A 72,089-nucleotide genomic window follows, 5' to 3' on the forward strand; every position below is an offset into this window, starting at 1 on the left:
CTCCACCAAGTCCCTTCTACTACTACTACTGCTGATCTCATACTAAACTCTTCCTAGGCTTGCCCTAGGGTAATCACCAACCCACTCTCCTCTATAAGCTGCATAAGAAGTCACTACTACCTCCCCCTAACTAGCTCGTGAATATTATTACATATTACTAAGACTAGATAATTCTTCGAATGAGAGGTCCTACCCTACAACGGTTGGACTCAAACAAGAGCTGTGCAAGAGAGCTAGACCTAACCTTCTGAAATTATTTAATCCTCGCAATATGTAACGTAACATATTCATTTACTAGTTAGTAAAAGTTAACTAAGACTCCTAAAAGCACAAAGCAAGCAGCATTCGAGCATCGAGTAAAACATAATCAAGCATATCTCTTTCAGGCTATCCCTGACTAATCTGTACTAGCATGCAGTTCATTAAGCTGAGATACATATAACAGGCACATAAGGCATCCTTCCTAGATCCTTAGTTCTAAACTAGCATTCAATTCTCATAAAGCTGATACACATATAATAGGCACATAAGGCATCCTTCCTAGATCCTTAGTCCTAATCTAGCATGCAGTTCTCACAAAGATATCATATGATAAAATTGTATGGGTAATTTGGGAGTCTTCTCCAAGTCAACCCAACTCGTCGAGTCTTCTCCCAACTCGGCGAGTTCATGAACAATTCAGCCCCATGGTCAACTAAGTCAACTCGTCGAGTCCCTTCATAGACTCGTCGAGTTCTTCCTGTCATAACATCGGGACATATCGACTCCTACTCGTCGAGTCCCTCCTTGGACTCGTCGAGTTCTTCAACTTCCGAGCCCTAATCTTGTCAAACTCACTGAGTCATCTCCTAAACTCATTGGTTTCACTCATAACCATAAAGGGAGTTAGGGTTCACGACCCGACTCGTCGAGTCGAAGAACAACTCGTCGAGTCCTCCTTGTGACATTTCCGTTCAGTCGATTCTAATCCATTCCAGTGCTTCCAACTCATAGATCAGTACACCTTAGGCTAGCCTTTCATGTAAAGTTGCTAACTTTACGTGCATGCATGATGTTATAGAGCTAGAACACCAAAACCAAGCTAAAAATGAAGACCTAATGCATAGAATGGGGACATGGTTGAATAAAGGTGGCAACTTTGAGCTTCTGGAGCTCAAGAGTGCCTAGATCTAAAGTCCTTATGTCCCCAAAAGCTCTCAACTCGGAAATGGTCTTAGAAATGGCCCAACATGACAATAAACAACTTAAATGAGGATCTAAGTGGAAAGAAACCAAGGTACAAGCTTTATACCTTCAAAAGTTCTGAAATGCAACACAAACACCAGATCTTCTGCCTTCTCCTTGGATCTTCTAGCCTTTCCTTCCTCCATCTAACTTCAAATCACACAAAAAGGCAAGAAAAGCTTAATAACACTCAATAGCTACTTAGGTTTTGAGAGTGGGATGTGGAGGTGATGGAGACTGGGGTGGAGGCATGTTATGTTGCTTAAATAGGGTGCAAACCCCACAGATTAGGGTTTCCTCCTGATGGACCTACTCGCCGAGTCCAGGCTCGGACTCGTCGAGTAGACCATTTAAATCATGCGACCAAGCTGGCACGTACTCGACGAGTTAGGGCTACCAACTCGCCGAGTAGCTCTTATAAAATGAACATTTTAATAATTTAAATACGTATCATCGGTTTGGAAAGAAAGGGCCCGACTTGATCGCAGTGCACACACCCATGTTTTCCACAATGAAAGATTTTGGGATGAACTCTGATAAATGTTTTAATTAGCGGTGTTTTGGAATGTTTGCAATAAATGATATTTATGTTTTGGCTATATTAAAAATGAATTTTTTACCCTTGATTTTTGGGTCGTTACATCTGCAGCAGAGAGATGGACCAAATGTCTGCAGTTTGGAATAAGAAGTCTGTTTGTTTTTTTTAATGTCTGTAGGCTACCGAAATAAACTGAAATTTAAATAAATTGATTTTACAAATTTGTGATGGTTTTTCAACACCGAAATCTTAATAATTATAGTCTTACAACATTGAAATAAAATTCATACAACGAAATTAATATTAAAATAACAATTTTAGTCTTACAATAACAATTTCATTTAAAATAATTCATTCCATATTTTGTATCAACTCCTCATCAATTTCATCTCGTAATTAAGTCACACATTTCTGGTCTGCTGCAGTACCATATGTTGGAACCTCTTCGTCATCATCATCATCATCATCATCATCATTATCATCATCATCATCATCATCATCATCATCATCATCATCATCCTCAACGAGCACATTGTTATTACGAAACGAGACATTGGGTTTGTCGTATCGTGCACAATACTCATCATTCAAATTCTTTTTCCAATAAGCATTTTAGATGGTCATTAGTCCAATGTTGTTTCTCACCCATTTCTAATAACCAAAAAGACATAATGACAACAATAAAAAACTTGATTTCATAACAAATTTCAGCAAAAAAAAACTAATTTTAGAAACCATATATGATATAACTACAATCAAAACAAATTTCAGCAACCACATAACAACAATCAAAAATCTAATTTCAAAATTTTGATTTCATAACATATTTTAGCGACAAAACTTGATTTCACTAGCATTGCAGCAAATTTGATGTGATTAGACATTGCAGGGGAAAAAAATTAACAACAAAACTGATTTCAATAAAAGATTTCATAACATATTTCAGCAACAAAATTTGATTTCACAAGCATTACAACAAATTTGATGTCATTACACATTGCAGGAAAAATTAATTAACATCAAAACTGATTTCAGCAAAAGATTTCATAATACTACATATTTTAGCAAAAAAAAATGATTTCACAAGCATTTCAATAACATATAACAACAAAATACAACAAATCAGTGGATTCGATATTCAACAACAGCAACAACAACAAAAAATAGCAAAATAAACCAAACCCTAGAAAATATAGTCGAGGAAGAAAGGGGGTTACCTGACGACGATGGAAGAATACAATGGGAAGAGGGTAGCAACTATAGAAGGAGGTGTCAGAATAGTAATTGTGGAAGGCGGAGACGGAGGCAGGATACGACAACAAGGTAAGCAAGAAGCCTCCGAAGAAAAGGAAGGAATGCTGGTCGCCGTAAAGAAGAGGAGCCTGCTGTGTTTTCTCTTTTCTCTGATGAATTTTTTAGGTTATAATGTGTAACGCCCATAGATCCGGGCTAGTCAATTTAGAGACAATGAGCATCAAAAATGAGTTTTTTATGGAATATTATTTAGAAGGAGTAATCTTAACCAAGTTGTAGAATATGTCACAAGGGTTCCGTACATATAAAGAATGCCGAAATCCGAATTATAACGAAGAAGTTATGGCCCATCAAAGTTTCGCGACAAAACCGGCATGGCACTACGTGACGTAAATAATGAATTTACGATAGAGGACTTTTTGGACTTAGTGATCTAAAAAAAAAGTTGTAGTATACGTTAAACCGAGAGCGTGTATAAAAAGAACGCCCAAATCTGACTTCGTATGAGGAAGTTATGATTTTTCTAAGATTTGGCCTAGCAGTGCACGGCCCGAAACTCGAATTTTAGATCGAGCAGTTTTTGGCCAACGCGACCTAAATGAGAATTGAAGATTTCATTAATAGGAACTCAACGACAAAAAGACAGACGAAAACGGAGTCCGTATGTAGAAGTTATGAATTTTATGCGGACATTTAACAGTGTAGTCACCTTCTACTATTAAATATTAGATCGGTCAAGAATTACCCGACAGAGTCAAAGATCTTATTTTTACCTACGCGTGGATATAAAGAACGTCAAAAACGGAGCTCGTATGCGAAAGTTACGGATTTTAGAAGTCGGAAGTGTGCTGTGCGAAAATGGGTGATGTGGCACAATCTTGGCCATTGCTTTCTCCCCAAGTCTTGCCACCAGATGGTGACATGTGGCACCAAGTTCAGCCATATTTCATCCTATAAATAGAACCTCTCCCACCCTTATTTTCTTCACACCTTTCCCATTCTTTCTTCTCTCTACACTCTCTCTAAACCTCCCAAAAACTCCCTTAGCGCTAGAAGAAAGCCCCGGAGCGCTCGACGGCTCCGAGAAGAAGAGCTTTCGGCTCGGAAGTCCTGCCCCTGCAGAGCCCGGCTTCTAGCCAAACCCCCTCGTAGGTAAGATACGCCTACCTAATTTTTAATATAGCTTTTATTTAAATATAGTAACGTTATTAGGACCTTATAATAATTATTTGAGCTATTATTATGGGTTATATAAGTGTCGTTATAATATCTTTTTAACTACTCGCAGTACGGGGAATCTGGTTTAAAGGGCCGCATATGGTTGTTGGATTTCAGAAGTGCTATATGCCAAAATGGTCCTTCCCTCTGGTGTTTTATGTCTGGATCCTGTCTGTACATAGTGGTTGGAAAATATTGTTTAAACGCTTATATAATAATAATAATGCTAAGACTAATAATTAGTCACGGTAAATATTAGACTAAAATTTAGCGATAATAATGCTAGGTTTCGTCGAAGGAAAATAGAATCGTTAAAAGTGAAGCGCTGCCCGAGTATGGAATCATCACTTTAACAAGTGAGTGCATAGTTACTTTCATCTTACACATAGATATGAAGTATTTTATATAAATTACGTGCTATGTGTGCATATTATATGTATACTTGTTATCTATTCTGGATGAACGACTTTATACATGTTTTAAATAATTTAAACTGTATATGTATTTTATATCTACGAATATGTTGGGTAAAACATGGGTAGATGAATGATGAGAGATGAAAGATGATATGAGTGAACATTGGTAGCTATAGACTTAGTGCCTAACAAATAACATCGGCTGCTATGGACTTAGTGCCTATTGAATAAACATTGGTAGCTATGGACTTAGTACCTGTTAGATAAACGGTGGTAGCTATGGACTTACTACCTATTAGATAAACACTGGTAGCTATGGATTTAATACCCGATTAATGAACTTTAGCAGCTATGGAATTAGTGCTTTACGAACGAGCATTGGCAGCTATGGACTTAGTGTTTGTCATATAAACCCTGGAAACAATGGACTTCAGAATGACCGAATGCAGGATAAATGACTCTTAGGGTAGACCTTAAGAGTAAGGAAGATAATAGGGATGGGTAATTGGGTTGATTGTTTGATTTTAAACATAATAATTAAATTATTGTGGCTTGAAAACCCTATGTACTCACCAGGTTTCCCAACCTGACCCACTCAAGCTTATTTGTATCACAGGTGTCGATATGAAGTTACATTACACTGAGAGATTAAAGAGATGTAGATCACTAGTGTAAATGAATGTAAGTTCTGTTTATGCTTATGTTTCTGTATTGATGATGACATCCCAAATGTTTTAAAATGAACAAAAATACATTTCTTCGGAAATGCTTTGATAACGTATTTATCATGTTTTTCTGGGAACAAATTCCGCAACACTTTTATTTAAAATGTTACTCTGATTTTTATAAAGCATAAACAAAATCGGTCTTTTCTGGCCATGAAAATGGGGATGTCACAGTTGGTATCAGAGCATTAGTTTAAGCGAACTAGGAATATGGATTTATTTCTAGACTTAAACTTAGAATGCTAAGCGATGATCGTGAGGAGTGTGTCTAATAAATTTAGGTAATACACATGAACAGACACAAGCACTAGCTTATTTAGGGAAAATGCCTAACATGCTTTTATGTGCTAAATGATTTATGATATGCATTATATGATCGGATCTACGGTCTGTTGCCGACCGGATCTAGAAACTTTATGTGTTCAGGTTTCTAAACGTTTAATTACGGTATTAGAACTGGAATATAAATTTTCGGAGTAATGGGGAGGTTTACACGTCGATCGTAAATAAAATCTTTCCTATCTTAATTCTCGTCATTTCACACCAAATGCCTAATTTGGTGAATAAGATCGAAATGGCAAGAACCCGAAGCGGAGCCGGAAACGCGAACGGAAACAGGAATCAACCCCCAGTGATTGAGCAAATACCTGTTGTGGTAGCCGCTCATGAGCCAATCACTATGGTCGGAGTACAAGCAATGATCCAAATGATGTTGGATCGTCAAATGGAGGAGACCAGACGCTTACTTCAACAGAACCGAGAGGAAGCTACAATACTGATCGTACAACCTGAACTAGTCCCCAAGCAATCGGAGGAAGGGAACTACACCCGCCCTGTGAGTCAAGTTGGGACTCAAGGAGAACGAAGAAATGGCCCGGAGAGGGGAAACGACAAGGATGGGCGAATGTATAAGAACTTCTTGAGTGCAAAACCACCGAGTCTCTCAGGAAGCCCGAAGCCTGTAGAGATTATGGACTGGATCTCCGAAATGGAGATGGTGTTTGAGAGTTGCGACTGTAGCAACAAGCAGAAAACCGTCTTTGCGGTCAGACAACTAAAGACCGGAGTCTTGAGCTGGTGGATGTTATTGGCAGATACGATGCTCAAAGGAGAAGCAAGCAAGATGTCTTGGGAAGATTTCCTGGTGCAACTAAAAATGCAGTACTGCTCTGAGCAGGATCTACTAGAGATCAACAACTTTAGAACCTAAAGAAAGGAAGAATGAGCGTTACCGAGTACACTGCAAGTTTTACGGAAAAAATGAAGCTTGTTCCTTACTTAGTTCCAACTGAACTCTCCAAGGTCAACAAGTTTGACCATGGATTACCAGCGGACTTTGGTCCAATGGTCAAGCAAGCAACCACTTTGAAAGCCGCCATCTGGGCAGCCAAGAATGTTGAGACCCAAATAAGGGAAAAGGTTCTGGAAAAAGCTGAAGTTGGTGAAAAGAGGAAGCTTGAAGAATCCTCAAGACCTAATAAGAAAGGAAAGTTCCCGAAGTCTAACCCAGATAACCAAAGTTATGGAGCCAAATGGTGTGAAAAGTGTAAGAAGAAGCACTTCGGAAGATGCGATGGAGAAGTAACCTGTTACAAGTGTGGGAGGATCGGTCACTATTCCAAGGATTGTACACAAAATGATAAGGTATGCTATGAATGCGGAAGCAAGGGGAACATGTCTAGAGACTACCCAACGAAAAATGAAGCAGCAAGGCCAGAGGCACCGCCAAAGCCAAGGGCATTCCACATGATCCTCGACGCAGCAGATAACAACGCAAGGAATCAAGGGTGAGGACTTCATATCCAAAGATCGAGTATGTAGTAGCCATAGTTGTTGGATTAGTGTCTAAGTCCATAACTATATTTGGTATGTACTTGACCCGATTGGCATGGTCCATTTGGGTTGCATGGCATCATGCATTTGGATAGACTAAAATGAGAGAAATAACATTTAAGGTTTATTAATATATTATAAGTTCTAATATATTAATAAGATTATTTAATTAGTATTGATCAAGAATTAATTTGGAATTAATTAAGTGATCAAAAGGAGACTAATTAAATATATGGTTTGATTGTGTAAATCATCCATACTTGTATAGTGGGCTAATGCTCCATGGATTATCAAGTTGGGCTAAAACCCATAGCATGCTCCCTGGATGCTACATGGTGTTTTTGTACCCATGGATCATGGATATGAAAGGCCATGACAATTAGGGTTTACATGGTGTAACCCTAATTGTGACACACTATATAAGCATCTTATTCTTCCCAAAATTCGGCTAATATGTGTGTATGGTGAGGGCTAGCCGATTTCATGAAGTGTCTCATTTCTCTCAAGTTATTCTAAGTGTATTTGATGTTGTGTGAACCATTTGAGGGGTCACACTTGGGGCACTAGGCTCTTGAGCTCCATGGAATCAAGCTACAACAAGAGGTATGTAATTCTACTAGATTTTATATTACATGTACATTATATTATGCTAGTTAGAACAATACCTTGGAAAAATTGATATTTGCATGTATAATAGAGAAAACATAGATCCAAGGTATTTAGGGTTGCATGTACACTTAGGAGTGTTAGAATGCTCATAACCCAACAGTGGTATCAGAGCCTAGGCTTGTTTTCAATTATACTTGATGCAAAGTGCTGAAAAATGCTGAAAAAAATCGATTTTCGGGCTGTCTGGGCACTGGACTCGCCGAGTCCATGAGGAAACTCATCCTACTCGTCGAGTAGGTTCATACACTCGACGAGTAGGACCCCCTGACAACATATTTTCGACTTTTAAGGCTAGAATTAGACTAGAATCATTACCCTAAGCTGTTTTTGAACCTATAAACCTGTTTTTGATGTGGTAATGTTCATTCTAATCCAATTTCAAAGATAATTGTCAATAGATTCATGTTTTGTATTAGTTTAATGGTTAGGCTAATTACATGAAAAAGTTTGATTGAATTATCTTGTTCTTATGAGTTGCTTAGATTAATATGAAAGTTATGTGAAATTGTTGTTTTCAATCCAAATTAATCTAAGAGGTGGTTCTAAAATGTGTTTTTGTAACTTGTCCTCAAGTTATATGAAAAGTCACATTTCAGATTCATAAAACACATAAATATTTCCATAGGTTATGAATAAAGAAAAGTCATATTCTTTTAATAGTTTAAAGTCTTCCATAACTTGTCCTCAAGTTATGGAACTTGAAGAGTTTTTTGAATTAAAACTACTTTAAACACATAAGTTATGGAATTGAATAGTTTTGAATAGTTTCAAAACTTGCCCTCAAGTTTTGGAATTTGTAAAGTTTTCCCTTATGACTACTTTAATTCCAAGTTAAGCCCTTAGAATTTTAAAAGTTAAAATTCAATCCTTATACTTTATAGTATTATAAGTTAATAATATATATATATATATATATATATATATATGTATAAGAGCAAGTCAGTCTTACTGTTAGTAGGCCTCATTCACGAAGCCGGTCTATAAGGGGGGTATAAGGTCACTGCCTATAAAATTGCAGTTTAATGGGTGTCCACTCTCACCCACCGCTTCCTTGACTGGTGGAGGGTCGTTAGCCGAACGGGTAGGACAAGGACTAGAATTCTCCCTGCATTAAAAGTATTAATGATAAATACTAAGTAACTAAACTTTTATAAATTCCCAATCTTAGTTACTTAGGAAAATGTGAATTTGGTGCTAACCCATGAAATTACACTTTGCACTTTGCTTAAGTCGTTAGTGGAGCGCGTGTGGGTAACCGGCACACTAACCTGGATTTAACAAGGTAGGCAAAGGGTAACTTAATGTTTATCATAGTATCGGTGGAGCACGTGTGGTTAACCGGCACATCGGTTGAGGGGTAAATATTAAGGGTACCAAGTATATTTGCATGGTTATTCACACCTTGTTTTGTGATCCTCGGCATCCCAGTCACAAAATTTGAGAGGGCACAATCGAGATTGAAACATGCCTTTGAACAGTTCAATGAATCTCAAAAGATCTAGGAGTTTCAAATCCAAGTAAAACCTAATTAAATTATTTCGTTTTCATGGTGGAAATTGGTGAATCGTCATTCGCCTACCTTCAAATATTTTATAGCTTGGATTACGGCATCCCTCTTCCAAGTTATAAAAGTATTGTGTAGGGTCCTAGCCTTAATATTTCATATTGGGTGTTATATTAAGGACTTCAGATCAACTATCTTGAATATCTCCCAAAAGATGTCTAGTTCAGACATCTATGATCTTCCCAAATCTCTTGGAACTTCACTTCCTCCACCTCCTCCAATTATTCTCCCTAACCCACAAGTTCAAGGTTACTCAAGCCCTATTGGCAAGCAAGGTCTATGTGTGATTGCATCTTGGAGATGAAGTCACATATTGACAAGCCGGGAGAGTTGGGTGTCAAAGTCTTGAGAAAGCTGGATGTTAAATCACTTTCTAAGTCACATAGTGAGTTTCCTTAGGACTACTATGAAACAGACTGTGACATGACCCTTAATGATCTTATCTATTTGCTAGGTGCTGCTGAATCAGCAATGAGTTGGAGCACTGGTAAAGCAAATTTCATTAGGAGATCAACTTCCCAAAGGACATTGACAATGGTAACATTGGATATCTAGAAAAAGCTTTCTCTTCCCAATGGAAAGGGATCGGCCATAGTCAACTCGGTTGACCAAATGGTAAAGAGATATGCTAAGTTTGAGACAGTCTCGTGTACCATTCCCAAAAGGTCCATATGCTTATATTGCCAAAGGAAGGGGCATTGGTTGCAAAGTTGCCCTATTTACCTGAAAGATCATAAGGTTGGTCAAAAAGTGTGACTTTACTTCAGGTAAGTCCACTATCTAACTCTATTAAGTTCATATTTGTAGATTCTTATTACATGATGTGACTGGGTCACATGTTGAATTTTTATGAATCAAAGAAAGGAGAGGAAGCTTAAAGAAGAGTGAGTTGATTCTGATCGCGAAGATGGATTTCGATCGCATGGTTCGGTGATCAGAATTTTTGAGCTACTGCTTAAGAGTTTTGATAGATTGCTTAGGAATAAATAACAACATAGTTTTCATATGCATATGCATTGTAAGGATAAGTTTTTCCTCAAGCTTTAAAATAAAAGAAAAGTTTTGATTTTATTTATTTTAAGTATCCTTAGAATGGCATTTGTGAAAAAATTGTTGTTTATATGATTCCATTGATAGCAACATTGGAAAATGAATTTGATTATGTAGTTTGTGGTAGTGTCATAATTTACCAAATAAGGAAAGATTCTCATCAACCAAGTTTCAGTTGGATAGAAACTTGGAATCATGCAAGTTGTATAGTATGGTGAATGAAAATTTTCATCTTTGGAAAATTAAGACTAATACCTTGTTCGCATGTATATGTGAGTCAAGTGAAGGACTAAGGGATCGAGTACACGTTCGTATGCACTGGTCAAGTCCACCACAAAAGATCGATAAGACTATTCGTCATGATTTACTAAAGTTTAGTAAATATGATTATACTTACAAGTTTAAGTATAATTCTGAAACATTGGAAAAGTTTCGATGTATGGCAGAACGAATGAGAAGAATCAAATTAGGTAGAAAGATAAAAGTTTCTCAAATCTGAAAAGATGGGAGAGTACTTTAGTATCATGTTTTGTGATCATCTGAATGATTAAACAACCATATCATAATTGGTCTTATAAGGACATCTTAGTGCATTCTTATGGCTAAGAAGAGGATTCATGAATTGTTGAAATGGTTAAACCAAGAAGATGAGTCATACATCATTCCAAAACAAGTCTTTGAGTCATACTCAAAGATTGTAACTTGAGTGACACATCTTAAAGAATGTTTATAACACTTGTTAAATGTAAGAGTAAAATGTTTTTGTAATACCCGTGTTTCTAGGCAAGGCATTAATATTGATGTAATAGTCTAGGTCAACCTTTATAACTCATTTTGAAGAAATGAAAAGGAATTATATGAATATTATGTGAAATATGTGTTTTATGCTTAATTATTAAGATTTAATTAATTAAGAATAAAAATGAGCGTCGAAAATAAATATTAGATAAAGTCGATATCTACTAAGAAAGTTGTAGTGGTCGTGACAAGGATTCCGGCTATATAAAGAATACCGAAATCCGAGTTATAACGAAGAAGTTATGACCTGTCGAAGTTTCGCGACAAAACCGGCACGGTGCCGAATGACGTAAAAAGTGAGTTTTTGATAAACTACTTTTTAGTCTTAGTGATCTAAACGAAATTCGTAGTGTTCGTTAAACCGAGAGTATGTATAAAAAGAACGTCAAAATCTGACTTCGTATGATGAAGTTATTATTTTTCTAAGTTTCAGCTTAGCAGTAGACAGCTAAAAATTCGAATTTAAGATTGAGTGATTTTTAGCCGACACAACCTAAACGAGAATCGAAGGTCTCGTTAATAGCAGTACAACGGTAAAAAGACAGACGAAAACGGACGTCGGATGAAGAAGTTATGAATTTTTAACGGATTTCCTGTCCCGATCTGTTAAAATCAAAGTTAGCCGGCGAAGTCTAAACGAAAGTTGTAGAGCGTAATTTTACCTACGCGTGCATATAAAGAACGTCAAAAACGGAGCCCATATGCGAAAGTTATGGATTTTAGAAGTTTTGGCACAAAAATCGAGAAAAAATGCCAAATCCGAGAAATTTCGCATGGTGGGACTTCGGCCACGTCACCTTCGCTCCATGCGCGCCACGTGTCCGAAACTGCTGAGTCACCGAGGCCAGCTGGCGAGGCGTGTCGCCTTCCCTCGCATCCGAAGTGCGGTCCAGTAGGAGTCCGACGCGTGCCTTCTCCTGATGTGTCCGACCTTCGCATGGTGTGCCACGACTCCGAACCTCGGACCTAGACCTCGGTCCAATCAGAGGCCAACAGCTCACCCATCGCACGTGCGAGCCACCTGCACTCTCTTCGGATCTGCTGACACCTGGTAGCTTCTCAGCCCTTGGATCAGAAGCCTCGCCCCTATAAATAGAAGGGTGCAAGACCTCCCGGGGATAATTTGGAAATTTGTCACTTTTAACCCCTTAAACAATATTTCTTTCATTCCAACTTCCCCCAAATCCCCGGTATTATACCAAACACCCGAAACATGCCCCGAAGTGCCCGAGAAGCCCTAGAAATTTATCTTTTCGGTTTTGAAGCCCAACCCTCGCAGAGCCCGGTTTCTCAATAAAACTCCCGGTTTTATTAGAAACGATCGTTTTAGGAAACGAAGTGCTGCCCGATTATCATTAAATCATGTGAGTGTGTAGTCACTTTTATCTTACACCTAGATATGAAGTATTTTCTATAAAATACGTGCTATGTGTAATTATATTAATTGTTTATTTAAGGTGACTGTTGGATAGATGTTTTATACAAGTTTTAAACTGTATATGTATTTTATCTACAAATATGTTGGGTAAAACATGGGTAGAAAAAATAGTCGATGTGTGTTAAAATGGTGAGAGGCCTCGATGTTGTTGTTGTTGTTGTTGTTGTTGTTGTTGTTGTAGTCATCTAGCGTAGTATAGATGACGACCACGGACCTTTCTAGACAGTCCAGTGGAACACTAGCAGGTTCGCAACTTGTAGGTGTTGGTGAACTAAATGTTCATTGGCGTACTCCATCCCCCTCATGGTTACCTTTAGGACATGTATGGCTGAGGAGTCCCCTTAGCAGTAGTGTCCATCCTGATGATATTCCTTAGCCTAGGTCCCTTGTGTTAGGTGTTTAGGGACGTAAAGTGAGGATAACGGGAATGGGTAATCAGGGTTATTGTTGATTGATGAACTTAATAAGTTTATTACTATTGTGGCTTGAAAACCCTATATGCTTACCAGGATCCCAAGCCTGACCCACTCAGCTTTTTATTATTACAGGTAGTGGACCCCGAGCATAGTCAGAGGATGATGAGAGATTTTTGGATTATAGGCCAGTAGTTGTAAATAACTGTTGTAAGGCTTATAATGTCTTGTTTATGCTTTTGATCTGTATCGGAACATGACATCCCGAGGTTTTAATATGAAATGAAATTATATATTTCTTAAAGAAAGGTTTTGATAAACTTTTATCGTGTTTTGTTTTAGGGACCAATTCCGCAACATCTTTTAAAAGGATTTCTCTGACTTTATTTTAAAAAGCATAAATTAAATCGGTCTTTTCTGGCAGAGAAATTAGGGGATGTCACAGTTTTCTACTCTTGTACATTTGAAATTGGTAAGTTGTGTCATTTTGGATAAAACAAAGACCAACTAAGGCCAATTGTGTGAAGTGTGTGTCTTGATAAAGAATCTGCACTATCTCTTGAATATTTGGCAAGATAGTCTTATATGTCAAGAGGACAGTGGGACTCTTAAAAATCCTGAAAGAATTTCAAGATCTAATCAAGAATAAAAACCTGTAGTTTAACACTAGCACACGACGTGAGGTTTATAACCTATCGTGTTGATATATTTCTATTTCTGTGCCCATTCCAGTTAAAGTTGGCTTTGCATATGAGTTTTGAGAGTTCTCAATTGGTTGCATAACAACTTGGAAGCAATGGCAGGCCCTTGTGCTGCCAGGTGGCAAGAAATTAAGATTGAGTTCAGTCCATATAAGTTTGGATTTGTCATTATCCTTGTCTTGTGATTATGGTTTTGACAAATTCACATGGATAAGAACACATACACCATAAAATCTAAGTGTCATAAGGTTTCTCTCCGATTCATGAAAATGATGGTGAGGAAACACTTTCACTAAGTAGATTTTAGCTAGATAGCAATTGTGATATTTGCATTCTCAAAGTCGTTAGTGGAGCGTGTGTGGTTAACCAGCACACTAACATGGACTTGTGAGAAGTGGTAAAGGTCTAAACAATCGAGACTATGATTACGACATCCCTTTTCATAGTTCTTAAAATTGTTTAGACACACCTGTGAGCTATCTGAGGAAAGGTGTATGATTTTGATAAAGTCTTATCAAAACATCTCGTATCAGAAATCTGAACTTTGGTAAGAAAGTCAATAGAGTATTGATTTCTAGAAGTTCAGTTGATTTCTAAGTACATGTCAAAGCTAGTCGGAGCATAAGTGTTATGCTAATAATCATCATGTTGGTGGGAGCATGATAATTATTATTAGTATCGCAAGATAGCAATGTTAATTATAGAAAACAAAAGTTTCAATTCGTGGAGTTGCAGGGGTTGAAAAGTTGTTTTGCTATAATTAAGGGAGAGGAAATTATACTTCATTTCAATTCTAAAAGCTTAGATTGAGGTTTTAATCATCTTTAGTCAAGGATATATATGAATTTTGTGTTGAAATGGCTCAACATAAGGAAATTCTATATATCGGTCCATTATTTGCGTGTAACACCCGAAATCCAGAAGACCCAGAAAGAAAAGAAAAACCCTAAGTCAAAAGGGTCAACTCGTCGAGTCCAATGAAGAAATCGACGAGTCGGAGCGTGCCCCATGTCGCAGATTAAGTGACCGACTCGACGAGTCGGGGAAACTGACTCGGCGAGTCTGGTCTGGGTTTGGAAACCCTAATTTCGGGACTTGGTGCCCTATTTAAGCAACATTTCAGGCCTCCACCCCAGCCTCCATCACTCCCCTCACCTACTCTCGAAACCCTAATCAACCTTGTGGATTATTGAGCTAGTTTCTTGCATTTGTGAGTGATTTGAAGCTTGGAGAAGGAAGGAGACTCTTAGTGGTGCAAGAAGGAGCTATAGATCCAGAGTTGGTGTGGCATTTCAGATCACTTGAAGGTATAAAGCTTATACCTTGACTGTTAATCATCTAGATTCCCTTTCTAGCTTGTAATTTTCCCACATTTGGGCCATTTCCAAGGTTAATCCGAGTATTAAGCCCTTGAGGATGTATTGGGCTTCAGATCTGGGCACTCTTGAGCTTTAGAAGCTCAGAGTTGCTAGCTTTATCCAGCTATGGCTCCATTTCATGCCCTAGACCTTCATTTTAGCTTGGATTAAGAGTTTTAGCTTCATAGCACCTTGCATGCACGTAAAGTTAGCAACTTTACATGTAATACTGGCCTTAAGAGTCTAGATCTATGAGTTGGAAGCAATGAAATGGACTGTAATCGATAGAATTGAGATGTCACAAAGCGGACTCGGCGAGTCAGTTCATGGACTCGGCGAGTCGGGTCGCAAACCCAAGTTAGATCAGTGAGTTGAGTTGGTGAAGGACTCGGCCAGTCTAGGTCCATATTGGGCATGCAGATCATAGTACTCGACGAGTTCGAGGAGGAACTCGGCGAGTCCAAGGCAATCTCCTTAGTTATGAAGGTGGACTCGACGATTTGTTCATACAACTCGGCGAGTCGGTTGAGGATGGTCCCGAATTCTATGGTTGAAGGAGAACCCGTTGAGTTCTTGCTAGACTCGACGAGTTAAATCGGGGGTTGTAATGGATCGGAGGAGTATGGACTCGACGAGTTGGTAGAACAACTCGGCGAGTCAAGTCAACTGGAAGTTGACTTTGACCGTTGACTTTGACCAAGTTTGACCAGGGTTGACTTTTGGATTATTGTGTTGGGTTTTGAGCATTCTAACACTCCTAAGTGTACATGCAACCCTAAATACCTTGGATCTATGTTTTCTCTATTATACATGCAAATATGATTATCCAAGGTATTATCCTAACTAGCATATCAAAACATTGATACTAGGATACTAAAATAGATAGAATACATACCTTGTTGTTGTTGCTTGACTCCATGAAGCTTGAAAGCCTAGTGCCCCAAGTGTGACACCTCAAATGGTTCACACAACATCATGAACTCTTGGAATAACCATGAGAAGAAGACATACATGTTCAAATTGGCTAGCCCTCAAAATATGTATCACTAGTGCCAATTTCTTGAACTAAAGGGGTTCTTATATAGTGTGGCTATTAGGGTTACACCATGTAACTCATGACTTTACCCATTCCTTATGCTCCATGGGTTTTAACCTCCATGGAGTATCCATGGATCACCACATGGGTTAAACCCAACATAAAGGAATCTTGGATCATAAGCCCACATATATAAGAATGAATGATTTACACAATCAATCCCCATATATTTAATTAGTCTCTTTTTGATCACTAAATTAAGTCCAAATTAATTCTTGATCAATACTAATTAAATAACATGATTTCATATTAATATATTAGAACTTATAATATATTAATATGTCACAAAATGTCTTTTCCTCATAGACGGTCTATCCAAATGTTCCGATGCCATGCAACCCAAATGGACCATGCCGAGTCGGGTCAAGTACATACCAATTATAGTTATGGACTTAGACACTAATCCAACAGTCTCCCACTTGGATAAGTCTAAAACTATTATTGCATATGACTTCAGGAACCAACTGGCAATCGTAGCTCTCAAAAGCCGTTGTCGAACTCTGACCTTGTAGATGAACTCTGACCTTTGTCAATGACTTGTCCATTAGATAAGGGATCATATATTCGTCCATTCTAGATATCATATGGACTGAGACATGGATTATAATCATTCTCTCTGTCCATTTGTTGTTTCCCGATTTCCTATTTATGACGATTGACTAATTGAACAAATCAAATCAGTCCAGGCCCGGGCGAGCACTTACATTTGTCATCACCAAATCATCGAGGGGCCCACAGATATCGCTTTTATCCCGAAGGTAAAAGGAATGGATAAACTTCGACTCATATGGCTTGTTCTACTACTTGTTGAATCATACACAAAGGCACGTTTTATAACACCGAGTTACCGAATGCGTTTTCGTGCAATCAATGTACAACCAACTCATAGTAACAACTCATATCTCTAGGTTTGAAGAATATAAGATATTATCGTCTCATGATCACTCGTGATAAAATCCATTAAGTGATTCCAATGAGCGCGGGTTGAATCCAATACTCAGAATTTATGAGCACTCATGAGTGTTGTAGCCCCTTGTCCAACATCTTAGACCTCTACAAGCCAACCCATGACAGTCTTGATTCATATCTACTTCCAACATATGACCGACTATGGATAGTTTGAATAACTTAGTCAATCAGGAAGAACGACCTAGTTATTCTGGAAGTCAAAACATGCAAAATGAAACACAATAATAATAGAATCTAATATGGTATCAAAACCTATGAACATAAATAAAACACCTTTTATTTATCACCATATGATTACACATTATTCATTGTATACTGTTTCAGCTATCAACTTTATTCTTGAATTTAAAACAATAGTTGTCCCATGCTCCAAGCATGTACACTATGTTTTCTAAACACTAGTCATGCCATACACCAAGTATACATACTATGTTTGTCTATGATCTTCACTTTGTGAATTAGATCAATTGAACATAACTCCAATGATCCTCTTTCACAGTCCCAAATCCTTACTGCAAATGCAAGAATTCCAAATTCATGCCATTTACTGAAATCTGTTAGATTCTAAACTTATATGCATTGATCCTCCTGTAATGATTATGCATAGAGTCAGAAAGACTTGACAACAACCATTACAGAGCATTCCAAGGAGATCAACTCCTTGGAAACATCCTTCTTGCATTAAGTTTCCTAATCTTACACAGATTGAATAATTTCCAACTTTGAAACATTTCCATATTCCATTTTGACTATCACTTCTGAACAAGAGTTTCCTCCTTACAGATTATGTCAATATGGTCCTTCCAGAATTATCATTATACTTCCAACTGTCCTTGAGCAACCAATCTTTGGTAAACCTTAGATTGTCCTCGACAATTGCTTAATCCTTTTAGTCATATCCAGTTCTAGACCTTTTCCCTTCTTAATGCCCCAGGCATTTGGAAAATTTTAGAAAGGATAAATATAGCACCTGTAATCGATCCTATATCCGAAGCATATGAGACACGAGTCATGATGTCTCACATAAAGACTAAACCAGTCTTTTGCTATAACATTTCCATTTCTATTTGCCAAGTTCTCATAATTCAGATTATGAAAAGGGATGCCGTAATCATAATAGAATTTTAGAACGCAAATAATGGACCCATATATAGAATTTCCTTATGTTGAGTCATTCCAACATGAAATTCATATATATATATCCTTGACTAAATACGACTTAAAACCTCAATCTAAGCTTTTAGAATTGAAATGAAGTATAATTTCCTCTCCCTTAATTATAGCAAAACAACTTTTTCAACCCTGCAGCCTCACGAATTGAAACTTTTGTTTTCTATAATTAACATTGCTAACTTGCAATCTTTATCATAATTATCATGCTCCCACTAACATGATGATTATTAGCATAACACTCATGCTCCCACTAGCTTTGACATGTAATCAGAAATCAGCTGGACTTCTAGAAATCAATACTTTATTGACTTTCTTACCAAAGTTCAGATTTCTGATACTAGATTGCTTTGATAAAACTTTATCAATATCATACACCTTATCTTAGATAGCTCACAGGTGTGTCTAAACAATTTTAAGAACTATGAAAAGGGATGTCGTAATCATAGTCTCGATTGTTTAGACCTTTACCACTTCTCACAAGTCCATGTTAGTGTGCTGGTTAACCACACACGCTCCACTAACGACTTTGAGAATGCAAATATCACAATTGCTATCTAGCTAAAATCTACTTAGTGAAAGTGTTTCCTCACCATCATTTTCATGAATCGGAGAGAAACCTTATGACACTTAGATTTTATGGTGTATGAGTTCCTATCCATATGAATTTTGTCAAAACCATAATCACAAGACAAGGTTACTGACAAATCCACACTTATATGGATTAAACTTGTGCAATCTTAAATTCTTGCCATTTGGCAGCTCAAGGGCCTGCCATTGCTTCCAAGTAGTTGTGCAACCAATTGAGAACTCTCAGAACTCCTATGCAAATCCAACTTGAATAGGCACAGACATGTCGACACGATAGGTTATAAACCTCAAGTCGTGTGCTAGTGAAGAACTTCAGGTTTTATTCTTGATTAGTTCTTGAGACTTTCAAGACCTTTAAGACTCCCACTGTCCTCTTGAGATATAAGACTTTCTTGTCAGATATTCAAGAGATTGTGTGGATTCTAATCAAGACAAACACTTCACACAATTGGCCTTAGTTGGTCTTTGTTTTATCCAAAACATCACAACTTACCAATTTCAAATGTACAAGAGTAGAAAACTTTTACTCTTACATTTGACAAGTGTTTTAAACCTTCTTTAAGACATGTCACTCAAGTTACAATCTTAGAGTATAACTCTAAGAATTGTTTTTGGAACGAAGTATAAATCATCTTCTTGATTTAACCACTTCAACAATTCATAGCTCCTCTTCTTAGCTACCAGAATGCACTTAGAGGATGAATTGTGATAAGGTCTCTTAATCATTAAGATGATTATCTAACATGATACTAAAGTACTCTCCCATCTTTTCAGATTTGAGAAACTTTTATCTTTCTGCCTAAGTTGATTCTTCTTATTCGCTCTGCCATACATTGAAACCTTTTCCAATGTCTCAGAATTACACGTAAGCTTGTAAGTATAACCATATTTACTGAATTTTAGTAAATAATAACGAATAGTCTTAACGATTATTTGTGGTGGGCTTGATCAGTGCACAAGAATGTGTACTCGATCCTTTACTTGACTCACACATCCATGTGAACAAGTAGTTAGTCTTAATTTTTCCAATGCTTGAAAGTTCTTATTCATCATGCTATACAACTTGCATGATTCCAAGTTTCTATCCAACTAAAACTTAGGTGATGAGAATCTTTCCTTATTTGGTAAATTTAGACACTACCACAAATGAAAGAATCAAATTCATATTTCCACTCTTGCTCTTAATGGAATCTTATAAGCAACAAAATTTTTCACAAATGCCATTGTAAGGATATTTTAAAATAAATAAATAAAATCATCATTTTTCCTTTTATTTTAAAAAACTTTGCGGAAAAACTATCCTTACAATGCAAAAGCACATGAAAACTTTGTTGTTATCTAATCCTAAGCAATATATCATAACTCTTAAGAAGTAGCTCAAGAATCCGATCTTCAAACTATGCGATAGAAATCCATCTATGCCATCAGATTCAGCATATTCTTTCTTTAAGTTTCTTCACTTTTTCTTTGATTCTTAAAACATCAACATGTGACCCAGTCACATCATGTATCAAGAATCTCAGAATAGAAACTTAGCAGAGTTAGATAGTGGACTTTACCCGAAGTAGAGTCAAACTTATTGACTTTAATATCCTTAGGTAAATTTGGCAGCTTCGCAACCAATGCCCCTGTCTTTGGCAATGGACCATTGATAATGGGACTATCTCAGACTTAGCCTCTCTCTTTACCATTTGGTCAACCGAGTTGACTATGGCCGATCCCTTCCCATTGGGAAGAGAGAGCTTTAATGGATATCCAATGTCATCATTGTCAATGTCCATAAAGTTTTAGGAAGTTGATCTTAGCAAATAGATAAGATCATTAAGGGTCTTGTCATAGTCTGTTTCATAGGAGTCCCAAAGGAACTCACTATGTGACTTAGAAAATAGTTGAGTCACCAACTTTCTCAAGACTTTGACACCCAACTCTCCCGGCTTGTCAATATCTGACTACATCTCCAAGATGTGATCACATATAGACCTTTGCTTGAGTGACCTTAAACTTTTCAGGAACTTGTGGGTTAGGGAGAATAATTGGAGGAGGTGAAAGAAGTATGATTTCCATGGGACATCATCTTCATTTTAGGAAAGCTTGTTTCAAGAGATTTGGGAAGATCATCTTTTGGGAGATATTCAAGAGAGTTGATTTAAAGTCCTTAATATAACACCCAATATGAAATATTAAGGCTAGGACCCAACAACCTATTTATAACTGGAAGAGGGATGCCGTAATCCAAGTTATAAAATAGTTGAAGGTAGGTAAATGACGATTTACCAATTTCCACCATGAAAAACGAAATATAATTAAGTTTTAATTGGATTTGAAACTCCTAGATCTTTTGAGATACATTGAACTTTCAATGGCATGTTTGAATCTCGATTGTGCCCTCTCAAGTTTGTGACTGGGATGCCGAGGATCACAAACAAGGTGTGAATAACCATACATATTGACTTGGTACCCTCAACAATATTACCTAATCGATGTGCCGGTTAACCACACACGCTCCACCGATCTATAATAAAGTCAAGTTAACCTTTGCCACTCTTACTAGTCCATGTTAGTGTGCTGGTTAACCACACACGCTCCACTAACGACTTGGTAAGGTACAAAGTGTAATTTTATGGGCTAGCACCAATTTCACATTTTTCCTAAGTAACTAATATTGGGAATTTATAAGCGTTTAGTTACTTAGTATTTATCATTAATACTTTTAATGAAGGGAGAATTATATTCCTTGTCCTACCCGTTCGACTAACGACCCTTCACCAGTCAAGGAAGCGGTGGGTGAGAGTGGACACCCATTAAACTGCCATTTTATAGGCAGTAACCTTATACCCCCCTTATAGACCGGCTTCGTGAATAAGGCCTACTAACGGTAAGATTGACTTTTCTTATACATATCTATATAATTAAAATTATAATAATAGTATAAGGGTTGAATTTTAACTTTTAAAATTCTAAGGGCTAACTTGGAATTAAAGTATTCATAAGTGAAACTTTTCAAATTCCAAAACTTGAGGGCAAGTTTTGAAACTATTCAAAACTAATTAACTCCATAACATATGTGTTTAAATTAGTTTTAATTAAAAAACTCTTCATGTTCCATAACTTGAGGACAAATTATGGAAGACTTTAAACTAATAAAAGAATGTAACTTTTCTTTATTTTGTAACTTATTGAATTAATTAAGGTTACACATTTTATTACTTAATGAAGTGACTCTTGAACCTCCATAACTTGAGGACAAGACTCTTCATTTTTGTAACCATTGCCAACTTTTATGAGTTTTATGAAACTTAAATGTGACTTTTCATATAACTTGAGGACAAGTTACAAAAACACATTTTAGAATCAAATCTTAGATTAAAATGGATTGAAAACACATAATCAATTAACTTTTCTATTAATCTAAGCAACTCATAAGAACAAGATAATTCAAATCAAACTTTTTCATGTAATTAGCCTAATCACTAAACTAATACAAAACATGAATCTATTGACAATTATCTTTAAAATTGGATTAGTATGAACATTACCACATCAAAAACAAGTTTATAAGTTCAAAAACATCTTAGGGTAATGTTTCTAGTCCATTTCTAGCCAAAAAAAACTCGAAAATATGCTGTCTGGGGCTCCTACTCGTCGAGTGTATCAACCTACTCGCCGAGTAGGATGATTTTCTTCATGGACTCGGCGAGTTCATCAGTGGACTCGGCGAGTCCAGTGCCCAGAATGCCCGAAATTCGACTTTTTTATCATTTTTCAGCAATTTGCATCAAGTATAATTGAAAACAAGCCTAGGCTCTGATACCACTGTTGGGTTTTGAGCATTCTAACACTCCTAAGTGTACATGTAACCCTAAATACCTTGGATCTATGTTTTCTCTATTATACATGCAAATATGATTATCCAAGGTATTATCCTAACTAGCATATCAAAACATTGATACTAGGATACTAAAATAGATAGAATACATACCTTGTTGTTGTTGCTTGACTCCATGAAGCTTGAAAGCCTAGTGCCCCAAGTGTGACACCTCAAATGGTTCACACAACATCATGAACTCTTGGAATAACCATGAGAAGAAGACATACATGTTCAAATTGGCTAGCCCTCAAAATATGTATCACTAGTGCCAATTTCTTGAACTAAAGGGGTTCTTATATAGTGTGGCTATTAGGGTTACACCATGTAACTCATGACTTTACCCATTCCTTATGCTCCATGGGTTTTAACCTCCATGGAGTATCCATGGATCACCACATGGGTTAAACCCAACATAAAGGAATCTTGGATCATAAGCCCACATATATAAGAATGAATGATTTACACAATCAATCTCCATATATTTAATTAGTCTCTTTTTGATCACTAAATTAAGTCCAAATTAATTCTTGATCAATACTAATTAAATAACACGATTTCATATTAATATATTAGAACTTATAATATATTAATATGTCACAAAATGTCTTTTCCTCATAAACGGTCTATCCAAATGTTCCGATGCCATGCAACCCAAATGGACCATGCCGAGTCGGGTCAAGTACATACCAATTATAGTTATGGACTTAGACACTAATCCAACATATTGTGGTCTAAATGTTGTTTGGGGTATTGATAGTTCGGGAAGCCGAAGGGTCAGCGGTTCAGAAGTGCCGGTTAGCAGTCAGAAGAGTTCAGCGAGTCTTCAACAGTGCGAGGTGAGTCTCATCACTGTGTGCATGGGTCTACGGCCACAATGCCGGCCCATTATGTTTATGTTTATGGTTATGTGTAGTAGGAAGACCCGGGGTTAGCCCTAGGCACTTATAGTGATTTGTTCGGATTTAGATCCGTTACCAGGGTTAGCCCGATGCAGTTTATATGTTCCGGACTTCGGTCCGATGTCGGATGGTACCCGAGGCAGTAGTGGATGTGTAGTTATACTTGTTGTCTTTGTGATACTTGTATGTGCCTGGTAAGGAGGTGAGTCGGGCGAGGTCTCGTGTCTCATCACTAGCCGAGTATGGACGGGGTTCCGTATCTCATTAGTAGCAGAGCAGGGGCGAGGCCCGAGTTAGGAGGGAGGTGAGTGTGGGCGAGGGCCCGTATCTCACTATCAACAGTAGCGTGGATGGGGTTTCATGGCTCACCAGTAGCAGGTCAGGGGCGGGGACCAAGATAGGTGAGGCCTTACATCAGTAATACAGTAGAGTATGCTTAGCTTTATGATATGTGTTATGTTATATGATTGTATTTGTTAGTAGCGGGCGAGGCCCAGAGACATGCGGGGCCTAAGAGAACAGATCTGTATACCGAGCGGGGCTCGATGCCAGGCGGGGCCTGATGCTGGGCGGGGCCCAAGTTAGTCCGAACCACGGTCCGATGTCGGGCAGGGCCCGATGCAGTGGGCGAGGCCCAGTATGTGGTATGTGGTAGGTTGGGGAACTCACTAAGCTTCGTGCTTACGGTTTTCAGGTTTGGTTTCAGGTACTTCTGGTAGCGGAGGGAAGAGCTCGGGGTGATCGCATGGCACACACACGGCAAAGAAGTTTAGCATGTGATGTTTACTCTGATAAAATGAACAAGTGTTTTGAAAAGATACTCTGATTTATTATATAACCCTTTTTGTATGTTGAAATGATTTGATACTATGATTTAGTAATGTTTTAAAAAGAAATTTTTGGTCATGATTTTTGGGATGTTACAAGTTGGTATCAGAGCCTTGGTTTGAGGGATTCGGGCACGCTCGCGGGTGTGTCTGGACTCAAACTGAGGAATTGGTATGAAATTTTTCAAAAGGAAAATCATTTTTGGAAAAAGAGCTTTGAGAAAAGAAAGGAATTTATAAAAAAAAAGAAAAGAGTTTTGAAAAAGAAGAAAAGAGGTGTGGTGCATGCAATCAACCAAGCTCAAGTAAGTACCCCAAAATACCCATACAAGTTATGTTATGATATGCTTATTAGAACTGCATGCTAGATTAGGACTAAGGATCTAGGAGGATACCTTATGTGCCTGTTATATGGGTATGAGCCTTATGAATTGCATGCTAGTACAGATTCCTGATTAGAGGATAGAACAGCTTGATTGTGTTATGTGGTTATCTTTCCCAATGCCCGAATGCTGTTTGCTTTGTGCTATTAGGAGTTTTAGTTATCTCTAATTAACTAGTAAACGAATATGTTAAGTTACATATTGCAAGGACTAAATAATTTCAGAAGGTTAGGTCTAGCCCTATTTCGCAGCTCTTGTCTGAGTCTAACCCTTGTAGGGTAGGACCTCTCATTAGAAGAATTATCTAGTCTAAGCAATATGTAATGGTATTCGCGAGTTAGCTAAGGGGAGATAACAGGGACTTCTTATACAGCTGATGGCAGATAGTGAGTTGGAGGTTACCCAAGGGCAAGCCTAGGATGAGAGTAGTGATGGGAGCAGTGTTAGTAACAGTGAAAGGGACTTGATGTAGTCGAGGCAATTCTTAAGGAAAGTACGGATAGATGTGGAAGGTAGTAGGGGCCCATACTACTGAAAGCAGAGGATCTGTACTCGATTCAAGAAGGGCTGAGATGAAACCGGGGAAACTTGTAGTGTGAGTGTGATCCCTCGGTAGGGATGTGTATGTTAATGATAGTATGTTATGTTGCAGAATGGTGACACTACGGGGTAGACCAGTTGGCAGATCAGACGCCGGATTGGCGGATCAGACGCCGGAGAGGGATCAGGCTCGGGTTCAGGGACCGAGCAGATCGAGGAGCGGATGAGGGAGTTTGTATCAGCCGAGGTTACGCATAGCATTCTAGATCAGACTCCTGTGATCTTTGGCACGGTCAAGGAGGGCATACTGGAGATATTGGATGAGAGGCTGGGAGCCTTCCGCACAGAGATGGTGGCCATGATGGGAGCGCGTACTTTGACATTCCGAGAGTTTAGAGCTTGTGGCGCACCAGATTACCATGGGGCTAGGGACCCCATCGCTAGCAGCAGATGGTTGGCCGATATTGCCAACGCCTTTCGTACGAGCCGATGCCCTGAGGGGGACAAGGTCCGACTTTCCTCCTGTCTTCTGAAGGACAGAGCACGGAATTGGTGGGAGGAGGTTGGACACGCCATTAGAGATGATGCCGCGTTGGACGCGATAACATGGACTGATTTATCAGCTAGGTTCAGGGCCGAGTTTGCACCAGTGATCGAGGTGCAGCAGCTAGCACGAGAGTTTCAGGATTTGAAGCAGACGACTGAGACTGTGGCGGAGATCACCGCCAAGTTCAGAGAGAGAGCCCTTCTCATGCCGCAGTATGTGGCGGACGAGGAGATGAAGAAGGCTCGGTATCACGAGATGCTGAGATGTGACATCAGGCAGTTTGTGAGCAGGTCCAACTGCAAGACACTGGAGGATATGATTGCTCGTGCCAGGGAGAGAGATTGATTTGGAGTTAGAGAGGAAGAGGAAACCGAATGAGATACAGGTAGCCATGGGTTCAGGCAAGAGACCCAAGGGGTCAGACTCGAGATCGAGGGATTTCCAGAGCCGCAGCCGATGCGGGAAGTGTGGCAGGACACACGAGGGTGCGTGCAGGAGTGGCAGTGGTGGGGATTCAGGTTGCTTCAAGTGCGGCCGGACTGGCCATTTCAGCAGGGATTGTACAGCTACCACCACTCAGGGATCAGACCTGATATGCTTTCATTGTAGTCAGAGGGGCCACAAGAAGGCCCAGTGTCCGAGTTTACTTTCAGCAGGACAGGTGATAGCACCTGCCCCTATGACTTTGAGGATCACCGACGGTCGGTAGGGACGGGCAGAGGCGCCTACGGCACGGAGCAGGGCGTACCAGTTGGTTTCAGATGACATGCGAGCAGCCCCGGATGTGCCAGGTGCGTATTCTTTAGCTGCTTGACAGTTTTATTTATGATGTATTTGCTATGGTACTGCATCGATATTAGTGCTTGTACTTTGGATTCTGTTTCCTGCTTATGATTGAGTTATATGCCATCTGCATACCATGGGTTTTAGAGTGGTAGTCCGTAGTTGTACCCTTTTAGATCAGGTTACCCAGGATGCGGTCGCTATAGCAAGCGTGAAATTGGGACTCTAGAAGTATTTCGCCAGCTTTCAAGGACGGTGGCATCATGGTATTGGTTAGCTTTGGAGCACTGGCAGTGGTAAACCTCAGTTTTTAGCAGAACGATTATGGAATGGTAAGAAGGATTGGGAATCCTTCCCAGACAGAAAACTGCAAGGAGCTAGTTGAGTCAAAGTGGGGGAGAACCCTCCAAGTATTCAGGATCAGAAGTAAGTAAGAAGTTGGAATAAGTTCGCAACTCTATTGAGCAGGGTAATAGTCTGAGTGGTTGTTCGGATGAGAAACGCCTGAGTTGGGAGTTTGGGAAACTTCTCGGTGTTGAGTGCGTGTAATAGCGGTCAGTAGATGATTGGTTTGGGAAACCAGGTTGAAGATTTTCTCGGCAGGACATGATTTTAGCTAGGATGTAAGACTACGGGACAGCCGTAGCATTCACTAGCAGGTAGACAGTACGGGAACTATAGTGAGGCTACGGGATGACCATAGTAATCACGTTAGACGATAGCGGGCTTGGAAAACCAGGTTGGAGGATCGCCAGCAGGACTCGAGTGAGTCAGGATACAGACTGAGTAAATGTCCGACATGGGATGCTTTCAGATTAGTTGTCAGTGTAAAGACAGCATGGGGAGTGTGGTAAGATTGTGGGATAGTCGCAACATTTGTTAGTAACCAGTTAGGAGTGTGGGCGAGGGCCCGTATCTCCTAGTTAGTATGGTCAGGATCAGGTAGACATAGTTCGTTGAGATTTAGTATGGAGTCAGGCCTGCATAGCCCTAGATAGGTGAGACCTGAGGGAGAGGCCACTTCAAGATACAGTTGGGTGAGACCGTGGGCGAGGCCCATATATTAGTAGCAGTGCAGGTGAAACTAGAGGGAGAAACCGCTCTAGATCTAGTTGGGTGAGACCTGTGGGCGAGGCCTGTGAGATTTTAGCAGCATAGGTGGAACCTGGTAGAGACTTTAGAGTCAAGATAGGGGATCGAGGATCCCAGGAATTAGAGAGCCAGAGTGGCAAGGTAGACAGAGCAGTTTAGTTAGCCAAAGTTTTCTTCAGAAGTCGCTGAGAGCGGCTGAGAGATGGAGTTTGAGTTCAGTAACCGGTAGGAGTCCGGTGGTCAAGATGAGGGCAGATTAATTGGGACCGGAGTGGTCTCGGTTCGTCTGGAGAGCGGATCAGAGACAGCAGAATCTTCGGAAAGGGACAGCAATAAGAGGATCCGTGAGTGGAAGTAGTTAGTTGACTGAGAGGTGCTAGGCCACTAACAACAGGATTAAATAATCTCAGAGTGAGTGATTTGACTCTGTGTGCAGCTCTCGTATGAGTCTAACCATTGCAGGGATGAGTCTATTACTCGAAGGATTACCTGATCCATCCGTTGGGAGGGGTTTCCAGCATCAGTATATAGAAAGAGGAAGCACTCAATATGTATCAGCGAAGTGACCAGCACTGGGAGTGGCTGGAAAGGTAGGTTCAACAAAGGGTATGTCCTTCACAGAGGGAGTAAAGGTTGTTGTTTTTGCAAAGTTTTCCTTGGGAAGGCCATTGAATGCGCAAGGGAAAGGGGTGAACCCCTAGGATGCCCAACATAAGTACTCGAGGAGTACCGAAAGGATTATCAGTTGGGAAAGAGTCGTATTCTCAGGATTGTTGATGAGCAGAGTGCTCTCGTGGTTCTTACCCTCAAGGATTAGTTTGGGCGGAATGATCGGGCGGAAGGTCAATGAAAAGTGATCCCTCGAGGATCGGGTTCAGTAGGAGAAGTATTCATCGAGCAGAAATGTTGTGAGCAGATTGCAAGATTGTTGGTCGTGACGGACTTCAAGGAAGAAGTCTAGTTTAAGTGGGGGAGAGTTGTAACACCCTAAATCCAGAAGACCCAGAAAGAAAAGAAAAACCCTAAGTCAAAGGGGTCAACTCGTCGAGTCCAAGGAAGAACTCGACGAGTCGGAGCGTGCCCCGTGTCGCGGATTATGTGACCGACTCGACGAGTCGGGGAGACTGACTCGGCGAGTCTGGTCTGGGTTTGGAAACCCTAATTTCGGGACTTGGTTCCCTATATAAGCAACATTTCAGGCCTCCACCCCAGCCTCCATCACTCCCCTCACCTACTCTCGAAACCCTAATCAACCTTGTGGATTATTGAGCTAGTTTCTTGCCTTTGTGAGTGATTTGAAGCTTGGAGAAGGAAGGAGACTCTTAGTGGTGCAAGATGGAGATATAGATCCAGATTTGGTGTGGCATTTCAGATCACTTGAAGGTATAAAGCTTATACCTTGACTGTTAATCATCTAGATTCCCTTTCTAGCTTGTAATTTTCCCACATTTGGGCCATTTCCAAGGTTAATCCGAGTATTAAGCCCTTGAGGATGTATTGGGCTTCAGATCTGGGCACTCTTGAGCTTTAGAAGCTCAGAGTTGCTAGCTTTATCCAGCTATGGCTCCATTTCATGTCCTAGACCTTCATTTTAGCTTAGATTAAGAGTTTTAGCTTCATAGCACCTTGCATGCACGTAAAGTTAGCAACTTTACGTGTAATACTGGCCTTAAGAGTCTAGATCTATGAGTTGGAAGCAATGAAATGCACTGTAATCGATAGAATTGAGATGTCACAAAGCGGACTCGGCGAGTCGGTTCATGGACTCGGCGAGTCGGGTCGCAAACCCAAATCCCTTCTGGTTATGAGTTAGATCAGTGAGTTGAGTTGGTGAAGGACTCGGCCAGTCTAGGTCCATATTGGGCATGCAAATCATAGTACTCGATGAGTTCGAGGAGGAACTCGGCGAGTCCAAGGCAATCTCCTTAGTTATGAAGGTGGACTCGACGATTTGTTCATACAACTCGGCGAGTCGGTTGAGGATGGTCCCGAATTGTATGGTTGAAGGAGAACCCGTCGAGTTCTTGCTAGACTTGACGAGTTAAATTGGGGGTTGTAATGGATCGGAGGAGTATAGACTTGACGAGTTGGTAGAACAACTCGGCGAGTCAAGTCAACTGGAAGTTGACTTTGACCGTTGACTTTGACCAAGTTTGACCAGGGTTGACTTTTGGATTATTATGGTCTAAATGTTGTTTTGGGTATTGATACTGAGGGAAGCTGAAGGGTCAGCTGTTCAAAAGTGTCGGTTAGCAGTCAGACGATTTCAGCGAGTCTTCAACAGTGCGAGGTGAGTCTCCTCACTGTGTGCATGGGTCTACGGCCACAATGTCGGCCCATTATGTTTATACTTATGGTTATGTGTAGTAGGAAGACCCTGGGGTTAGCCCTAGGCACTTATAGTGATTTGTTCGGATTTAGATCCGTTACCGGGGTTAGCCCGATGTAGTTTATATGTTCCGGACTTCGGTCTGATGCCGGGTGGTACCCGAGGCAGTAGTGGATGTGTAGTTATACTTGTTGTCTTTGTGATACTTGTATATGCCTGGTAGGGAGGTGAGTCGGTCGAGGTCCTGTGTCTCATCACTAGCCGAGTATGGACGCGGTTCCGTATCTCATTAGTAGCAGAGCAGGGGCGAGGCCCGAGTTAGGAGGGAGGTGAGTGTGGGCGGGGGCCCGTATCTCACTATCAGCAGGAGCATGGATGGGGTTCCATGGCTCACCAGTAGCAGGTCAGGGGTGGGGCCCAAGATAGGCGAGGCCTTACATCAGTAGTATAGTAGAGTATGCTTAGCTTTATGATATGTGTTATGTTATATGATTGTATTTGTTAGTAGCGGGCGAGGCCCAGAGACAGGCGGGGCCTAAGAGAACAGATCTGTATACCGAGCGGGGCTCGATGCCAGGCAGGGCCTGATGCCGGGCGGGGCCCGATGCAGTGGGCGGGGCCCAAGTTAGTCCGAACCACGGTCTGATGCCGGGCAGGGCGAGACCCAGTATGTGGTATGTGGTAGGTTGGGGAACTCACTAACCTTCGTGCTTACGGTTTTCAGTTTTGGTTTCAAGTACTTCTGGTAGCGGAGGGAAGAGCTCGGGGTGATCGCATGACACACACACACACACACAGCAAAGAAGTTTAGCCTGTGATGTTTACTCTAATAAAATGAACAATTCTTTTGAAAAGATACTCTGATTTATTATATAACCCTTTTTGTATGTTGAAATGATTTGATACTATGATTTAGTAATGTTTTAAAAAGAAATTTTTGGTCATGATTTTTGGGATGTTACATTGCGTTCTAAAATTCGATTATGATTACGACATCCCTTTTCATATTCTGAATTATGAGAACTTGGCAAATAGAAATATTGTAGCAAAAGGACTGGTCTAGTATCATGTCTTTATGTGAGACATCATGAATCGTGTCCCATATGCTTCAGATGTAGGATCGATTGCATGTGCTATAATATTCATCATTTCTAAAATTTTCCAAATGCCTGGGGCATTAAGAAGGGAAAAGGTCTAGAATTGGATATGACTAAAATGATTAAGCAATTGTCGAGGACAATCTAAGGTTTACCAAAGATTGGTTGCTCAGGGACAATCAGTTGGAAGTATAATGTTAATTTTGGAAGGACCATATTGACATATTCTAAAAAGAGGCAACTCTTGTTCAGAAGTGATAGTCAAAATGGGAATATGGAAATGTTTCCATAGGTGGAAGTTATTCAATTTGTGTAAGATTAGAAAAACTTAATGCAAGAAGGATGTTTCCATAGAGTTGATCTCCATTGGAATACTATGTAATGTCTATTGACAAGTCTTTGTGACTTTGTGCATAATCATTACAAGAGGATCAATGCATATAAGTTTAAAATCTAACAATATTTCGGTAAATGGCATGAATTTGGAATTCTTGCATTTGTTGTAAGGATTTGGGACTGTGAAATGAGAATCATTGGAATTATGTTCAATCGATCTATTTCACAAAGTAAAAGATCATAGACAAACTTAGTGTGCATACTTGGTGTATGACATAACTAATGTTTGGAAAAACATAGTGTGCATACTTGGTGTATGGCATGACTAGTGTTTAGAAAACACAGTGTACATGCTTGGAGCATGGGACAACTATTGTTTTTAATTCAAGTATAAAGTTGATAGTTTGAAACAGTATACAATGAATAATGTGTAATCAATATGGTGATAAATAAAAGGTGTTCTATTTATATTCATAAGTTCTGAGACCATATTGGATTCGATTATTCTTGTGTTTCACTTTGCATGTTTTGACTTCCAGAATAACTAGGTCGTTCTTCCTGAATGACTACGCTATTCAAACTATCCATAGTCGGTCATATGTTGGAAGTAGATATGAATCAAGATTGTCATGAAGTTGGATTGTAGATGTCCAAGGTATGGGACATAGCAAGTGGTGCTACAACATTCATGAGTACTCATAAGTTCTGAGTATTGGATTCAACCCACGCTCATTGGAATCGCTTCATGGATTTTATCATGAGTGATCATGAGACGATAATATCTTATATTCTTCAAACCTAGAGATATGAGTTGTTACTATGAGTTGGTTATACATTGATTGCACGAAAACGCATTGGTAACTCGATGTTATAAAACGTGCCTTTGTGTATGATTCAACAAGTAGTAGAACAAGCCATATAAGTCGAATTTTATCCATTCCTTTTACCCTTAAAGGGATAAAAGCGATATCTGTGGGCCCCTCGATGATTTAGTGATGACACCCCGAAGTGCTTGGCCAAGCCAAGACTGATATGATTTGTTCAATTAGTCGGTCGTCATAAATCGGAAATCGGGAAACAACAAATGGATAGAGAGAATGATTTTAATCCATGTCTCAGTCCATATGATATCTAGAATGGAGGAATATATGATCCCTTATCTGATGGACGCGTCATTGATTTGTTCAGATTTCAACGGCAACAGCTTTTAAGAGCTACGATTGCTAGTCGGGTTTTGAAGTCTTACGCAATAATAGTTTTAGACTTATCCAAGTGGGAGACTATTGGATTAGTGTTTAAGTCCATAACTATATTTGGTATGTACTTGACCCGATTGGCATGGTCCATTTGGGTTGCATGGCATCATGCATTTGGATAGACTAAAATGAGAGAAATAACACTTAAGGTTTATTAATATATTATAAGTTCTAATATATTAATAAGATTATTTAATTAGTATTGATCAAGAATTAATTTGGAATTAATTAAGTGATCAAAAGGAGACTAATTAAATATATGGGTTGATTATGTAAATCATCCATACTTGTATAGTGGGCTAATGCTCCATGGATTATCAAGTTGGGCTAAAACCCATAGGATGCTCCATGGTGTTTTTGTACCCATGGATCATGTAAATGAAAGGCCATGACAATTAGGGTTTACATGGTGTAACCCTAATTGTGACACACTATATAAGCATCATATTCTTCCCAAAATTCGGCTAATATGTGTGTATGGTGAGGGCTAGCCGATTTCATGAAGTGTCTCATTTCTCTCAAGTTATTCTAAGTGTATTTGATGTTGTGTGAACCATTTGAGGTGTCACACTTGGGGCACTAGGCTCTTGAGCTCCATGGAATCAAGCTACAACAAGAGGTATGTAATTCTACTAGATTTTATATTACATGTACATTATATTATGCTAGTTAGAACAATACCTTGGAAAAATTGATATTTGCATGTATAATAGAGAAAACATAGATCCAAGGTATTTAGGGTTGCATGTACACTTAGGAGTGTTAGAATGCTCAAAACCCAACAATAGTATCATATGGTGTAGCCTAATAGAGGCATAGTCTAGGGTGAACTTGAACACCTATGTAATCGTTTCAAGGAATAATATAAAACCTTCGTTTTGTTATCTGGTGTGTTAAGTTGTTATGTGATTTTCTTGAATGGTGACTTGGAAAAACTGCGAGACAATACTTGGGACGAGTATGAGTAGGTGTGAATGGTAGTAGAGGCCTATACTACCAGAAGCACAGGACTCACACTTAGATCAAGGAAAGTCACAAGGTTACTAAGAAGGTAGTAGTTGATTCCGTTTTGTTCATGTATGTCATTACCATTGTTTTGGTAATGACTAAGAAGATGATTGTTATTCTGACCCTAGTGGTCATATCAAATTGAGTCCGACTACGATGAGTATGTTACGTGGTTCAGAGAACCAAGTTCGATGTAGCATCTGACTTAAGCCAGAAGATTGAAATAAAAGATAATCAAAGCGATCAGTAGAGGTATCGCGATAGTTGCTTGTAGCTATAAATGCTACCTTTTAAGATGTGATTAGAACATGAAGGAAGGTATAGTCTGTTCTGGAATTTGACTCTAAGAGACCCGAGTCTAAGCGTTGCTACATGCGATGATAGGTCATTAGAATATGACACATCGGTCCATTGTAGTAATAAAAGAACTTATCTTAATTTTGTTAAGAAGAAGAAGCAGTCTCCAGTAAGGATCGAGATTGTGACTTGAAGGTCATAATTTGGAGTCTAACGTGAGATAGGGAGCAGGTGCAAGATTGAGCACCGCCTGCAGTCAAGGAGTCCAAGATTTAAATACTCGTTCGAAGCAACATAGAAGTTACGGTTATTACGTAGAATGAAGAGTTAAAGTAGGGAGTCATTATACAAGCCCTGTTTCGTTGATGATTTTGGGATGTAATCATCCTAAGGGGGAGATAATTGTCACGCCTGTAGATCCGGGCTAGTCAATTTAGAGACAATGAGCATCAAAAATGAGTTTTTGATGGAAGATTATTTAGAAGGAGTAATCTTAACCAAATTGTAGAATATGTCACAAGGGTTCCGTACATATAAAGAATGCCGAAATCCGAGTTATAACGAAGAAGTTATGGCCCGTCGAAGTTTCGCGACAAAACCGGCATGACACTACGTGACGTAAATAGTGAATTTACGATAGAGGACTTTTTGGCCTTAGTGATCTAAAAAAAAGTTGTAGTATACATTAAACCGAGAGCGTGCATAAAAAGAACGCCCAAATCTGACTTCGTATGAGGAAATTATGATTTTTCTAAGATTTGGCGTAGCAGTGCACAGCCCGAAACTCGAATTTTAGATCGAGTGGTTTTTGGCCAACGCGACCTAAATGAGAATTGAAGATTTCATTAATAGGAACCCAACGACAAAAATACAGACGAAAACGGAGTCCGTATGTAGAAATTATGAATTTTACGCGGACATTTAATAGTGTAGTCACCTTCTACTATAAAATTTAAGATCGGTCGAGAATTAGCCGGCGTAGTCAAAAGGAACGTTGTAGATCTTATTTTTACCTACGCGTGGATATAAAGAACGTCAAAAACGGAGCTCGTATGCGAAAGTTACGGATTTTAGAAGTCGGAAGTGTGCTGTGCGAAAATGAGTGATGTGGCACAATCTTGGCCATTGCTTTCTCCCCAAGTCTTGCCACCAGATGGTGACATGTGGCACCAAGTTCAGCCATATTTCACCCTATAAATAGAACCTCTCCCACCCTTATTTTCTTCACACCTTTCGCATTCTTTCTTCTCTCTACACTCTCTCTCTCTCTAAACCTCCCAAAAACTCCCTTAGCGCCAGAAGAAAGCCCCGCAGCGCTCGACGGCTTCGAGAAGAAGAGCTTTCGGCACAGAAGTCCTGCCCCTGTAGAGCCCGACTTCTAGCCAAACCCCCTCGTAGGTAAGATACGCCTACCTAATTTTTAATATAGCTTTTATTTAAATATAGCAACGTTATTAGGACCTTATAATAATTATTTGAGCTATTATTATGGGTTATATAAGTGTCGTTATAATATCTTTTTAACTACTCGCGGTACGGGGAATCTGGTTTAAAGGGCCGCATAGGGTTGTTGGATTTCAGAAGTGCTATATGCCAAAATGGTCTTGCCCTCCGGTGTTTTATGTCTGGCCCCTGTTTGTACATAGTGGTTGGAAAATATTGTTTAAACGCTTATATAATAATAATAGTGCTAAGACTAATAATTAGTCACGATAAATATTAGACTAAAATTTAACGATAATAATGCTAGGTTTCGTCGAAGGAAAATAGAACCGTTAAAAGTGAAGCGCTACCTGAGTTTGGAATAGGGATGCAAATTTTACCCATCGATTCGGGTACCCGCGGGTACCCGACCCGTTAGGGTCGGGTTTTACCCGGTTTAGCGGGTAACGGGGCAGGGACGGGCGCAGATTTTTATACCCGCAGCGGGGACGGGTCGGAGACGGATATGACACTATCCGACCAGTTTAAAACCCGATTATATATATATATATATATATATATATATATATATATATATATATATATATATATATATATATATTGTTTATGGAAAATTGATTCGTGAATCACAGTATCAAGACGACGCTTCGGAATTGACTCCTCGTTTCTTCAAGCCATTAACTGATCTCAATCTCTCTCTAATCTCCTTTCCTAGAATCAAAAATTACAATTTCATTTTAAAAAATGCAGCCACCCTTCGTCTTTGATTCTCAGTTCTTCACAAAATCACGACATCAATCTTTCACCTTCAAGCTACCCTGCTATCATCACCGATTCAGCGCTCATGGAATTAGAGGAGAACAACCTACAAGAAGTTCCAGCTTCATCCCAAAATCCTAAGCCCAGGTAAGTTTTCGATTTCATTTTCTTACACTCGATTTTGGTATTATCGATTTCTGGTATAACCGATTCTAGTATAATCGATTTCTTGTATAGTCGATTTCTGGTATAATCGATTTCTTGATTGAATGATTTTTGGTTGTATCTGTTTTGAGTGATGTTGGTTATAATCGATTTCTTAATCACTAGATTTCTTACACTCAATTTTGTTATAATCGATTTCATGCCTTGAACTTGATTACAACCATTGAATCTTTTCTCCTGTAACTTATTTGTTACATGCTTTTGATTTTATTTTATTAAACTCGATTTTGGTGTTAACCTATTAAACTGATGGATTTGTATATTTTTTGAGTGATGTTGTTTACAATCGATAACTTAGTCACTCAATTTCTTACACTTCATTTTGTTATAATCAATATCATGCCTTCAATTTGATTGCAGCCACTGAATCTTTTTTTGCTGTAACATATTTGTTAAATGTTTGTCTGGAAAGTAGAAAGTAGAAACTTATTAAGTCAACAATTTTTTTCTGTTTTGGTTGTAATCTCAGTGAATTACACTGATTAAATATTTGTCTGGATATGGTACTACCACGTTTTTTTGTAGCTTTAGGAATCTTGTTTTCTTGTAAGTTGTAACTAAAATATGATTTCTAGTAAAACAGAAATCTGATTGTTGCATAAAGTGGAACTGATTTCTAGCAAAGTGCATTGTTTTTACATCTTTTTTACTGCATATATGTAATTGTTTTTTGTATTATCAATGAATCTAATTTCTAGCAAACTGCATTTTTTTAGCAACATCTATGTTCTATCAATCCGATTTCAACCATATTTTTTGTTTTTTTTTTTGCAGTGACACTCAAGATAGATAGCCCCCACAACCAAGTGTTGATGTTCCTGGAACAACAGATGGGCAAGTTGTTAGAGCAACAAATGGACAGGTTATTGAAGTTATAAAAGATGATGAAGCCGGTCCAAGCTTTGTGGATTTTGATATTTAGTTCATGAATAATTGTTGTTTTTATTTTAGTTATTTAACAAACATGAGGATGTCGTGCTTATCTTTTCCTTTTTGTTTTTACTATTTTGTGTACGAGAATGAAGTATGAATTGTTGAATGTTTTAGTTATCATGATTATTACTATGTCTTTTTTATATATATCTCAGATTTATTAAAAAAATGATTGGATCCTTTTTACTTAACGGATATCCATCGGGTTCCCCGTATCCGACGGGTTTTCTTTTACCCGAATCCGTCGGGGATTTGGCGGGTCGGGGGCGGGGACATGTATTGTAGTATCCGACAATATCCGCCCCCGTTTGTATCTCTAGTTTGGAATCATCACTTTAACAAGTGAGTGCATAGTTACTTTCATCTTACACATAGATATGAAATATTTTATATAAATTACGTGTTATGTGTGCATATTATCTGTATACTTGTTATCTATGCTGGATGAACGATTTTATACATGTTTTAAATAATTTAAACTGTATATGTATTTTATATCTATGAATATGTTGGGTAAAACATGGGTAGATGAATGATGAGAGATGAAAGATGATATGAGTGAACATTGACAGCTATAGACTTAGTGCCTAACAAATAACATCAGCAGCTATGGACTTAGTGCCTATTGAATAAACGTTGGTAGCTATGAACTTAGTACCTGTTAGATAAACGGTGGTAGCTATGGACTTAGTACCTATTAGATAAACACTGGTAGCTATGAATTTAGTACCCGATGAATAAACTTTAGCAACTATGGAATTAGTGCTTTACGAACGAGCATTGTCAGCTATGGACTTAGTGCCTGTCATATAAACCCTAGAAACAATGGACTTCAGAATGAACGAATGCAGGATAAATGACTCTTAGGGTAGACCTTAAGAGTAAGGAAGATAATGGGGATGGGTAATTGGGTTGATTGTTTGATGTTTAAACATAATAATTAAATTATTGTGGGTTGAAAACCCTATGTACTCACCAGGTTTCCCAACCTGACCCACCCAAGCTTGTTTGTATCAAAGGTGTCGATATGAAGTTACATTACACTGAGATATTAAAGAGATGTAGATCACTAGTGTAATTGAATGTAAGTTATGTTTATGCTTATGTTTCTGTATTGATGATGACATCCCAAATGTTTTAAAATGAACAAAAATACATTTCTTCGGAAATGCTTTGATAACGTATTTATCATGTTTTTCTGGGAACAAATTCCGCAACACTTTTATTTAAAATGTTACTCTGATTTTTATAAAGCATAAACAAAATCGGTCTTTTGGCCGTGAAAATGGGGATGTCACATAATGAATCATGAGTTTTTTAAGAGATGAGAAGAGGTTAAAAGATACAAGTCCATGTATGTACCAAGTAGAGTAGCCCTGTCGAAAATACCCGATACCCGAATTACCCACCCGATTTTTTCGAGTATCGGGTAAATCGGGTATCGGGTAAATTTTTTCGGGTAATAGGGTAACCCGATTTTTTTTCGGGTAGGGTAAAGGGTACGTTTATTGGGTTTCGGGTATACCCGAATTACCCAAATTATTTTAAAAACTCTTTTTTTTTCGTAAAGCTTGTACTCTGTAGCAAGTATTTGATCACGCTTAAACTAACTATCATTATTGTAAAACATGAATCTTTTTTATTATGACAATATGACACGAACAATATTAAAAGCAATTGTTTATATATCACCATGTTCTTTAAAACTTAACTATTTTCTATATTATAGTTTTTATTGCAACTAACAAACTCATTATCTTGACGAAACTTAAGTACATATCAAAACTTATGGCTACAATTATCTTAAACATTTTAAACTTTTAAATTAAGATCTTTAAGTATTTGTTTTTTTAACATCTTATTAGATTAGATTAAGTTGTTAAAAAAATTGCTTGATATCTCAAGTATTATTGAGTAAAAAATCTCAATGTTCAAAGCTTGAGTAACTTCGTTTATGCCTCGTTTGTTTATATAAACAAGACTAATAAAGCACGACGTATTTATCATTAAAATTATTTTCAGGTGCAATTTAAAAAAAAAAATTATATATTTCGGGTAATACCCGAATTATCCAAACCCGACCCGTTACCCGAATTACCCGAATTTAATTTGGGTCGGGTAACGGGTATTTTTTTTAACATGAATTACCCGAATTACCCGACCCGATTTACCCGAAACCCAAAAAAATTACCCGATCAACACCCCTAAAGTAGAGGGCGCACATATTTTTTTTATGAAAAAACAAACGATCTGCAAGAACATATGTCTGCACGTTGTCTGCGTTGCACAGACATAAGAGGTCAAAAAGAAGTTTTTGAAAAAACAATCACCCCTAAATTTTTATTGCATTTGTCATCATTTAAAGGTGATAGATAATGAATAGGAAGAAAAAGTATGAAGATATTTAATTTTTTTATAAAGAAAGACCATTTTTATTTTTGTTTTTGTTTTTTTACCATTTAACAAGGCATTACCTCATTTTGCATTGCGATTTTTTTAATTTTGTTTATTTTTATTAAAACTTAAAATAAATGGCTAATTTTAGAAAAAAACAATAACTGGATATTAAGAAATTAGTTTTTTAAAACAATTAAATAAATGATAAAAAGACAAAAGACAAATAAAATAACATATAAAAGGAAAAGGGAAAGAAGTTTCGTAATGCTACTCCAGATGCACACACGCACAAGTACGTGTACATGTGTGTGTTATATATAAAGTTGTATCTGCATATACGACCTAAAACCCTTTCAATTTTTAATTTCTTCGATATTCCTTAATAGTTTTAATCTCTAGTGATGATGATATGAGGAATTCGAATTTGATTATTCAATCTTTGATTTTTCCGATTTTGTTTTCATTGGTTTTTTCAAGAATTTTTAATATTATTGATTTGATTTGAGGAGTTCCCAAAAAATCATGGAAGAAAAAGGTCAACAGGGAAAAGATCGAGTCTCTCCTGCTTCAATCTCAGCTTTGCCCTTACATGGTGAGATGTATTCTTTGCTTATTTACGAAATTCTTCGTATTCATCTAGTAATAATGCGAAATTCGTCTGGTTAATTTGGGGAAAAACGATCGATTTCGCTATAATCTGCAACATTGTTGTTATGTTGTTTGCGTTATTGATGACTTTCGCAATATGGATTGATCGTGAATTTTACTTTGTGTATGCGAACTTCTCTTTTTTTTTGTTCGTTCTATAGGATTTGGGAATCTAGGGTTTCTACTCATTGATTTCATATGTTTTTACCATGAATTAGGTTTTTTTTTTTTTTTTTTTTTTTTTTTTTTTTTTTTTTTTTACGAATTGATGTTGATTGATCCGGTGGAATTTGGAGTTCAGTAGAAGTTTGAGTCCGAATAGATCTTTGTTTTGGGATCGGATCTTGCGCCTAGTTTATTCTAGACCTAAAAAACAAGGTTCATTGTAATGTTGCCCTTTTTCATTGGTTAAGTTTCATATCCTCTTCAAATTTATGGATACACGTCGATTTTGAATCAATTAGCGATTTAGCCAATCTGCGAAGCAATTGCATGCAGTATCTCAAATTGTGTTTCAATATTTCATCGACCATTGGGTCACTGCATTGTGATATTGACTTTGGTACCCTCATACCGAGTCTTGTTTTACCCTGATTTCAAAAGGATCACTAATTCCTCTACAATTATGAAACTTTTTGCAGGTGATGGGCTTGTGCCTGATAACTACACGGATAAGGTACTTGTTAGCTATTCAATTCTATTTATCTTAATTTCCCCTTTCATATATGTTTTTGATTAGTTCTTTATTTGTATAATCAGCCACTTTCTCCCAAAGATGAAAGGATTGTTTCTCCAAATCCTTCTCCAGATGCAGCCCTCACAGGGTCCATGAGAAACATATCCAACCAATCAGAACCATTTAATGCAAGTGGAGCTCCAACCCCTGTAAATCCATCCAATATTTTTGCTCCTCCAGAGCAAACCTACTTTTATGGAGGTTAGTCTGCTTTAACTATGGTAATATCCCTTTCTTTTTCTTGTTTCATTAATCCTCTCATAACATTTTCATCCCAATTTCGGCTTTTCAGGTTATGATGATGGCTCAGCTAACTGGGGAGACTATTCTAATTATGTTCATGCTAATAACTTGCAGATTGTGCCTCCGGTGAGTAATCAAATACTCTTTTCTTTGCATCAATAAGTGAGGTCTCAAGTTCAAGCCTAGTCACCACCTTCATTGCTCTTGGGACATTGTGATTTACCTCTCACATGTTGGTTGTGGGACCCATTGGTGAGGGTGCCAGGGTGGCATATACCCTTTTTGCCTATTATGGCGTATACCCCTTTTACCTATTAAGGGTCTATGCCACCTTGGCACACTCACCAATGGGTCCCACAACCAACATGTGAGAGGTGAATCACAATGTCTGAAGAGCAATGAAGGTGATGACTAGGCTTGAACTTGAGGCCTCACTTATGGATCCTCACATTCATGCATGAATATAGTTTCTTATTTTTTTGAGTTAATGTAGGCAATTTACAATGAGAATGCATCATCACTATTATTTCACCCTGCATATGGATTCGATTACAGCCAGTTTTCTCCTGTTGCTAGTCCCATGTCTCCAATAATGATAGATGGACAGCTGTTTTCACCTCATCAAGTTCCAATCTCTCCTTCTTACTATTCACAGCCTGTTTCTCCTAACTTACCTCAAACTGATCTTTCACCACCACCAAACAGTGGGATGCAAATGCAAGAGGGTCTTGGGGACAATGTTTTTATGGCTCCAAGTCCAGGATCAGGTTATTATTTACAATATGGTTCTTTTGGTGGTGGGAATGTGAATGGAAACCCTTCTGGAAATAATAATTTTGGATATTATAAATATCCAGGAGACATTGGGTCTAATGAATCAATGTCTTCAGATACTAATAGCTATGTGTCTCCAATCACATCTGGGGGTTTATACCCTGCTCCACTTGGTATTCTTGGATCATATGAACACATTTTTAGTCAGGTTTGTTTCTTCTTTATTTCTTTTTACCCTTTACTTTATCAGTATATGTATTTCATTATTTACTTAATTTCCAGATTCCACAACAGCAGTATGGATACGGATACGGGTCAGGATCCGGATCCTCCACAAGACGCTACCCACAAACCGGATCTTTTCGAGGGCAAAACTTTGGAAACAATTCCATTTTTCAAGGGGAAGCAAGTCGCCTGAACCGTTTCATCCCTGAAAAAGGCGGGAAGCATAGGGACAAAGATGGAATTAGCATGATTAGTGAACCACATGGTACTACCAGTGATCGAAACAGAGGACCAAGGGCATCAAAGCCAAAAGGAGAGCAGATATCTGAGGGTAAAATCGACCTTTACAATCAACCGGATTTTGTCACTAGTTATGAGAATGCAAAGTTCTTTGTAATAAAGTCTTTTAGTGAAGATAATGTCCATAAAAGTATCAAGTATAGTGTTTGGGCAAGTACCCCTTTGGGAAACCGAAAACTTGATGCTGCTTATCAAGAAGCAAAGGAATCTGAAGCCAATTGTCCAGTCTTTCTCTTCTTTTCTGTGAGTTTCTTAACTCTAGAATCATGAATTCCATTCCATTCCATTCCTTCATATTACTAATGATTTTTTGAATGTAGGTAAATGCAAGTGGACAGTTTTGTGGAGTTGCAGAAATGGTGGGACCCGTGGATTTTGTGAATGATGCAGAATATTGGCAGCAGGACAGGTGGAGTGGTCAATTCCGTGTCAAATGGCACATCATCAAAGATGTTCCAAATAGCCGATTCCGACATATTCTTCTTGAAAATAATGACAACAAACCTGTTACTCATAGCAGAGATTCACAAGAGGTGGGAAAGGACGTAAATACCCTTTTGTGTTTATGTCTTTTTATTGGTCTAATTTGGTGTACTACTGTTTGTGTAGGTGAAACTAGAAGTGGGGATTGCAATGTTGAAGATCTTTAAAGATCATGATGCAGAGACATCGATCTTGGATGATTTTGGTTTCTATGATGAACGAGAGAAGGATTTGCAGGAAAAGAGGTCAAAAGAGCGTGAATTTACCAAAAACACCCTCAATGTCAATGATACTTCAATAACTCAACTTGCTGATAAAGTTGCAGACTCCCTCCATGTGGATGAGAAGACGGAAATACAGTAAAAAAAAAAATTAGTAAATCGGTTGTTCTTTTATACTCCCGGAAGTGGTAAAAGTTGAAACTACTCTGACCCGTAAATTGTTTTAGTAAAATATGGTAATTTTTCGGTGTTTTGAGAGGGTGTGGGGTATGGGAGTTGACTCTGTTTGACTTTTGGGCAACCTTGTAATTTGTCACCCCTTCTTGTTTCTAAAAGGGTAGGTGGTGGTGGTGGTGGTGGTGGTGGTGGTGGTGAGAGAGAAGGATATGTAGTTTAAAGTTTTTTGGTTTATTTGTAGGAGGGTGGTGGTGGTTATTGAGTTGCTCCTCAAAAGTGTACAATTTCTCTAAAGTAAAAGAATGAATGAAAATATATTATGCTAGCAAAGCCCGACTTTTGGCACTTTTTGTGTGTTGTTTTATTTTTAATGATGATAACGAGGGTATTTACGTTTTTTTGCATATATGCAAGATTGATAGTTAAGGTTATTTTGAGAATGAGGGGCATTCTTGTCTTTTGCATGAATGAGAAACCAAAGGTACCTAAATAATTTTTGGTACTCAAACAATAAGATTTAAAATCATATTAAGAACCTTAAATATAGTAAATTTGTACACTATAATCGAACATCGCAAAGAAGCCATGTACATATCAACGGAAAAGAACTGCGAACGACAACTAGGGGCAATTTTGACATTTCACCATCTCACTCTTATCGAGTTGTATACATCAATGTACTTGCCAGCTGTTTTGTTCCAGCTGTTATCGATTTGCATAACTCTTTGAACGATATTCTCCCACTCAATCGGTTCTGCATCAATCCCGTATGTATAACAGTATAAGCGTTTCTTTTTTTATATATATATAAATATAAATAACGACTTAATAGAACTAAACTCCAACTTTTTTCCATTTAACCCAAGTTTTACGTGATTTTCTCAAATATTTTTTCAACATTATTTATCCAAACAATAGTGAAATAAAAGTAACATGGCCTTACTTTCTTGGTAATACGAAAATGCTCGATCAAGAGCACAACTTAGGGAGCCTTCATCAATTCCTTCAAAGACAAACCTTTAAAAAAAAAAAAAAAAAAAAAAAAAGCATATCAAAATATAAATACATTACTTGTATTGGTAACGAGAATAACTATTTATCGCAATTTTCCCTTTTTTGTAAATAATTAAAGTTAAATAATAATCAAACCGATTACCCGTTGGCCATCTCGGGATGTGACTCATCATCCATATCAAAAACAGTGTCAGCAAGACCGCCGGTTTTTCTTACTATTGGTACCTGAATATTAATAATAATAATAAAACTGTTTATATAAAAAAATAAATAAATAAATAAGTAGGATATTTTGGAGAGAATAATATACTGATCCATAACGCATTCCGATCATCTGAGCTAGGCCACATGGCTCATATATTGAAGGAACCAACACCACGTCAGCACCTGCATACAGCATGTGTGACAACTCCTCACTTCAATTGCCACACACACACACACATTTTATCATAAAATATATATTATTGATTTTTTTTTTTAATGATTATTATCATTATAATAGTTGAATGTCTAAAACGATAAACAGAACATACGTTGTGCTTTTATGTAGTTTAGGAAAAATGATTTGTTTAAACGATAAAAAGAAAGTAAAATGGTTTAATTAGTAAGTGAGTAAATCGATAAAATGGAGAGATTAATTACAGCTGCTTTTATGTATCTTGAAATTTATGCATATGAGATACTTTACCTATACATTAAGAGGATGCGAATTGTTGAACCTTTGTTATGCTACAAAAGAGAAATAACTAATAAGTGATGGATTTCTACTAAAAGACCAAAATACCCTCATTATCAGATATAATACAAAATTACCAAATCAGCTAGAGCTTCAAATTCTCTTTGAACCCTACTATCTGGAGCTTTTCCAAGAACAATCATTTGTCCACCCTTCAAAACAACAAGAAATTATCCGAATGTTTCTTTTCTTTTTCTTTCATTAAATGCTAAAAATAACATTTCAAGCAACTTACAGTTTCTTGAATATGATTGATGGCATGTCTAATGAGATGAAGACCTTTTTGAGCAACTAATCGAGAAACACAAACAACTAAAGGCACTCTTTCAGACCCTTCTAGAATCAAACCAAATCCCCTTTGGAGATATTTTTTGCATACTTTCTTTCCACCAGTGTTTTGAGCTGAAAAATAATGTCAAAAAAATAAAATTTGGTAAATGAAGTTTTCATTAGATTTGTGGAAGAAAACACAGAAAATTATGTTGAATGTTACCATGATAGTTGGTAGGTAAGAAAACATCAGAAGCAGGATTCCACATAACAGTATCAATCCCATTAAGAATACCATAGTACCTACAAATCAAGATTAAATAGCAATGTATTTTCATTCATTTGTTTATTAAAGGAATTCTACATTGAAAAAACTTCCCAATTATAGCAATGTCATCCAAATACTAAACAATTTTCACTGCTATAATAAGAAAAAAGAAAATTGAGTTTACTTGTCATGATTTGTCATCAAAGCACTTGAAAGCCATCCAGAACACAGTGTTTCTTTAAGGTAAGTTGGAGAAACTGTACTGGAAAAAGAAACAAGAATCACTTTTTTTTTTTATCATTTATTATATTTTTCAAGGTGATAAATGAAGAATAAGAAGTAAATTGAAAGAGAAAAGGTAAAATTCAAACACCCTTTTATTGGATTGAATAAATTTTAACTCTGTTACTAGGTTAAAACAAAAGGAATGACTGAATATTATTATTATCTCACTCATGATGGGATAAAAGTTAAAACAAACACACTGTTATTTATTGTTTTAAGGAAATTTAATGGAATGTGTAAGATTTCAGATAACTTACACTACTGAATTGCTGTATACAATGCCACCTTTCAATAAACTTAGCCTCTCAGGATTATGGCCAATGGTTCTATCATCAATCGCCTGTTAAATTGAGCAAAAGAAAAGAAAAGATTCATTTTTTCTCCAACAATCATATAAACAATCAATACAAAGAGAATAGTGTTTGAAAAAAACTCAAAGATGCTGAATTTTTAGTTGCAATTAGGTCTCAAAGAAACGTATAAACATCATCAAAGATGTTGAATGATCTGTTGTTTCAGTGAACAGATTATTACATGACAATATTAAAGTTGTTAAATCCAATAGTATTTAATAGTAATGCTATTTATTAACCATAAGTAGTTCTTTTTATCTTTTGTAAGTACCTCTAATAATGACACAACACAAATATTAATATTATGACTTACTTTGTCAATAGTTGCATATAAAGATCCATCAAGACCACACTTTTGAAGCTGCTCTTGTCTGACAAATCATATCATAAGTATACACAAGTAAATTACACACAAAAAACATATTATCTATAAATTATAAATTAACAAAAAGATGAGTAATTATAACTTATAAGAATACCTGCACTCCCCATAATGTTCCATGTTATGGATTGTCAATACTATTCTTGGTTTCTATAAAGTACAAATTTCAATATTATGAGTTAATGAATACTTTTAAAGATATTAATCAAAGAAAAATCCTTAAACTAAGATCATGCCTGAAGTGAAAGATGATGATAAATGTCCCAATAGAGGAGTGGAAGTACACCTGTCTGCCATTCATGGACATGTATGACATCAGGTTGTGTTCCAGTTACCTGCATTTAGTCAATGGATTCTTAAAAAAGAATCATAGAAGGTAGTTTGATGATAGAAAACATGGTAATAAAAAAAAAAGCTTTAACAAATTATCTTCTTAAACACAATATAAAGTTATAAACAAGTTGATGAAGAGTAAGCTACAAACCTGCATCCATTCAAGGCAAGCTCGACTGAAAAACAAATAAGCTTCCAACTCATTGTAAGAACCTCCATATACATCTTCCCCTTTGAAGAATTGGTTCATTGGTTCCAAAAGTATAACTGGAATGCCAGATACCATTCCAGAGTATGCATTAGTTTCAATCCAGTTTCCATCATAATATGAATTGTAAGTAGACATTAGTGAGATTTCTTGGATATTCTGTTTCTGAATGCACTCATAGAAAGGAAGCATAATGTCAACTTTATGTCCACGTGATAAACATGCACGAGATAGCCCAGTTACTACATCACCAAGTCCACCAACTTTTGCTATTGGTGCCATTTCAGCAGTTACATGAATAACATGCAAAAGATCAGAGTCTTTCTCTATGTTAACAGGAACTTCGGAATTGGAATCCCAAGTCTGGAATTCCCTTTTCCAGAATGGGATTTTGTCACTTGGAGAAGGCCATTCAATTTCTTTTAGTCTCGTAGTAGTTAAAGATTTTGGATTGTCAGCAGCCACCTTTCACATGTATAACAATAATGAGAGCTTTTAATGAATAACAGAAATATTGTCAAGTAAGAAAGAGTATGTGAATATTCATGGTTTAGAGTAGAAAATGGGTTAAATGCAAGAATAGAAATGATCTTTTATTGATTTGTTTATTATAGCATCCTACTTTCAGTTCTTGTACTTAGAAAAATCTACCTGATTATAACAATGGCATCCAAATACAAAGCAATTTTCACTGCTATAATTGGGTAGAGTCTATTGTTGTGTATGAATCACTTCACCTCTTTGAAGTATAATTTTGAAAAAAAGATTGAATACAATGCTGTAATTGGGTAGATTTTAGAAGTACAATGTTGTGAAGGAAAGAAATGAAAGTAGGATGATATACTTTAATACTCCACAAATAATTGACATTATGTTGCTACTTGTTTCATAATGGAAGATTAGCCACAATTATACATAGATTACAGATTTGTGATGATTATGTCAAGCTAACATGAGTAAGGAAACTATTTTGAAGTCCCAAACGCTTAAACCACTAGCCCCTGATTAAGATCATGTTATAGTCGGTCTACATGGTGCCATGTTATAATAAAATTCAATAATTGAAAATTTGAACATGAAATCTTTTTGAAGGCTTCTTTGCTACTTCATGGAAAACAACCATTATAGAGAGCAAGCATGATAAACCAGATCCATTTCAAGCTTGAAGAATGAAGCATTTGATCACCCAATGTGTTAAAAAATTCGGGGAAATACATTTTTTGGAAGGGAAAAGAACAACATATGAGATAATTGTTACCTCGTCCAGATGAACAGCTTGAATTTTGAGATTGAGTGAAGACCGATTTGAGAAACCAAATAAAAACTTGTTGTTGTTACTGTTCTTCCTCTTTCCAATTGAAACAGTGAAGCAATCTGATGTTTTGGTTGGGAGAACCCCATATACAGAAGAATTGACAGCAATACTCGATATATCCATCGATTTATCTCCTCCTCACTACGAAATTGAATTTCTCATGAATCCATCAACATTAACTCTGTGAAAAGACAGAATTGAGAATCGCATGATTTATGGCAGTGATTGAGATCGAAAAGCCGTCATTGTCGCTGCGAAAGAGAGTTTGGAAGCACACAAGCCAACGCTTTCATGGATTTTGCAGCCACCATTCGAGATTCGAGCATAATTCCCTTTTCAACTTTCCGTATATCGTATCTTAATTCTTAATCAGGTCATTTCTTTTATCTTTTCGCAGATCAAAGTGTTATAAATTACAACTCACGAAGCTGTGCTTACCCATACATCAGCACTGTTTTGTATATCCCTTCAAATTTAAGAATATGAATTATCTAAAAGCAGAATTGAAACAAATAAAAAAAATGATATGGCAGATAGTTTGTGTTTTTTATCAACTTAAATCACATGAATATCCTGCTCATTTACATTATTAATATTTTAATTGATTGTATATTTAGTTATAAACATATTCGATAAAATTTGTTAAAGTAAGCAACAACATCACGTGTCTCTTTTGTTTTACTGCATTAAATTAAGTAATTTGTTTTGGTTTGTTAGTGAACTTCTGTGTTAATAGTCTTAAGATCATGGAGTCTATTTCCTATTTGGCCTCCTTTGTATGCCAAAGGAATTACTCAACTATGGGTTATGGGAAGTTTATGTGCAACTCAGTTCTACCTCTTCACTTCTGTTGTAGAGTCAAAGTCAAAGTCAAGAGATAGAATAAAAAAATCCGTGTAATATATATTAAGAAAAAAAAAATAAAAACCATAATTTCATTAGAAATTATATATATATATATATATATATATATATATATATATATATTACATTTTAAAGTCGAAATTTAAAATAGACAAATAATAGAAATTTGAAACAATCTAAACTAACAATAGGAATGAGAGTTGATAATTGTTCAGTATATTAGGGGGTGAGGGGCGTGGAAAGGAGGCAATCGGCATCAAAAAGTCAGTGTTGATAGTGGTGGAGATGGGAGTAAGACATATATATATATATATATATATATATATATATATATATATATATATATATATATATTACATTTTAAAGTTGGCATTTAAAATAGACAAATAATAGAAATTTGAAACAATCTAAACTAATAATAGGAATGAGAGTTGAGACTTGTTCAGTATATTAGGGGGTGAGGGGCGTGGAAAGGGGGTCATCGGCATCAAAAAGTCAGTGTTGATAGTGGTGGAGATGGGAGTAAGACTTTTATATATATATATATATATATATATATATATATATATATATATATATATATATATATATATATATATATATATATATATTACATTTTAAAGTTGACATTTAAAATAGACAAATAATAGAAATTTGAAACAATCTAAACTAATAATAGGAATGAGAGTTGAGACTTGTTCAGTATATTAGGGGGTGAGGGGCGTGGAAAGGGTGTCGTTGCATCAAAAAGTCAGTGTTGATAGTGGTGGAGATGGGAGTAAGACCGACGCAGGAGCGTTTTTTTTTTGTATTTTTTTTTTGTAATTTTCGCTGCTTTCTTTCATCCGATTTTAGCAAACAAACAATATGGATTGGTCATTTAGCCTTCTTTTTTTCATTTTATTAATTTGAGATTAAATATGGGCTTAAAATTTTGGACTATCAACACACATTGTGTGCTACTTTAAACATTTAGTTTGGACTATTTTGTGTTTGGATTTATAAGTTAGGAGCAGCCAAATTGTTTTAGGGGTAACCCATAATTTTTTCAAGAATAGTACTGTAATTTTAAAAAATCCGAAAAATATATACTATTGGACAAAATATGAGGGGTAACCCAGGATGCCCTAGGATCCCGTGTACCTCTGTGTATGCTTCACTCCTAAAAGCGTACTAAGCCACACCATGTGCAATCTAAGTCATCAATATGGTATTAGAAAGAGATGACTTTCAAACTATATGATGTCTACTTGCATGATGTCTTACATGCAAAGGCATGATTCGTGGAACTTCAAGTCATTGGTAGAATCAATAAACTTAATAATTAAAATTCAAAACTATTGTGGCAAATGGTTATTTTTTAGAATGAATTTCGAACACTAAAACATCATCAAAATGAGAAAATGATTATATGTCAATGTTCTCCTCCAATATACCTTCATTTTGATATATCATACATCATAAACGGATGAAAGATGAATGAGAAATTGCATGTGGAAGTGATGTATGTATAAGAAATGTAGAATTTCGTATATACTCTTATTGCACGTGGAAGTGATGTATGTATATGAATGAGAATTGCCGGATGGCGGACATCGGAATTGGTGGCCGGTAGAAATGATCAATAATGATGCGTTAGAGATATCGATAACGTTTTCACCCTTCAATCGGTGGGCGACGTTTCATGTCACCAACCTTCTTTTGCTATTTTTTATGTTTAGTTTTAAATGGATTTTACTATTGCTTAATGATTAAATTTTAAGTTGATTCAAAGCATTGAGCTATTTTAAGTGGATTGGAATATAATATATGGGCTTGATACATTTTGATAATTTGTTTGCCAAAATCTATAAGGTAGGTTGTTGAAAAATTATAAGGTAGGATGAAGTCCAAGCTTCCTAACATTCCAAGAAAGTCATGTATGTTTGTATGATGAACACACACACACACACACACACACATATATATATATATATATATATATATATATATATATATATATATATATATATATATATATATATATATATATATATATATATATATATGTCACACCCCCAAACCGGAACGGCGGAAATATTCAGGGGTGGATGACGTCATATGTAGTATCACAACAATTACATCATAGTAATCATAGTAAACATAACCATTACATTGAATACATATATGAAAAGGTTTTTACATCTGTTTGATTCTTGTTTTTATACATCAAAAGTATAATCAAAAGAAAAAGACGTAACTTTATACGCTCCGTCTTCTCAAAACTCCAGGAGGTACTTGTCTATTGATTTTCTGAGAATACAAAAAGTTTTGAAAGAGTATCAGCATAAAGCTGGTGAGTTCATAAGCGATGTTTTTGTAATGAAAACCTGTTGATGACTCTGTAAAAATGTTCGCATGTTTCCAAGAAAATCAAATATTTTCTTTAGTAAAAGTGTGATAATATCAGTTCCATCTATGACCACTTAGTTCATGCTAGCCATGTATAAACCAATATCGAGCAGACAGTTGATTATGTGGATCTGCCCTAAGCCCACAACCAAACAACGAACAGGAAATGAGGCGGAAACCACACATTCCACAGTCTATCGAATATTCTCCATACGTAGCCCTGATGCCTAAACTAAGTAATTATAGAATTAACTATGAATGTTTGTTACTGTATCCTGTTGTAATACAGGAAAAACATTAGTTTGTATGTCTGGTTACTACCATTCGTAGTATATGTGTATTCTTGTAGAAAACCTTTGTATAGTTGTTCTGTTTAAAAACCCTGGCTACCACCAGTATGTATAGTATGTTATGTTTGGAAAACACTGGCTACCACCAGTATGTATAGTATATTTTGTATGAAAACCTTGGCTACCACCAGTATGTATAGTAGTTTCATTACTTAAAATAAAACTAATGAAGAATGAAATCCCGTAAACAAATGGTTAGTTTATACTATTGTGAGTTGTATAACCATGCTTTATATGACCTAGTGACCTTTACGACGTTCTTCAAGTGTCGGTCAAATGACATTTGTCACCCCAGGCATGCCTGCCTAACTGTAGCTAGCAGTTCAGGTGTGGGATTGTCAGTCCCGAATAGATCTATTCACAAATCTCACGCTCTCCCTCCAGGAGACTCTGGTTATACTATGATAGGATTTAATTCAGTACACCTAAGGGTACAGTTTTGAAATAGAGTCTTACAATTTTGTATAATCTAGTTTCATGTAGCATTCTCTTGTATTTGAATCCGTTGTACACTGTATAAGGTAATAATTATACTTAAATAATTATTAAATGTTGTACTCTTGTAGTAATGTATATCATAAACTAAATTTGTCATAGTTTATATGTTTACCCATGCATGTAATCCAAATCGGTAATAGCTGTGTATTGAATTCCCCAAACTATACCTATTATAGTTTGCTTGAAATTTTATGTTCTTGTTTTGTAAATTGTTCTGAAAACTATGCAATTATGTTTCCAAGATAAAAGTGTCCCTTATGCTCAACATAGTACAAAAGGGATAAATATCTAAATATTTCATAAAACGTGGAAATCGTTTGACTGTATCACTTGCATAAGTTTTAAATTTGTTAAAACATTTTGTTTGTTTCTCAAAATCATTTATGTTTGGCTTGTATTCCCCCTGGAAACATTAAAAATCATAAAAGCCTAGGGGTATGAACTCACTGTTAGTTGCGCACAAGTTTCGAATCAACGAACTGGAATGAATACCCTCGAGTTGTAGTGTGGCACTTAATGGAATCCTAATAACAATTAAATACATATATGTATTTAAATTAGCGATTTCGTTAGATAAAGTGTATTGCTTTCGGTTAAGGAATGTTACCGGGACTTGATTGAATCGAGGAAAGTGGGTTTTCAGTCTAATGCACCACTTAGGAAGTGTGTACGGCCGTGAATGGTGGTTTACGGCCGTGAACAGGTGTACGGCCGTGAACAACCTCTTGAAGGGTGTACGGCCTTTTAAGGTTTGAAACATGTACGGCCGTACACTCAAGAACGAGGATGCTGGATTCGATGAAAAACGTGTTCTAGATGCTCCGAAATGACTCCAAATGACGATTATTGATGATTTTTGGAAGGATAAGAGTGTTTTAGGGGTGTACGGTCACGATTTTAGAGAGAGAAGGAGTGAGTGTTCGGCCAGAAAAGTGTAAATGAGGGGTAGGGTCTCGTATTTATAGGGGTTTTCGAGGTCGGTGGTGGGGTCCATCAGACGCTGGCCGTAAATGAGTGTACGGCCGTACACGAGTTTATGGCCGTAAACTCAGTCAGGCCGAAAACCGAAGTTTTGATCGAAGGATAATTTCGAGATTTCGTGAAGTTTTGGTTCCGACTCATATAAAAACTTAATTATATAAAACTAGATGGTTTTCTCAACCAAGAATTTTGATGGAAACTTAATAAAATTCAAATTTTATTAACGGAAATTGTATAACAGAAACGGCAAAAGTTTCGGGTTGTCACATCATCCCCCCGTTAGAGGAAATTTCGTCCCGAAATTCAGACACATAATACAAATCATGGACTCGGAAAAAGATTCTGTTTCATTGAATCTTCGCGCTCCCAAGTGAATTTAGGTCCCCGCTTGGCATTCCAGCGAACCTTCACTATCGGGATACGACTTTATTTCGTTCGTTTGACTTCTCGATCCATGAATTCTACGGGTTCCTCTATGAAGTGTAAGCTCTCGTCTAGTTCGATCTCATCGAGGGGTATCACAAGTGTCTCATCGGACAGACACTTCTTTAGGTTTGACATGTGGAAGACGGGATGTACGTTGCTAAGTTCTCGTGGTAGGCGAAGTTTGTATGCTACGGGACCGATCCTAGCGAGGATCTCGAATGGTCCTATGTATCTCGGATTCAGCTTTCCACGCTTTCCGAAGCGTATCATGCCTTTCCAGGGTGAGACCTTCAAAAGAACACGGTCACCAAACTAGAACTTTAAGGGTTTTCGTCTCTTATCGGCGTAGCTCTTTTGTCTATCTCTTGAAGCCTTTAGTCGCTCTCGGATTTGTATGATCTTTTTAGTAGTCTCTCGGATGATTTCTGGGCCCGTGAGAGTGCTATCGGGGACTTGACCCTTGACTAGCTGCGTGTCACGCACCTCAGCCCAGCATAGAGGGGACCAGCACTTACAACCATAGAGGGCTTCGAACGACGCATCCTTGATGCTGGTATGGTAGTTGTTGTTGTAGAAAAATTCGACCAAGGGCAAATGAGTGTCCCACGTGTAACATCCATAAATTTTACGCCAAATTTAAACTTTTTCAATCACAATTCAAAACCAAATAGTATATGTTTACAAAAATGTTTTCAAACATTATTCATCAGAGTGTCCCAATAACCAGATCATAAGGATGAGGTGCGGTACGGTCACGCCTTCACCTTGCCATGATCTCCTGAAGTACCTGAAACAATAAACTGAAAACTGTAAGCCCGAGGGCTTAGTGAGCTACCCCCAAAATACCAATACCACACTGATAATACCATATCCATAATAATCAATCAATCAACATGCATACTGGGCCATCGGCCTGACTGGACCGCCCTACCGGGCCTACAGTCCAACTGAATCTATACCGAGCCTTCGGCATGACTGGACCGCCACGTGGGCCTACAGTCTCCCCGGACCGCTCATAGGGTGTATTGGCCTTCAGCACAGAGCAGGACCGCCTCAACCCCAACAACAAACAGATAATCATGTGCGCAATACTAACATATACTGGCATATACTACTATCAAACATATCTATCTTACTGATCACCAAACATAGAAATCACTCATAGCTATAGCACTGACCTAGCAGGTCACTAACATATTAATCCCTACGCATCATGAGAGCATAACATACTGTCTATCCTGATTCCGATCTAACAGATCATATCCACATATAACATACCATCACAATAACAACTAAAAAGGGCCGGCATTAGTGCCTTAGACCCTTATCGATATAGTGAGGATAACTCACCTTGCAGATGTCGACTCGGTAGATAAATCCCAACTCTCGAATCGCTTGACACAGGCTCCACCACCTAATGCCATAACACAATATACTTATAAGTCCTTAACCTTACAAGGTACTCCATACCCACTAATCAACCCCTGATCAAAGTCAAAGTCCTCAGTCAAGGTCAACAGTCCATGTTGACCTTGACTCGCCGAGTACCCTCGGCTACTCGCCGAGTTCCTTGAAGCGCTTTGCAACTCGCCGAGTCATCGAGGTGACTCGTCGAGTTCCTCCGATTTTCGATCCAACCCTAAGGCCACCCGTCGAGTTTCCTTCTTGCACACGACGGCTACACACGCATTCATAACTTGGGGAAAACTCATCTGACTCGCCGAGTTGTTCATCCAAATTGTCGAGTCTACGGCGATCTTCATCGGACTCGCCGAGTTGTTCATCCAACTCGTCGAGTTCAATGCCTATCTTCATATGACTCGCCGAGTCGAATATGCGACTCGCCGAGTCTCTTCAGCCCTTTAACCATGCAGACACTTTCTAAGCCATGCCAAGGCCCCAAATTGCAGATCCAACTTCCTTAGGCGTGCTTATCACGTAAAGTTGCAAACTTTACGTGCATGCAAGGCTTTAAGAACCCAAAATGGCACAACTAAGCTTGCAAGGAAGTCACATCCTTGAGAGAAGGCTCATACTAGACAAGGCTGATGGCTTTATGAATCCAGAAGCCAAGGGGAGTCCAGATTTGAAGTTACAACTCCAGATCTTGGCTTAAACACAAGAATCCTTTTCTAACTTATGCACAAAAAGGGTTTAGAAGAGAATGAGCCAAGGGAAAACGATTTAATACCTTCAAGAGAGCCCTTTCTGATGCAGAACTAGAGAGCCACCAACTCTTGCTTCAACTAGCTTGCTTCCCAAGAGATTCCCTCACCAAAGATCTTCCTCCAAGCTTAAACTTCCAAAGAATACACACACACTCAAGATAGGGTTCTTCTGGACTCTTAATGGACTGCAAAGAGGCCAAAGGAGGCGTATGATTCATTAAATAGGGTGCAAGACCCCGGAATTTAGGGTTTCATCTACCAGCTCCAACTCGTCGAGTCCTTTAATGGACTCGGCGAGTAGGTCACTAAACATGCGTATCAAGCCCGCTGCTACTCGACGAGTAGGGCAACCAACTCGTCGAGTAGGACTTAAAACCAAATAACTTTTTATTTAAAGCCATACCTGGAATCGGGGCGTTACAATTCTCTCCCACTTGAACTAGACTTCGCCCTCGAAGTCCGCTGGACTAAACAATGTCGGGTAATGCTCCCGCATTTCCGCCTCTGGCTCCCACGTCCACTCGGATCCTCTCCGATGCTCCCACTGCACTTTCACCAACGGTATCTCTTTGTTCCGCAAAATCTTCTTCTTCTTCTCCAAAATGGCCACAGGCCTCTCCACATAGTTCATGCGCTCATCGACCTGAATATCATCCAGTAATACCACTGCCTCCTGGTCCATAACACACTTCCGCAATTGCGAAACATGGAACGTGCTGTGGATCCGACTAAGCTCCTCCGGGAGCTCCAACCTGTAAGCCACCTTGCCAACCCTAGCAATGATCCTGAACGGCCCAATGAAACGGGGACCCAACTTTCCCCTCTTCCTGAAACGGATCACACCCTTCTAGGGTGAGACTTTCGGAAGTACCATGTCACCCACCTGAAATTCCAACTCAGATCGGCGTCTGTCGGCATAACTCTTCTGCCGACTCTAACCTGCTGGATCTTTTCGGTAGTCTGCAAGACTACCTCCGTCCGACCCATCACTTTGTGTCCAACTTCACCCCAACAGACCAGGGTTCTACATGTCCGACCATACAACAGCTCAAAAGGCGCGGCGCCAATACTAGAATGATAGTTGTTGTTGTAGGCGAACTCTGCAAGCGGTAGGTGGGAATCCCAACTCCCACCGAAATCAATAACGCACGCCCTCAACATATCCTCGAGGGTCTGGATGGTCCGCTCACTCTGCCCATCTGTCTGCGGATGGAAAGTTGGACTAAAATGCAGTCGCGTACCCAGTTCCTCATGGAACTTCTGCCAAAAACGGGAAGTAAACCTGACATCCCTATCGGAAACGATAGAAACTGGAACCCCATGGCGAGAGACTATCTCGCTGACATACATGTCGGCCAATTTCTCCGCCGACGAACTCTTCCATATGGCCAAGAAATGGGCACTCTTGGTCAACCGATCCACGATGACCCAAATAGCATCAAACCCCTTCGCCGTCCTCGACAGCTTGGTAATGAAATCCATCGTGATCTGCTCCCATTTCCACATGGGAATCTCCAGAGGCTGCAGGTTGCCATGCGGCCTCTGATGCTCGGCCTTGACCATCCTACAGGTCAAGCACCTCTCAACATACCCAGCGATTTCTCGCTTCATGCACGGCCACCAGTAGCTCAAACTCAAATCCCGGTACATCTTGGTGGCCCCCGGGTGTATAGAAAAGTGAGACTTATGAGCCTCTTCCATCACTGTCTGCCGGATCCCTCCGGTCATCGGCACCCAAACCCGACCGTGTCGGGTCAACAATCCGCGACTATCCTGAACAAACCGGGAGTTCTCACCCTTAATCCGCTCCATCTTCCAGTTCTCTGGTCTCATGCCCTCGACCTGAGCATCCCTAATCAAGCTCACGAGCGGGGAATCCACCGCTATCCTCATACATCTTGCCGGGGTAGAAGACCCAGCTGACTTGCGGCTCAAAGCGTCCGCGACCACATTCGCTTTACCCGGATGGTAAAGGATCTCACAATCATAGTCCTTGACCACATCCAGCCACCTGCGCTGCCTCATGTTCAGGTTCGGCTGATCTATGATGTGCCTCAAACTCTTGTGATCCGTGTATATAGTACATCGGACCCCGTACAGATAATGTCTCCAGATCTTGAGAGCGAAAACCACCGCTCCCAACTCAAGATCGTGCATCGGGTATCTCGTCTCATGCGGCTTCAGCTTCCGCGATGCATAGGCTATCACCCGTCCCCTATGCATGAGGACCGCCCCCAGACCTGTGATGGCGCCTCACACAAACATTGTTGGAGGGTTTCAAACGCCCTCTGCTGCTCAGGGGCCCACCGGAAGTCCACCCCCTTCCTCGTTAGACGAGTGAGGGGTACTGCAATCTTGGAAAAATCTCGAATGAATCTCCGGTAGTACCCAGCTAATCCCAAGAAACTCCTGATGTCGGAAGGAGATTTCGGAATCTCCCACTACATAACCGCCTCGACCTTGGCCGGGTCGACCAAAATCCCCTCCTGGTTAATGAGATGTCCGAGGAACTGGACCTCTCGCAACCAAAACTCACACTTCGAGAACTTGGCATACAGCCGCTCTCGTCGCAGAACCTCCAACAACTCCCTGAGGTGCTCCTCGTGCTGCTCTCGTGTCTTGGAATACACCAATATATCGTCTATGAACACAATGACCGAGCGATCGAGCATCGGTCTGCAGACTCAGTTCATCAAATCCATGAACACTGCCGGCGCGTTGGTGAGCCCAAACGACATCTCCACGAACTCGCAATGACCATAACGAGTCCGAAACGCGGTCTTCTCCGCGTCTTCCTCCCTCACCCTGACCTGGTGATATCCAGACCTCAAATCGATCTTGGAAAACCAAGATGCACCCTACAGTTGATCGAAAAGATCATCTATCCTCGGGAGTGGATAACGGTTCTTCACCGTTAACTTATTCAACTCCCTATAGTCAATGCACATCCTGTGCGAACCGTCCTTCTTCCTGACGAAAAGGATCAGTGCTCCCCATGGGGAACTACTCGGAAGAATGAACTGCTTCCCCAGCAGCTCCTGCAACTGAGATGACAACTCCTGCATCTCTGGCGGTGCCAGTCGGTACGACGCCTTAGCGATAGGGGCCGCACCCGGCACTAGATCAATCCTAAACTCAACCTGCCTCTCCGGAGGCACTCCGGGTAACTCCTCCGGAAACACGTCAGTGAACTCTCTGACCACTGGGACCTCCGAAACCGTGGGCTGATCCCTAACCCGCGTATCTACCACATACGCCAAATAACCGGCACACCCGTGCTGAATATACTGTCGAGCCCTGGCCACCGAACAAAACCCTGATCCCATCCTGGTGCCCTCGCCATATACCACCAGTTCTCCCCCACTTGGGGTTCGAACTACCACTCGCTGTCTCTCACAGTCGATCATGGCGCCAAATCGACTGAGCCAATCCATCCCTACGATCACGCACACTTCCCCCATGGGAATAGAATCAACTCTATCGGGAAGGGCACCCCGAAAATCTCCAACTTGCATCCCCGGTAGACCGAAGAAGCAGAAACCCCGTGTTCGTTGGCGATCGAAACTCGCAACGGACACTCAAGCTCATCTGTCGGCACACTAAACCCTCTACTGAAAGTCTGATATACGAACAACCGACTCGCCCCCGAGTCAAATAAAACCAAAGCAGGCAAAGAGTTCACTAAAAACGTACCTAATCACAGGTACAACCAATAAGCATAAAACAAATACAATAACTGAGACAGAGAAACGAAACATACCAGCAACCACATCCGGTGCCGCCTTGGCCTCCTCGGCCGTGAGCTGAAAGGCACAACCCTGAGCCTTCGGAGGCTCCACCTTGACTGGCCTCTCATCTCCAATCCTCACAGTAGCTGACGCGGGACCCCGCGCCGGCTTCGCGGCGAGCTGCGAACAGTTGGTCTTCACATGACCAACCTGATGACAATGGTAACAAATCCTCATATCTGCTGGAGGGGCGGGCGGACTGACGGCAGTCCCTGGCATAGTGCCCCTCCTTGCCACATTTGTGGCACCCACCTCCTGCTCGACAAACCCCCGAATGTCCCCTGCCACACTTTCCACAAGTGCGGCTCTGCTGACTCCCAGTCTGAGTATCAGCGGTCTTAGACCGCTTAGGCGCCGGCTGAGACTGTGCCGGTGCCTGACACTGCTCCTTCAACTACAGCTCTATCTCCAACTCACGCCGCCTCGCGGCTTCCTGAAGATCCAGGAGGGTATCACATCGCTGTGTAGACACAAACTGTCGAATATCAGTCTTGAGCATACTCAGATAACGAGTCATCTGAGACTGCTCTGAAGCAAACTCCGGGCAAAACATGGCCCTCTGTGTGAACATACGGGTAATCTCCATCACAGAATCCCCATCCTGTCTCAATGTCAAAAACTCCTGAGCAAGCCGCTCCCACTCAACACGTGGAACGTAGCGGGTGCGGAACATATCCCGGAACTGCTCCCAAGTAACAGCAGTTCGCTGATCATCTGTGTACGACCCTGTCGTCAATCTCCACCAGTCCTTTGCCCCAAGCCTCAGCAGGTTCAGGGCACACCTGACCTTTTGGTCAGCAGGACATGAACACGTGAAGAAACATCCCTCCACGTCAGATAACCACCTCATAGCTCTGATCGCATCCTGAGTACCATCAAACGTCGGGGGCTTCGTATTATCGAAATCCTGATACTGGAAAGCCCTGCTAGCTCCTCCTCCAACCCCTGCCGCAGTTATAGCCGCAGTGGCTGCAGCGGCAGCTGTCTCTGCTAGAGCTGCATATCGCTCATCAAAGTACTCGACCATCGCGGTCTTAATCGACCCAAACATCTCTGGCAGCTGCGCACGGAACGCTGCAGCAATCTCATCGTGCATAATCTCTCGGATCCTGGCATCCAACTCCTCTGTCCCTATCTGTACCACGGGCTCAGGTGCTACCGGTACCTCCGACCCTCCGTCTCCCGATCCTGACCCCGACCCAGACCCTGATCCTGATCCGGGCCCAGCAGCAAAACGTCTCGTCACCACCATACTGAAAGATATACTCAAACATCAGATAAATAACATAATATCGGGAGACCAAAACCCACAAACCCTAGGGGTTGTGACTTCCTTGCTATGCTATGGGTCCTGTGCTTTCGGTAGTACGGGCCCATACTACCTTCCACACCTACCTATATTTGTCTCAAGTATCACCACAACACCCTAACACTAGCATCAACACAAAATGCGCACAACCGAGTTCCTGTGCTTTCGGTAGCCGAGTTCCTTAAAGCACTTTGCAACTCGCCGAGTCATCGAGGTGACTCGTCGAGTTCCTCCGATTTTCGATCCAACCCTAAGGCCACCTGTCGAGTTTCCTTCTTGCACACGACGGCTACACACGCATTCATAACTTGGGGAAAATTCATCCGACTCGCTGAGTTGTTCATCCAACTCGTCGAGTCTACGACGATCTTCATCGGACTCGCCGAGTTGTTCATCCAACTCGTCGACTTCAATGCCTATCTTCATATGACTTGCCGAGTCGACTATGCGACTCGCCGAGTCTCTTCAGCCCTTTAACCATGCAGACACTTTCTAAGCCATGCCAAGGCCCCAAATTGCAGATCCAACTTCCTTAGGCATGCTTATCACGTAAAGTTGCAAACTTTACGTGCATGCAAGGCTTTAAGACCCCAAAATGGCACAACTAAGCTTGCAAGGAAGTCACATCCTTGAGAGAAGGCTCATACTAGACAAGGCTGATAGCTTTATGAATCCAGAAGCCAAGGGGAGTCCAGATTTGAAGTTACAACTCTAGATCTTGGCTTAAACACAAGAATCCTTTTCTAACTTATGCACAAAAAGGGTTTAGAAGAGAATGAGCCAAGGGAAAACGATTTAATACCTTCAAGAGAGCCCTTTCTGATGTAGAACTAGAGAGCCACCAACTCTTGCTTCAACTAGCTTGCTTCCCAAGAGATTCCCTCACCAAAGATCTTCCTCCAAGCTTAAACTTCCAAAGAATACACACACACTCAAGATAGGGTTCTTCTGGACTCTTAATGGACTGCAAAGAGGCCAAAGGAGGCGTATGATTCATTAAATAGGGTGCAAGACCCCGGAATTTAGGGTTTCATCTACCAGCTCCTACTCGTCGAGTCCCTTAATGAACTCGACGAGTAGGTCACTAAACACGCGTATCAAGCCTGCTGCTACTCGACGAGTAGGGCAACCAACTCGTCGAGTAGGACTTAAAACCAAATAACTTTTTATTTAAATCCATACCTGGAATCGGGGCGTTACAATTCTCCCCCACTTGAACTAGACTTCGCCCTCGAAGTCCGTTGGACTAAACAATGCCGGGTAATGCTCTCGCATTTCCGCCTCCGGCTCCCACGTCCACTCGGATCCTCTCTTTGTTCCGCAAAATCTTCTTCTTCTTTTCCAAAATGGCCACAGGTGTCATACCCCAAAACCGGAACGGCGGAAACGTTCGGGGGGTGGAGGACGTCATGTTCAGTATCACAACAATGCAAAGTAGTAAACAAGCAACAACATCATCCATTGCATTAATAATATAATTTCATACAAGTGTTTTCTGTCAAGTTATATAGACACCAAAAATATACATCAAAAATAAAAGATGAGTCTTGAACGCTCCATCTTCTCAGAACCTGGCACCGGTACCTGTCTACTGGTGACCTGAGAATACAAGTTATTTTGAAAGAGTTTATCAGTTTTAAAGCTGGTGAGATCATAAGTATATTAGTGTCTGTGTTTGTATGAAAGCATTTGTAAGATGTTTGTAATGTATAAGTTTTGTAAAAGTTTGTAATTGTTTGAACTATCCTAGAAAACCGTATGTTTCCTACTAAAAGTAGCCTTCTATCAAGGCATCTAGTATCTGTGTGTGTGTCTCTTGTATGAGTGTGTATTTTCCCAAATCTGACTATTATTAACTAAAAATATAGTTCTTACATTATTGTTTATTGTGTGAATATCACAATGTAAATGTAAAGGGAAAATGAAATAGTAGTGTAGTGTTGTATTAAGTAACTACTGCTGCACTAATTACTTTAAACTATTTGTTATTTAAAGTACCATGTGATCGGCCTGTATCCTGCTACCGACTCTATAGTAAAACGACGATGTAACACGTCGTAAGAAATGATGTTTGGCACCCGTAGACTTGCAAGTCCCACTGTAGCGAGCAGCAAGGTGTAGGATAGTCAATCCAGTATAGATCTATACACAAACTCATACGCTCCCCAATTAAGGAGATTCTGGATACAAAACGGGTCATGACAGGTAGTGCCATGTCCCCCGTTAAGTGGCTCACATAACTGTATATAATGTATATGTATATGTATATGTATATGTATGTGCTAGCTGTATTGTGTGTTCTTTCTCTGTCTAGCTTGTATGTTTTGTTTCTCATCACTGTGTATTATGTTTGTTTCTCATCACTATGTATTATGTTTGTTGCTCATCACTATGTGTTATGTTTGTTTCTCATCACTATGTATTATGTTTGTTTCTCATCACTATGTATTACTCATGAATGAACTGACTCATTGTATGTTTCATTGTTCTAGTAATAGTATCTTCCTAAACTATACCTATTATAGTTTACTAGTAATGTTGTTTGTGTATATGAACATGTTTGTATACCTTTGCTACCTAAAGGCATTGAACTGAATGAAAGAAGTAACCTTTTATATCTACACACATATACATGATATATAACTAGGATTCAAACGACCTTCGGACAAATAACCTGAATGCCCTAAGTCCACAACCAAACAAGGAACAGGAAGTAAGGTGAGCTATCAGTCCTAAGTCCTTTCAATCCTACTTATATAACTATATCTATATAGATACACAGAATATAAGTTAAAAGAATTTAAGTAAAAGTATTTAACATGTAAAAGAGTTTGATAAAAGCATTTGGTATGTAAAAGAGTTTGTAAGACAGTTTGAAGTAAAACAGTTTGGTAACACAGTTTGAAAAGTAAGAAATCCACTTGTTTGGTAGTTATTAATCACATGTGATTGATATAATAACTATAATTGTTCAACTTGTATTCCCCCCATAAAATCATTTAAAAACATTTAAAAGGTTAATTAAGGGGTATGAACTCACATGTAGTGAGTGGTTTGGATGAACGGAATGTATAGGATGCTAAGTGTCAAGTGAAGACTTGAGCACACACACGGATCCTATTTAACATATAATAACACATATATGTATCCAATTAGTCATTTAACAACTAATTAACCAAGTTAAGACACCCTAGGACATGGAAAACACTTTGATTCAAGTGCTAGAAGTACCAAGGGTTGCATCTAAGGGTTGTATAGCCACTTAAAGGAGTTTTCGGTCCAAGTAGTATGTTTCTTGAGGTTTTCGGCCCAAAGGGTTTTTGGTCCAAAGAGGTTTTCGGTCCATATGGTTTTCGGTCCAAAGAGGTTTTCGGTCCATATGGTTTTCGGTCCAAAGAGGTTTTCGGTCCAAAGAGGTTTTCGGTCTAAGGAGATGCACTAGACCGAAAATAGTTTTTGTTCTTGGAAAATGACGATTTCTAGGCCCTAAATCAAGTATCCTTACTAGATAACAAGTATAGGAGATAGATACTTACAATATGGAAGCAAAGAAGGGTGTTTTCGGCCCAAAACATTAGTGTGTGTTCTTGGTGTTCTTGGTGAAACTTGAAGATCTACACTTTTGGAATGATTTCACGGATAGAATCATGTAAGATCACTAGATTAAGTAAGATATCAACTTTTTAGGGATAGAAACACTTACAAAGTCGAAGATCTTGAAGAAAAGTCGGATGATACTTGAGAGAGAAATGGGTTTTGGATCTTGAAAATGTGAAAAGTGATAAATAATGACTAAGTGTCATATTTATACCCTCTTTTAGGGTTTACGGCCGTAAACACCTTTGTTTAGGCCGTAAACTCCAAACTCTTGGAGTTTTGGAATTTTATTGTTGCACAATAAACCCTAGGGCATCCTCTCTCTTGTTATCTCCTGAAGTACTAATCTTAAAATACTCAAACTTATTCCAAAAAGCTTGAAAATTAGCAGAAACAGTTTTGACTCCTATTGAAGTGAATGCTTGTACAGAATAGAAATTTCGGGTTGTCACATCATCCCCCCTTTAGAAGGAATTTCATCCCGAAATTAGAGTTTAAGCAAATAAGTAGTTACAAATAACTAAGTAAAAAGACGAGGATATTTCAGTTTCATCTGATCCTCTCGCTCCCAAGTGAATTCAGGTCCTCGCTTGGCGTTCCAGCGAACCTTCACTATCGGGATGCGGCTTTGTTTCGTTTTGTTGACCTCACGGTCCATGATCTCTACTGGTTCTTCCACGAAGTTGAGGCTCTCGTTGATCTCGATCTCGTCGAGTGGGATTACAAGAGTCTCGTCGGACAGACACTTTTTCAAGTTCGAGACGTGGAAAGTAGAATGTACGTTACTGAGTTCGCGTGGTAAGTTAAGTTTGTAAGCTATAGGGCCGATTCTAGCAAGAATCTCGAAATACCCTATGTATCTTGGATTTAGCTTTCCACGCTTTCCGAAGCGTATCAAGCCCTTCCAGGATGAGACCTTCAATAGAACACGGTCGCCCACCTGGAATTCCAACGATTTCCTTCGTTTATCAGCGTAGCTTTTCTGTCGGTCTCTAGAGGCTTTCAATCGTTCACGTATCTGAACGATCTTCCCTGTCGTTTCCCGAATGATCTCCGGACCCGTGAGAGTGCTTTCAGGAATTCGTCCTTTAGCTAACTGGGTATCCCCCACCTCAGCCCAGCACAGAGGGGATCTGCACTTTCGGCCATAGTGGGCCTCGAATGGAGCGGCCTTTATGCTCGTGTGATAACTGTTGTTGTAGGAAAATTCTACAAGGGGTAAATGAGTATCCCATGCTTTCCCAAAGTTGATCACACAGGCTCGCAACATATCTTCCAAGGTTTGGATAGTCCTCTCACTTTGCCCGTCTGTCTGTTGATGGTAGGCTGTACTCATGTCCAGCCTAGTTCCTAGGGAACTTTGTAACGACTGCCAGAACCTCGAAGTGAATATACTATCTCTGTATGAGATAATGGATATGGGAACACCGTGCAGTCGTACAATCTCCCTAATGTAAGTTCTTGTAAGTTTCTCCATCTTGTCTGTTTCCTCAATAGGCAGGAAGTGTGCGGACTTGGTCAATCTGTCGACGATGACCCATATGGTATCAAGTCCACCCGTTGTCTTGGGCAACTTGGTTATGAAATCCATAGTGATCCGCTCCCACTTCCATTCCAGTATCTCTGGCTGTTGTAGTAGACCGGAGGGTTTCTGGTATTCGACGTTGACCTTTGCGCAAGTAAGGCATTTACTTACGAAGGTAGCAATCTCTGCTTTCATGTTAGGCCACCAGTATAACTTTTTAAGATCCAGATACATCTTATCTGAACCTGGGTGGACGGAATAACGACTGTTGTGCGCCTCGTTCATGACCAAGTCTCTGAAACCACCAAGTTTCGGGGTCCAGATCCGATCCATGAGAAAATAAGCTCCGCCACCCTTAACCTCCAAGTTCTTATCCATCCCTCTCAGGGATTCACCCGCCACATTTTCAGGTTTCAAAGCGTCGTGCTGAGCCTCCTTAATTTGCGCGGACAAGTGTGAATGGATAGTCATAGTCAATGATTTGACTCTACGACCAGAATATTCTTTCCGACTTAGGGCGTCAGCTACTACGTTGGCTTTACCCGGATGATAACGAATTTCGCATTCGTAATCACTGAGTAGCTCGACCCACCGTCGTTGTCTCACGTTGAGCTCTTTCTGGTCGAATATGTGTTGTAGGCTCTTATGGTCTGTAAAGATAGTGCTCTTTGTACCATACAGGTAGTGTCTGCAGATCTTCAGAGCAAACACAACTGCTCCTAGCTCAAGATCGTGGGTAGTGTAGTTGACCTCGTGTGTCTTCAGCTGTCTCGAGGCATAGGCGATGACCTTACCTCGCTGCATCAGAACACATCCGAGTCCTTGATTTGACGCATCGCAATAGACAACGAAGTCTTCTATCCCATCGGGGAGGGATAGTATTGGTGCGGTGCACAAGGCTCGCTTGAGCGTTTGGAACGCTCTCTCCTGTTTCTCTTCCCAGTCAAAGGCCACGCCCTTCTGGGTCAGTGTTGTAAGAGGTTTCGCAATGCGGGAGAAGTTCTGAATGAACCTGCGATAGTAGCCAGCGAGACCTAGAAATTGACGAATTTCTGTAGGCGTCTTCGGTGCTGACCAGTTCTCAATGGCTTTAATTTTGGAAGGGTCCACGTGTATTCCCTCTTCGCTAACCACGTGCCCTAATAATTCGACTCGTCGGATCCAAAATTCGCATTTCGAGAACTTCGCATAGAGCTTCTCCGAACGAAGGGTTTCTAAGACTAGTCGCAGATGTTGACTATGCTCCTCCGTACTACGAGAGTAGATAAGTATGTCATCGATGAAGACGATGACGAACTGATCCAAGTAAGGATGACACACCCTATTCATTAAGTCCATGAATACAGCAGGTGCGTTTGTTAATCTGAACGACATCACTACAAATTCGTAGTGCCCATAACGAGTTCGGAAGGCTGTCTTTGGAACATCCTCCCCTAGCACTCGTAGTTGGTGATATCCGGACCTTAAGTCGATTTTTGAAAAGAAGTTCGCCCCTTGAAGTTGGTCAAATAAATCGTCAATACGAGGAAAAGGATAACGATTCTTGACGGTCAGTTTTTTGAGCTCCCTGTAGTCGATGCACATACGAAACGATCCGTCTTTCTTCTTGACGAACAAGACTGGAGCTCCCCAGGGTGAGAAGCTTGGTTTTATAAAGCCCTTGCTGAGCAGTTCGTTAAGTTGACAGGACAGTTCTTGCATCTCTGCAGGTGCTAGAAGATAGGGCGATTTGGCTACGGGAGTAGCCCCTGGAACTAAGTCGATTCGAAACTCGACTTGACGTTGCGGAGGTAATCCTGGGAGTTCTTCCGGAAAGATGTCGGGAAAGTCGCGTACTACTAGAATGTTCTGAATGTCTTTCGCTTCTTGGCTCACATCGACCACATGAGCAAGGAATGCGTGACATTCCTTTCGCAAGAATTTCTGAGCTTGAATGCTCGAGATGATACGAAGGTTCGTGCCGGGTTTGTCGCCATATACTACTAGGGTTTCGCCAGACGACAGATTAAGGCGTACAACCTTCTCGTAACACATGATGTCGGCACGATGAAGACTCAACCAATCCATGCCGATAATGACGTCGAAACTTTTAATTGAGACCGGAATTAGATCGATTGAAAATGAATGGCTATCTAAAGTTAGGGTACACCCTATGTATATACTGCTAGTGCTCTCTGTCTTTCCATTAGCCATTTCTACAGTGAATGGTTCTTTAAGTGCTCGTGATTTTTGCTTAAGTAAATGAGCAAAGTTTTGGTTCACGAAACTCCTCTCCGATCCACTATCAAACAGAATGCATGCATAAGAGTTATCGAGGAGAAACGTACCAGTGACCACTGTGGGGTCGGCAATCGCTTCCTCATGGCCTATGGCCAGAACTCTTCCCACTCCACCAGCATTCCCTACCTTCGGGCAGTTCCTTTTGTAGTGGCCCACCTCACCACAACCGTAGCAAGTTTTGCTCACACCAGCGCCGAGGACTTGGGTGATTGGCCTCGCCGGAGCTTTGCAGAAACGGGCAGTGTGGCCCTTCCTGTTGCAGTTCAAACACTGCATTTCCCGGCAGGCTCCTACGTGGTGGAAGTTGCATTTGTTGCACTTAGGCAAACTTCCAGCGTACTGCTTTGCCGGAGCAGCAGCGGCAGGTGCTATCGCAGCGTGAACTGCCACGACCTGCTGCTTTTTGGAAGCCTTTGTCTTTCTCTTGTCATCCCAAAACTTCCGCTTGAAATCAGCGGTTCTGACGGGTTCTGAGATGGCCAGGGTTGTTGTTGCGGCCGGGGTACGAACCCCATGGTCTATGAGCCGCTGTGCCAATCGCTTGGCACTATCAAATGTAGTGGGGTTTGAAGCCAAAACATTTCCCTGGAATGGAGGCACCAGCCCCCATATGTATCTTTCAATCTTCTTCCCCTCTGTAGGAACCATGTTGGGACAGAGGGCCACCAGTTCACGAACCTGGCGGTGTAGGAGACTATGTTGGAGCCCTTCATGGTTAGGCTCCACAGTTCTTCCTCCAGTTTTTGGATTTTGCCCCTCAGGCAGTACTCTTCAACCATTAGTTCTCTCAGAGCTTCCCAGCCCATATCATTTGCCACTATAAGGGATAGTGACTTGACATGGCTATTCCACCATGTCAGGGCTTTTGACTCGAAGGTGCAAGCAGCAAACTTGACCTTGCTTCCCTCCGGGAATGAGCAGATCTCAAAGACCGACTCTGTCTTTTCGAACCATTGTGAGAGGGCAATGACTCCGCCAGTCCCCTTAAAGGATAATGGCTTGCAGTTTGTGAAGTCCTTGTAGGAGCACTCTCTGGAGTGCACAGGGATTTGACCATGAGTAGATAGGACAGGGGTTCCTCCTCCAGTGGAACCAGAAGAATGATATTGTGCCATGGCTGTAGCCACAGCCGCAGCTACAGCAGCATTCAGGGCTGTCGTGTCGAATTGAGGAGCAGGTGATGTTGGTGCGGGAGGATCGCGTCTTGTCGATTTACGTGGGGCATCTTTTAACTATAAGTTTAGAAAGATGAAGATATTGATAAGAATTTAATAGGAAGTAGATAAGAATGACTCATAGACTAACTCTCCATAGTCCAACAACACAAATGAATAACACGATTGAATAGTATGATTGAATGAAGATCTAGTACTAACAGATGATAGCAATTGGATATTGATTTCCGTAAGATTAGATATCTGTCAATAATACTGGATTTACAAACGTAGTGAGTTCGGGAAAAATGACCTAGAAGTAGGTCTTACATCAACCAAGATGGAAAATTTCGACAGACTATTACCTAATCAAGACCTAACGGGTCTAAGATTTACAAAGATAGGAAATTAGACTAGAGTTTTTACAATAACTAGGTTACATCCAAAAGAGAAGTCGATGAGACTCTAACGGCGACGAGAACTACTAGAGTGAGTTCTTGACTCCTACAGAAGACGTTCTATGTCCCTCATACGTCTTTCAGATCTTGCCTGCTGAGCTCGAAGTTCCCTGACTTCAGCTTGGGTTTCAGTAAGTTCCCTCTGTAGAACTGCATTGCGCACCTGAGTCCTTTCATGAGCAGACTCTAGCTGGCGAATGCGGACCGTGTTAACGCTAGAGTTGGCGTCAATCTCCACTACTCGGTCGATAGCTGCGCGACCCTGCTCTGTGTTCCGAGCAATCCTACGGACCATTATGGGTAGGACCCTGTCAGCTGAACCTCCCTCGGTGAGGTTGTAGAAACTTCTGTCTCCATTGTAGGGTATGGGTTGACCCTGTTCCTAACTCCATATGTTCAAGTTTGTGGCCCACAGAGGAGTGGGTCCTTGAAATGCTGGACGAGGGTTCAGGTTTGGGTCTTGAGCAGCTGGGGGTAGGTTGTTGACTTCAGGCTCTGAGTCAGAACCATCAAAAAAGCCTTCAGCTTCGTGATCATCCAATGGGATTGGGTGATCATCTTCTGGCTCTACTCCCAGCCATCCTGCATTGTCGTTGTTGGGGTAGTACGGGTCTCCGGGAAGATGGAATCCAGCCATAATATCTACGCGAGAAAAGGGATAAGGAAATAACTAAGTAAACGATCTAATTAGATAATTATAAGATGATCTTTATCAGTTAGTTCAACATTTACGTAGTGCATACCAGCCATATGTAACCAAGACAGGATAGACCTTCGAATAAGTGACCCTAACTCTAAGCCCACAACCAAACAAGGAACAGGAAGTAAAGCAAAGATCACAGATTCTAAGTCTATGATATCCTAGACACATATAACCTTAGTGTATCCACTCAGCAACTATTGACATACTAATAAAGACCTTTAGTTCTCAGATAAGTAATTAATAGTCACACAAAATACTCCTATAGTATTTTAAGTTTATGTTCTGTTATACTGTTCTCGTTGTAGTAGGGTTGGTAAGTTTTTAGACTTGTGGCAACCTCAAAACCATACTTAGGCACATGCTAATCACTCCTCGGATAATGTAGTTGATCAGGCTACATCTTCCCAGGGTTGACCATATGTCTCTAAGTCTACTTGTGTTGTCCAACAATCGCAATACATTTGTTCTGTCCTAGTGACACTGATTTTAGTATGAATGCAGGTATGTATACTTGGTTAAATATTTTATTATTTAAAGGTATAAACTCTTTATCAGAGTATTTTAATCCCGCTGTGTTTATAG

The 72,089-nt window shown here is 39.5% G+C and overlaps 2 protein-coding genes across 2 annotated transcripts; one reads left to right on the plus strand and one right to left on the minus strand.

Annotated features, from left to right (window-relative positions):
• The first annotated feature begins 40,317 nt into the window (after window positions 1-40,317).
• Window positions 40,318-44,196, plus strand: LOC145117229 (YTH domain-containing protein ECT4-like). The gene is made up of 8 exons (XM_079053541.1): window positions 40,318-40,636; window positions 41,334-41,368; window positions 41,452-41,629; window positions 41,721-41,797; window positions 42,165-42,653; window positions 42,728-43,213; window positions 43,291-43,503; window positions 43,580-44,196. The coding sequence occupies exons 1-8, from the start codon at window positions 40,567-40,569 to the stop codon at window positions 43,814-43,816; spliced, it is 1,785 nt and encodes a 594-aa protein (XP_078909667.1). The 5' UTR covers window positions 40,318-40,566; the 3' UTR covers window positions 43,817-44,196.
• A 166-nt stretch (window positions 44,197-44,362) lies between these two features.
• LOC145117228 (uncharacterized) lies at window positions 44,363-49,479 on the minus strand. Its single transcript, XM_079053540.1, has 15 exons — window positions 48,959-49,479; window positions 47,644-48,165; window positions 47,396-47,494; window positions 47,257-47,309; window positions 47,091-47,148; window positions 46,682-46,764; window positions 46,324-46,401; window positions 46,095-46,174; window positions 45,837-46,003; window positions 45,679-45,753; window positions 45,554-45,594; window positions 45,176-45,281; window positions 45,008-45,090; window positions 44,795-44,868; window positions 44,363-44,605 (listed from the first exon to the last, which is right to left on the minus strand). Exons 1-15 carry the CDS (start codon window positions 49,136-49,138, stop codon window positions 44,493-44,495), a joined length of 1,812 nt encoding a protein of 603 aa, XP_078909666.1. The 5' UTR covers window positions 49,139-49,479; the 3' UTR covers window positions 44,363-44,492.
• Between the last annotated feature and the right edge of the window lie 22,610 nt (window positions 49,480-72,089).

Source organism: Lactuca virosa, chromosome 5 (assembly GCF_052849685.1).
Source record: "Lactuca virosa cultivar CGN04683 chromosome 5, Lactuca_virosa_CGN04683_v6, whole genome shotgun sequence".
Classification (NCBI taxonomy): Eukaryota; Viridiplantae; Streptophyta; class Magnoliopsida; order Asterales; family Asteraceae; genus Lactuca; species Lactuca virosa.

Bases quoted from the DNA above. Each gene is read 5' to 3' on its own strand.
- LOC145117229 (XM_079053541.1), top strand. From the start codon at position 40,567: ATGGAAGAAAAAGGTCAACAGGGAAAAGATCGAGTCTCTCCTGCTTCA. The intron at 41,369-41,451 runs GTACTTGTTAGC...TTGTATAATCAG, and splicing joins CTGATAACTACACGGATAAG to CCACTTTCTCCCAAAGATGA. The intron at 42,654-42,727 runs GTTTGTTTCTTC...CTTAATTTCCAG, and splicing joins ATGAACACATTTTTAGTCAG to ATTCCACAACAGCAGTATGG.
- LOC145117228 (XM_079053540.1), bottom strand. From the start codon at position 49,138: ATGGATATATCGAGTATTGCTGTCAATTCTTCTGTATATGGGGTTCTC. The intron at 46,765-47,090 runs GTAAGTCATAAT...TCAATTTAACAG, and splicing joins TATATGCAACTATTGACAAA to GCGATTGATGATAGAACCAT. The intron at 45,595-45,678 runs GTAATTTTGTAT...TCTCTTTTGTAG, and splicing joins TTGAAGCTCTAGCTGATTTG to CATAACAAAGGTTCAACAAT.